The following is a 72089-nucleotide window of genomic DNA, read 5'->3' as shown; positions in this document are numbered from 1 at the left end:
TGGAAGTGTCCTATGCTCTGTAGCTCTGTTTTTTAGATGATTTAGGAACCACCATACACTTCTCCAGAGTGGCTCTTGGCAGTTCACACACTGCCCATCAGCGTATAAAGGCTCCCTGTTCTCCATGGCCTGTCCTGCATTTCTGGTTTTTACAATTTTTTAGGATGGCCCTTTTGACCGGTGGGAAATGAGACTTCTTTGTTGTGCACATTTGCATTGCTTGCTTGCTTCGTTGCCCATAAAGTGCGTATGCGTTTTTTCCTGGATATAATCAGGAAAAAACGCATACGCCCTTTTGGGCCAACTGCATCATTGTCGAAATTCTGCCGCTTTTCATGTGCTTTAAAGACGAGTCCAATCTATCTCTTGAAATCTGTTTCTTGCAATTCTGTCTTGCATTCAGATCCTCTTCTTTCCCTTACCTCAACATATTTTTGGACGTTAGTTTTCATTTATAACTCTGCAGGTTTGTGAATTGCAGTGACCCTGAGCTCCATTTTTTAAGTTGCTCTTTTGTGAGCTGGCCTCAAACCCGCAGGATTGCTTCAGGCCCTATTTTGGCTCCGGCGAGGCGGGCTGAGCCTTTTTTCAATTCTTATTCTTAATGGGAAATTAGAGTGATATGTGCCCGTCCAAACCCCTACAACTATTCTCTCATTGGTTCCCCCTCTTCCCATTCATCCTCCTCACAACTTGCAAAATGTGTGAAACAGAAGTTGAAATGTGCTGATTCTCCAAGTGGGGAGATTCTAAGTAACGTGGCTGGAATGGTGAACAGGTGCACCAGGAGAGGATAAATGAGCTGCATTTTAGACACATCTCCCGATCACATGGTGTACAGTCCTCTGGGTTTTCCATGCATGTTTTAGCTGTAGGAAGATCCCTTGAACCTGCAGATTTGGGACCCATTGAATGGGTACCAGGTAGTATTACTTTAAAGGGTGTGCATTTCCTCACCCAACCTCACATTTCTCTTAGTGCAAACAGTTTCCAGCCTTATGTCTCATCCTGCTGTGGGTCTAGATGTGTTCAATCCATGTTGCATCACCATCCCTGAGGAAAAGTTGTAAGAGGTTTTCTCTGTCTCTCTGTCGTTTATTTTTTTCAATTTATTACTATATTGGTTACAGCTGATTTTCAAAGCTCTGTTTCTTGCTGCTGTACATCCACTTGATTCACGTACAGAGAGACATCAGTAAATTCTTTTTCAGATTCTTACCAGTCGTATATATTCTTTTCCGGTGACTTGAGTGTGCTGAGTGCAGTTCTTGTAGCTACCGTGTAGGCCTTGTTGATTATCAGTTTGGTATTTGGAATGGTATCTTTGCTAATTTCAACCTCCTGGATGATGCCTCACCCCTCCCCACCTTTCCCGTTTAGCAGCCTTATGCGTGTTTTCTACATATTTGACTATGTTTTTGTTTTGTAATTTATTTCATGTGTAGCCATTTTGGATTCCACCTTTAAGTGATATCTTATGATATGTGTCTTTTTCTTTTTGAATTATGTCACTTAGAAAGATCATACGTAACTCCTCCGGAGTTGTTACAACTGGCCATATTTCATTGATTTCCAGGCTGAATAATATTCCACTCTACCTAAGTACCACATCTCTATCCATTTTTTCCCTCCAGAGACATTTAAGTTATATCCTAGTCGAGGATCTTTTAAACAGAGAGGGGGTAAACATTGGGGTGCCTGTGTCCTCTCAATTTTTGTTTTTCCCAAGATATACGCCCATGAGTGCAAGTGCCCTATGCTCTGTAGCTCATTTTTTAGATGCTTTAGTAAACACAATACACTTCTCCAGAATGGCCGTTGGCAATATACATTTCCACTATAAGTCTCACAGGGCTCCCTCTTCTCCTTGCCCTGTCCTGCATTTCTGTTGTTTACGCTTTATGAGGATGGCTCTTCTGACTGATGCGAAGTGATATCTTTTGTAGTATTGACTTCCAGTGCCCACCTGTTTGGTTGGCTAAAAAAGTGTATGCCCTTTTCTTGAATATATACAGAAAAAAACGCATACACCCTTTTTGGCCAACTGCAATGTTGGCAATGTTCAGCTCCTTTTCTCGTGCTTAATGGTGAGTCCTTTCTACCTCCTCAGATCCCTTTCCTGCCATTCTCCCTTGCTTACAAGTCCTTTTCTCTGACTTTCCTCAAGACATCTTTCAGTGATGGATATTTTCAACTCTGCAGTTTCGTGAATTTTACTGCCCCTGAGTTCCATTGTTCAACTTGTGTTTATGGGAACTGGCCACAAAGCAGTGGGATTTCCTCAAGCCCTATACTGTTTCCATGGGCAACCCTAGCCTTTGGTCAATTCGTCTTCCTGATTGGAAATTAGAGTGACATGTGCCTGTCTGAACACCTAGGACTTGTCTCTCATTGTTCCTCATCCTTCCGCTTCATCCTCTGGACAAATTCCAAACTGTACGCAACAGGATGTTGACAGTGCTGACATCTCCAAGTGGGGAGACTGTTAGTAAAGACGCTGGAGGGGTGAACCTGAGCACCAGGAGATGAGGAGATGAGATGCCTTTTCCAAACTCTTCCCGATCAGACGGTATACCATCCTCTGGGTGTGACAGACATGTTTTAGCAGTAGGAAGAGTCCCATTCATGTAAGGAGAACACCAGGGCTTTTTCAAAATCAGTGTCTGCCCAAAACCCAAACTGGGGAATTTTTAAAGCTACGGCTACACATATGTTCATTAAGGGCCTGGGGAAGTAGGCAGAGTCCAAACTTTAGATGATTGAAGTCTTCAGGGTCAGAAGCACTCACCACCAGCTTCCCTTAGGTTACACTTTAACTGTCATTGATAGATGACAATGACAATAAAAATATCTATTCTTTTCCAGATTATTTCCCCTTATAGCTTATTGCAAAATGTTGAGTGTAGTTCCCTGTGCTATACAGTAGTTCCTTGTTGATGATCTATTTTATACATAGCAGTGTGTATGTGTTAATCCCAAACTGTTAATTTATCCCTCCTCCCACCTTTCCCCTTTGGTAATAATAAATTATAAGATTTTATACTTCTCAGAAATGGGGGAGCTGAAAGAGAGGTATCATTTTCAATGGAAAAGCATTTAAAACAAGATTGAAGCTTTAACCAAGATTATTAGATGTACATCCTTGGAAAGAAATCACTTCGTTTCTCTAATATTGACCTGACAAATAAGACAAACCTTTTCACTGAACTTGCTTATAATAAAGTGATGGAAATATCAAATGGAAGTGTTAGAAACATCTTATTTTACCCGAGCCTTATACACTGTTCTATGTTAACTACAGTTTGGCTCACACATCTGTTCATTGAGGTTACAATAGTCTCAATTTCTGTTACTGATCCTCCAGAGTGGACCCCAACAAGTGTCCCCCTGCCCAGTGTCATTGGGGCCAACAGATCGAGACTGAGTTTGGTTCACAAGCAAAGGAAACTTTATATTTTGATCAGAGAATGGAGAGGTGAGAGCATGCACTACCCCGTGGGCTGTGGGCTGGGCTGTTGTGTAGAGATCCTGTCAGAGTCAGTGGGAGGGAGGGGGCGGAGCTCTCGAGGGCCGGGTTGGCTGCAGCTCAGGCTCTATATCACGGAGTCTGCACTGGGCCCCAGGAGCTGAGGTGTCGTCCCAGCCATTCTGCACTAGGAAATCTGGTCTGAAGTGCCGGGTGTGGAACCTCTGCATGTGGGACCCTAGGAGCACATGAAATTAGACAAAGCACAAAGGATAAAAACGGTTAGACTTGACTTTATTGCCCAGATTCTATTTTTATCTCCCAGGGATTTTTAATGGGCTTTGCTGGGGACAAACCCCTCCTCTGCCTTTTGTCCCGTTCCTCATTCTTGGAGTGCTGAGGGTGCAGACCCTTCTTTTGTAACTGCTGAGTGCTGAGTTGGGAGCCCTCATACCCGGGGGCGAGGGTCAGAGCTTCTCCCCAGCAGCCTCCAGATGACGTTGATTGTCCCCAGGCCCCCTGCCTCCCTGCTCGTCCACCTGAGCACCAGCATTGGAAGTGTTATAGATTCTAATGACCTTTAAGGGTCCAGGAAAGAGATGTGCAGAGACGCTGTGTGGACCGGTGTCACCCCGCCCCACATTTGTTCAGCCACCTTAGGCTGAGCGTTTCTGCCAGCCTAGATGCTCTGACCAGTAGTCTGCGTTTTCTTCAATTAGGCCCCTGAATTAACGTACAAACAGCACCAGGTGTCAGAGCCCTGCCCGCTCAACTCCCAGACAGTCCAGGGTCAGTGCTGATCAAGGACCATGATGGCCACTGAGTCAACAGCCTTTTTTTTTTGAACAGTAAATTAAAGGACCATTTTGGGGGTTTTTTTGTATTTATTTATTTGTTGGCTATGCTAGGTCATTTCTGTGTGAGGGCTTTCCCTATTTGCGGCAAGCGGGGGCCACTCCTCATCGCGGTGCACAGGCCTCTCACTATCGCGGCCTCTCTTGTTGTGGAGCACAGGCTCCAGACGCGCAGGCTCAGCAGTCGTGGCTCACGGGCCTAGTTGCTCCGCGGCATGGAGGATCCTCCCAGACCAAGGCTCGAACCCGTGTCCCCTGCATTGGCAGGCAGACTCTCAACCACTGCGCCACCAGGGAAGCCCACCTCAACAGCCTTTTGAAGTAAACAGGAGTCCAGCCAGTCTCATTGGCCACCATCATCACGGTGTCTGTAGGCTTTTCTATGGTGACAGTGTGATATACGGTTCCCCCGCCAAGATTATTAGCTCCCCTCTGGGTGCAGTAAGTCCTGCAAGCAGTAGTCTACTCTTTTGGGACACACTCTTGTTGTTTTATGAGAGAAACTCCAGGTCAAGTGATGTTCACATGAGTCGTCATGGTGCCCTGTTGCCCCCGGTTATCTCTCTGGATGTTGGAGTTGGAAGGCCTCCTCACTCGAGGTTGGTGTGCCCACAGAGCGAACCCTGCAACTTGAGAGCATGGTTGGTGGTTAGGATCACCATGTGGGGTCCTTTTCCCTTAGGAGGGAGGTGGCCTTTGGGGCTGCTGATTTCCAGGTTTTTAGATACCGCCAGTATCTTGGCCAGATGTGGCAGTGGGCCAAGCCCCTTGGTGACCGTAGTTTATCCTACCTGGATGGCATTCTTGCATTGTTCCATTTCAAGTGGTCCCAGTTTTTGCACTAATTCTCCAATGGCGATTCACCTTTCACCGGGAATGTAAAGGTCAAAGGGTTTAGCTAAATTAGGGAGTTCCAGGGCAAGGGTCTGAATTGACTGCTCTTTCCATTCTTGAAAGGCCACTTCTGGATTCTATTCAAAAGGATCATCAACTTTTCCTTTCAGTGTTTCATATAGAGGCCCAGCTAGTAGACTGTAGTTAGGGATCCAGAAGCAGCAAACCCTGGCCTCCCCAGGAACCCCTAAGCTGTCTTCTAGTTTTAGAAAGGGGTAAGGCTGAAAATGGTTTCTTTCCTTTCCTGGGATGGGCTTCTCCGACCTTCTGTGAGAATGAAGCCCAGGCAGGTCACCGCAGTCTGTGATATTTGAGCTTTTTCTTGGACAACTTCTATCCTTTATTGGCTTGGTAGTTCAGAGGCCTCCTTAGTAGGGCTGGCGATCAGAATGTCATCTGTGTACTGAAGGAGAGTTTCCTTTTCCAGAGGTAGAACTTTTAGGTCTTTAGCTAAGCTTTCCCCAAAGATGGTGTGGGAATTTTTGCACCCTTGGGGCAAGACGGCCCAGAAGTATTGTTTTAGTTGTATGTTGAGTCCTGCCACTCACAAGCCAAAATTTCTTGTGACTCTGGGACTAATAGAATACAAAAGAAGGCATCATTGAAGACTAATACAGAATACCATGTCCTGGTGGTTGGTAGAATGACCAGCAGGGTGTAGGAATTAGGAGCAGTTGGAGGTATATCCTCGGTGGCTTCACTGACTGTCCTGACATACTTTACCAGGTCCCCAGCGCCCATGGGGCTCTCGTGGTCAGACCAATCCCAGAATATGGAGCTCACCTGGGCAGGTACCCCACCCCCACCCCAGCCCACGGGGCTCTCGTGGTCAGGCCCCTCCCAGGATACAGAGCTACCCTTGCAGGTACCGTGGCAGGGCTGGGCACACAGGAACCGTGCACATAGCCCTCATTGCAGAGCACCCCCAGCTCACCTGTCGCTCAGAGCTGACACAGAGCACCTCAGAGCAGGACTGGAACTAACAAACAGCAGCTGCGACAGGTCTGTGACCCTGGGCATCACTCTGTGCGGCCTCCCTCCACCTGGTCTTCAAGAGACTTCCACTGCACCCGGGGCACCAGGCCTCTGTCTCCAACCACCACCCACCCCTCCTCTCCCTGACTCCTGGGTTCCTCTCATTAGGAGAGGGTTTTCTTGAAGTTGTCTCCCACTCATGGGCCAGATAAAATGATTAGAAAACAAGCCAAAGCTGCAGCCCCTTGTCTATCCTGACTCTCAGGAGCCCACACCTGTTCCTTGGACCTGGCCGGTTCAGCAAGTTCCATTTTCTGCAACTGTGAGCCCCTGAGGGGTGATGATTGGCTGACCTGGGCAGCCTTACCGTGCCGGCCAGCCCTCCCCAGGTGTGCCTGGGTTGAGATCAATATAAATACCACTCCAGGCAGCAAGAGCCCCTGCAGCCGTGCCTGACGCCATTTTCTCTGCCCTGTCAGCAGTCTCGGGGCTGGGCTGGTGGGAGGGAGTGAGAGGCCACGGCTTTGTGGGTGGCCCAGTGTGAGTGGGGCTCTGCTGGACTTTCTGCAGCAGTTGCCAGGCTGCCACCTGCTAAAGAAGAGGATGTGTCACCCATACCTGCTGCTGGAATTTCTCCCTGGGCAGAGGTGAGAAAGGAAAAAAGCAGTGGGGGCAGGGACAGGACGGGTATCTCAGGCAGGGAAATGGAAATCTTCCAGAAGAGCACCCAGGGCCAGGACCATCCTGGCTGGCCTGCAGGCACCAAGTCGGCCAGCATGCTGTCACTCGTGTGGCTCTATGGCCCTTCCTCTAGGCTTTCAAGTCCTTGTATATATTCAGGTGTTTTACCTGGGACGGGTGGGAATAGTTCAGCAGCAACTGGCCTGGGGCTCAGCTCACGTTTACTCACAGATGCCTCGGCACGGTGCCCCAGCTTTGCAATGAGGACGCTTGTTGCGTGGGGGCTGCTGGCTGAATGGGAGACGATTCCCCACCACTGACCAACTTCAGAATTGTTTACAACTGGAGCAAGTGCCCTGATACGGTTTTCCTCTGTGGAACTGGTGGGTTCTGTGATTTTTTTCTCTTTTTCGTTTTTGGTTCAAGGTAGATTTTATTCCTCTATTTTGTATTTACAGATATAAGCATGGAAATAATTTATTCATATAAATACATGTATGTGAAGGGAATAATTGTTTTTTCTGTTTTATTTTTTAAATTTTATTTCTTTTTAATTTTGAATTTTATTTTATATTTTTATACAGCAGGTTCTTATTGGTTATCTATTTTATACATATAAATGTATACATGCCAATCCCAGTCTCTCAACTCCTCCCACCACCACCCCCCCAACAGCTTTCCCCCCTTGTTGTCCATACGTTTGTTGTCTACATCTGTTGCTCTATTTATGCCTTGCAAAATGGTTAACCTGTACAGTATTTCTAGGTTCCACATATATGCATGAATATACAAGATTTGTTTTTCTCTTTCTGACTTACTTCACTCTGTATGACACTCTCTAGATCCATCGACGTCTCTACAAATGACCCAATTTCATTCCTTTTCATGGCTTACTAATATTCCATTTTATATATGTACCACAGCTTTATGCATTCGTCTGTCTGTGGGCATTTAGGTTGCTTCCATTACCTCGATATTGTAAAGAGTGAGGCAATGAACATTGCGGTGAATGTCTCTTTTTGATTTATGGTTTTGTCTGGGTATATGTCCAGAACTGGGATTGCTGTATCATATGGTAATTCTACTGTTAGTTTCTTAAGAAACTCCATATTGTTCTCCATAGTGACTGTATCAATTTATATTCCCAACAATAGTGGAAGAGGGTTCCTTTTCTCCACACCCTTTCCAGCATTTTTTGTTTGTAGATTTTCTGATGATGCCCATTCTACCAGGTGTGAGGTGATATCTCATTGTTGAGTCCATTTCCTTGAGCAAAGGGTCGGTCTTGTCTATTACATATTTAGCTTATGGAACGGTATCTGTGCTAATTTTAAACTCAGGTTTTATGCAGCACCCCAACTCACGTTCCCCCTTAAGCAAGCATAAGTTGGTTTTCTAAACATGAGACCCTGTTCTGTTTTGTAATTCAGTTCATGAGTAGCCAAGTTCTCATTCCATGTATTAGTGGTACCTTATGATGTTTTTTTTCTGTGTGACATTTTTCACTTAGAATCACCGTGCCTCAATCCACTCATTATGCTGGTACGGGCATGGTGACATAGTTTTCATTGCTGAGAGGTATTCTGTTGTACGTAAGTACCGCAACTTCTTTATCCATTATTTGCTATCTGACATATTTAACTTGTGCTGCAGAAGAGGTTCCTGTAAACAGAGCCATCCCAAATTTTGGGGTGGATGTGTCTTTTTTATTTTAATTTCCCTAAGCTATAGGACCATAAGTGGAAGTGCCCTAGGCTCTGTTGCTTTGTTTTTTAGATGTTTCAGGAAACACCATACACTTCACCCTAGTGGCTGTTGGCAATTTACATCCCGCCCATCAGCATAACAAGGCTCCCAGTTCTCCATGGCCTGTCCTGCCTTTCTGGATTTTACACTTTTTTCAGATGGCCCTTTTGACGGGGGGGGAAGTGAGACTTCATTGTAGTGCAGATTTCCTTTGCAAGTTGCTTGGTTGGCCAAAAAGGGCGTATGCGTTTTTTCCTGAATATATTCAGGAAAAAACGCATACGCCCTTTTTGGCCAAGTGCATCATTGTCGACCTTCTGCCTCTTTTCCTATGCTTTAAATGCAATTCCAGTCTACCTCCTGAAATCGGCTTCCTGAAATTCTGCCCCGCTTTCAAGTCCTCTTGGCAGCCTTACTTCAGTATATTTTTGGACGATAGCTGTCATTTATAACTCTGCAGGTTTGTGAATTACAGTGCCCCGAGCTCCTTTCTTCAACTCGCTTTCTTGTGAGCTGGCCACAACACCGCAGGATTGCTTCAGGCCCTAATCTGGTTCCGGCACAGCAGGCTGAGCCTTTCGTTAATTCCTCTTCCTGGTGGGAAATGAGAGTTAAATTTGCCCGTCCAGACACCTCCAGCTAGTCTCTCATTGGTTCTCCCTATTCCTGTTCATCTTCCGCGGAATTTGCAAACTGGGCCAAACAGGAGGTTAAAGGCACTGACTCTCCAAGTTGGGAGAGTGTTAGTAAAGCGTCTGGAATGTTGCACCCGAGTACCAGGGGATGAGAACTGAGACATATTTGAACATGACTCACGATCACATGGTTGATCATAGTCTGGGTTCCACATGCATGTTTAGCTGAAGGTAGAATCCCTTAAACCTGGAGAGTTGACACCCGTGGAATGGGTACCATGCAATATGATTTCAAAGGGTCTTCATTTGCTCACCAAACCTCTCCAATCCTATCACTGCTGCGTTTATGCCCCTGTACTCACGCCTGATTCTCTTTCAGAGACATAGCAATCTATAGGTTTTAAGATGCTTACTAGTCAGGTACATTCTTAGGCGTTTAATATGGGGTTTTGAGTCCATTTCGTTGAGCAAGGAGTAGCTCTTTTCTATTCCATATTTGGCTTAAGGAACTTTATCTGTGCTCATTTCAATCTCTGGTTTTATGCAGCACCCCAACTCACCTTTCCCCTTAAGCAAGCATAAGGTGGTTTTCTAAATTTGAGACCCTGTTCTGTTTTGTAATCCAGTTCCTGTGTAGCCAAGTTTACATTCCGTGTATTAGTGATATCTTATGTTTCTTTTTCTGTGTGACTTATTTCAGTTAGAATCATCATACCTGAATGCACTCATTATGCTGCTACGGGCCTGATGACATAGATTTCATTGCTGAGTGATATTGCATTGTACATAAGTACCACAACTTCTTTATCCATTTTTCGCTTTCTGCGATATTGAACTTGTACCATAAACGAGGTTCTTGTAAACAGAGCCGTCCCAAATTTTGGGGTGGCTGTGTCTTTTTGATTTTAATTTCCCTAAGCTATAGGACCATAATTGGAAGTGCCCTAGGGTCTGTTGCTTTGTTTTTTAGATGTTTCAGGAAACACCATACACATCTCCCGAGTGGCTGTTGGCAATTTACATCCCGCCGATCAGCATAACAACGCTCCCAGTTCTCCACGGCCTGTCGTGCCTTTCTGGATTTTACACTTTTTTCAGATGGCCCTTTTGACCGGGGGGAAGTGAGACTTCATTATAGTGTAGATTTCCTTTTCAAGCTTCCTTGGTTGGCCAAAAAGGGCGTATGTGTTTTTTCCTGAATATATTCAGGAAAAAACACATACGCCCTTTTTTGCCAGGTGTATCATTGTCGACGTTCTGCCTCTTTTCCTAGGCTTTAAATGCAATTCCAGTCTACCTCCTGAAATCGGTTTCCTGCAATTCTGCCCCGCTTTGAAATCCTCTTGGCAGCCATTCTTCAGTATATTTTTGGATGATTGCTGTCATTTATAACTCTGCAGGTTTGTGAATTACAGTGCCCCTGAGCTCCTTTCTTCAACTCACTTGCTTGTAAGCTGGCCGCAACACCACAGGATTGCTTCAGGCCCTAATCTTGTTCTGGCACGGCAAGCTGAGCCTTTGGTTAATTCCTCTTCCTGGTGGGAAATGAGAGTTAAATTTGCCCGTCCAGACACCTCCAGCTAGTCTCTCATTGGTTCTCCCTATTCCTGTTCATCTTCCGCTGAAATTGCAAACTGCGCAAAACAAGAGGTTAAAGGCACTGACTCTCCAAGTCGGGAGAGTGTTAGTAAAGCATCTGGAATGTTGCACCCGAGTACCAGGGGACGAGAACTGAGACATATTAGAACACGTCTCCCGATCACACGGTTGATCATACTCTGGGCTCCACATGCATGTTTTAGCTGAAGGAAGAATCCCTTAAACCTGGAGAGTTGAGACTTGTGGAATGGGTACAATGCAATATGACCTCCAAGGGTCTTCATTTGCTCAGCGAACCTCTCCAATCCTTTCACTGCTCCGTTTATGTCCCTGTACACACACTTGATTCTCTTTCAGAGACATAGCAATCCATAGGTTTTCAGATACTTACTAGTCAAGTACATTCTTAGGCGTTTAATATGGGGTGTTGAGTCCATTTCGTTGAGCAAGGAGTAGCTCTTGTCTATTCCATATTTGGCTTAAGGAACTTTATCTGTGCTCATTTCAATCTCTGGTTTTATGCAGCACCCCAACTCACGTTCCCCCTTAAGCAAGCATAAGTTGGTTTTCTAAACATGAGACCCTGTTCTGTTTTGTAATTCAGTTCATGAGTAGCCAAGTTCTCATTCCATGTATTAGTGATATCTTATGTTTCTTTTTCTGTGTGACTTATTTCAGTTAGAATCATCATACCTGAATCCACTCATTATGCTGCTACGGGCCTGATGACATAGATTTCATTGCTGAGTGATATTGCATTGTACGTAAGTACCACAACTTCTTTATCCATTTTTCGCTTTCTGCGATATTGAAGTGTACCGTAAATGAGGTTCTTGTAAACAGAGCCGTCCCAAACATTGGGGTGGCTGTGTCTTTTTGATTTTAATTTCCCTAAGCTATAGGACCATAAGTGGAAGTGCCCTTGGCTCTGTTGCTTTGTTTTTTACATGTTTCAGGAAACACCATAAACTTCTCCAGAGTGGCTGTTGGCAACTTACATCCCGCCCATCAGCATAACAAGGCTCCCAGTTCTCCATGGCCTGTCCTGCCTTTCTGGATGTTACAATTATTTCAGATGGGCCTTTTCCCCGGGGGGAAGTGAGACTTCATTGTAGTGCAGATTTCCTTTGCAAGCTTGCTTGGTTGGCCAAAGAGAGTGTATGCGTTTTTTCCTGAATATATTCAGGAAAAAACGCATACGCCCTTTTTGGCCAAGTGCATCATTGTCGACGTTCTGCCTCTTTTCCTATGCTTTAAATGCAATTCCAGTCTACGTCCTGAAATCGGTTTCCTGCAATTCTGCGCCACTTTCAAGTCCTCTTGGCAGCCTTACTTCAGTATATTTTTGGACGATAGCTGTCATTTATAACTCTGCAGGATTGTGAATTACAGTGCCCCTGAGCTCCTTTCTTCAACTCGCTTTCTTGTGAGCTGGCCGCAACACCGCAGGATTGCTTCAGGCCCTAATCTGTTTCCGGCACAGCACGCTGAGCCTTTGGTTAATTCCTCTTCCTGGTGGGAAATGAGAGTTAAATTTGCCCGTCCAGACACCTCCAGCTAGTCTCTCATTGGTTCTCCCTATTCCTGTTCATCTTCCGCAGAAATTGCAAACTGGGCCAAACAGGAGGTTAAAGTCGCTGACTCTCCAAGTTGGGAGAGTGTTAGTAAAGCATCTGGAATGTTGCACCTGAGTACCAGGGGACGAAAACTGAGATATATTTGAACACGTGTCCCGATCACACCGCTGATCATACTCTGGGTTCCACATGCATGTTTTAGCTGAAGGAAGAATCCCTTAAACCTGGAGAGTTGAGACCCGTGGAATGGGTACCATGCAATATGACTTCAAAGGGTCTTCATTTGCTCACCGAACCTCTCCAGTCCTATCACTGCTGCGTTTATGCCTCTGTACACACGCTTGATTCTCTTTCGGAGACATAGCAATCCATAGGTTTTAAGATACTTACTAGTCAGGTACATTCTTAGGCGTTTAATATGGGGTGTTGAGTCCATTTCGTTGAGCAAGGAGTAGCTCTTGTCTGTTACATATTTGGCTTAAGGAAATTTATCTGTGCTCATTTCAATCTCTGGTTTTATGCAGCACCCCAACTCCCCTTTACCCTTAAGCAAGCATAAGTTGGTTTTCTAAATTTGAGACCCTCTTCTGTTTTGTAATCAGGTTCCTGTGTAGCCAAGTTTACATTCCGTGTATTACTGTTATCTTATGATGTTTCTTTTTCTGTGTGACTTATTTCAGTTAGAATCATCATACCTGAATCCACTCATTATGCTGCTATGGGCCTGATGACATAGATTTCATTGCTGAGTGATATTGCTTTGTACGTAAGTACCACAACTTCTTTATCCATTTTTCGCTTTCTGCGATATTGAACTTGTACCATAAACGAGGTTCTTGTAAACAGAGCCGTCCCAAACTTTGGGGTGGCTGTGTCTTTTTGATTTTAATTTCCCTAAGCTATAGGACCATAATTGGAAGTGCCCTAGGCTCTGTTGCTTTGTTTTTTAGATGTTTCAGGAAACACCATACACTTCTCCCCAGTGGCTGTTGGCAATTTACTTCCCGCCCATCAGCATAAATAGGCTCCCAGTTCTTCATGTCCTGTCCTGCCTTTCAGGATTTTACACTTTTATCAGATGGCCCTTTTGACCAGGGTGAAGTGAGACTTCATTGTAGTGCAGATTTCCTTTGCAAGCTTGCTTGGTTGGCCAAAAAGGGCGTATCCATCTTTTCCTGAATATATTCAGGAGAAAATGCATACACCCATTTTGGCCAAGTGCATCATTGTCGACGTTCTGCCTCTTTTCCTATGCTTTAAATGCAATTCCAGTCTACCTCCTGAAATCGGATTCCTGCAATTATGCCCCGCTTTCAACTCCTCTTGGCAGCCTTACTTCAGTATATTTTTGGACGATAGCTGTCATTTATAACTCTGCAGGTTTGTGATTACAGTGCCCCTGAGCTCCTTTCTTCAACTCGCTTTCTTGTGAGCTGGCCGCAACACCGAAGGATTTCTTCAGGCCCTAATCTGGCTCCGGCACGGCACGCTGAGCCTTTGGTTAATTCCTCCTGCTGGGGGGAAATGAGAGTTAAATTTTCCCGTCCAGACACCTCCAGCTAGTCTCTCATTGATTCTCCCTATTACTGTTCATCTTTCGCAGAAATTGCAAACTGGGCCTAACAGGAGGTTAAAGGCACTGACTCTCCAAGTCGGGAGAGTATTAGTAAAGCATCTGGAATGTTGCACCCAAGTACCAGGGGACGAGAACTGAGACATATTTCAACACGTCTCCCGATCACACGGTTGATCATAGTCTGGGTTCCACATGCATGTTTTAGCTGAAGGAAGAATCCCTTAAACCTGGAGAGTTGAGACCCGTGGAATGGGTACCATGCAATATGACTTCAAAGGTTCTTCATTTGCTCACCGAACTTCGCCAGTCCTATCACTGCTGCGTTTATGCCTCTGTACACACGCTTGATTCTCTATCGGAGACATAGCAATCCATATGTTTTAAGATACTTACTAGTCAGGTACATTCTTAAGCGTTTATTATGGGATGTTGAGCCCATTTCTTTGAGCAAGGAGTAGCTCTTGTCTATTCAATATTTGGCTTAAGGAACTTTATCTGTGCTCATTTCAATCTCTGGTTTTATACAGCACCCCAACTCACCTTTCCCCTTAAGCAAGCATAAGTTGGTTTTCTAAATTTGAGACCCTGTTCTGTTTTGTAATTCAGTTCCTGTGTAGCCAAGTTTACATTCCATGTATTAGTGATATCTTATGATGTTTCTTTTTCTGTGTGACATATTTCAGTTAGAATCATCATACCTGAATCCACTCATTATGCTGCTACGGGCCTGATGACATAGATTTCATTGCTGAGTGATATTGCATTGTACTTAAGTAACACAACTTCTTTATCCATTTTTTGCTTTCTGCGATATTGAACTTGTACCATAAACGGGGTTCTTGTAAACAGAGCCGTCCCAAACTTTGGGGTGGCTGTGTCTTTTTGATTTTAATTTCCCTAAGCTATAGGACCATAAGTTGAAGTGCCCTAGGCTCTGTTGCTTTGTTTTTTAGATGTTTCAGGAAACACCATACACATCTCCCAAGTGGCTGTTGTCAATTTACATCCCACTCATCAGCATAACAAGGCTCCCAGTTCTCCATGGCCTGTCCTGCCTTTCTGGATTTTACACTTTTTTCAGATGGCCCTTTTGACCGGGGGGGAAGTGAGACTTCATTGTAGTGCAGATTTCCTTTGCAAGCTTGCTTGTTTGGCCAAAAAGGGCGTATGCGTTTTTTCCCTGAATATGTTCAAAAAAAACGCATATGCCCTTTTTGGCCAAGTGCATCATTGTCGACGTTCTGCCTCTTTCCCTATGCTTTAAATCCAATCCAGTCTCCCTCCTGAAATCGGATTCCTGCAATTATGCCCCGCTTTCAAGTCCTCTTGGCAGCCTTACTTCAGTATATTTTTGGATGATAGCTGTCATTTATAACTCTGCAGGTTTGTGAATTACAGTGCCCCTGAGCTCCTTTCTTCAACTCGCTTTCTTGTGAGCTGGCCGCAACACCGCAGGATTGCTTCAGGCCCTCATCTGGTTCCGGCACGGCATGCTGAGCCTTTGGTTAATTCCTCTTTCTGGTGGGAAATGAGAGTTAAATTTGCCCGTCCAGACACCTCCAGCTAGTCTCTCATTGGTTCTCCCTATTCCTGTTCATCTTCCGCAGAAATTGCAAACTGGGCCAAACAGGAGGTTAAAGGCACTGACTCTCCAAGTCCGGAGAGTGTTAGTAAAGCATCTGGAATATTGCCCCTGAGTACCAGGGGACGAGAATTGAGACATATTGGAACACGTCTCCCGATCACACAGTTGATCATCCTCTGGGTTCCACATGCATGATTTAGCTGAAGGAAGAATACTTTAAACCAGGAGAGTTGAGACCCGTGGAATGGGTACCATGCAATATGACTTCAAAGGGTCTTCATTTGCTCACCGAACCTCTCCAATCCTATCACTGCTGCGTTTATGCCCCTGTACACACGTTTGATTCTCTTTTGGAGACATAGCAATCCATAGGTTTTAAGATGCTTACTAGTCAGGTACATTCATAGGCATTTAATATGGGGTGTTGAGTCCATTTCGTTGAGCAAGTAGTAGCTCTTGTCTATTCCATATTTGGCTTAAGGAACTTTATCTGTGCTCATTTCAATCTCTGGTTTTATGCAGCACCCCAACTCACCTTTCCCCTTAAGCAAGCATAAGTTGGTTTTCTAAATTTGAGAACCTCTTCTGTTTTATAATCCAGTTCCTGTGTAGCCAAGTTTACATTCCGTGTATTAGTGATATCTTATGATGTTTCTTTTTCTGTGTGACTTATTTCAGATAGAATCATCATACCTGAATCCACTCATTATGCTGCTACGGGCCTGATGACATAGATTTCATTGTTGAGTGATATTGCATTGTACGTAAGTACCACAACTGCTTTATCCATTTTTCACTTTCTGCGATATTGAACTTGCACCGTAAACGAGTTTCTTGTAAACAGAGCCTTCCCAAACTTAGGGGTGGCTGTATCTTTTTGATTTTAATTTCCCTAAACTCTAGGACCATATGTGGAAGTGCCCTAGGCTCTGTTGCTTTGTTTTTTAGATGTTTCAGGAAACACCATACACTTCTCCCAAGTGGCTGTTGGCAATTTACATACCGCCCATCAGCATAACAAGGCTCCCAGTACTCCATGGCCTGTCTGCCTTTCTGGATTTTACACTTTTTTCAGATGGCCCTTTTGACCAGGGGGAAGTGAGACTTCATTGTAATGCAGATTTCCTTTGCAAGCTTGCTTGGTTGGCCAAAAAGGGCGTATGCGTTTTTTCCTGAATATATTCAGGAAAAAATGCATACGCCCTTTTTGGCCAAGTGCATCATTGTCGACGTTCTGCGTCTTTTCCTATGCTTTAAGTGCAATTCCTGTCTACCTCCTGAAATCGGTTTCCTGCAATTCTGCCCCCCTTTCAAGTCCTCTTGGCAGACTTACTTCAGTATATTTTTGGACGAAAGCTGTCATTTATGACTCTGCAGGTTTGTGAATTACAGTGCCCCTGAGCTCCTTTCTTCAACTCGCTTTCTTTTGAGCTGGTCGCAACACCGCAGGATTGCTTCAGGCCCTAATCTGGTCCGGCACGGCACGCTGAGCCTTTGGTTAATTCCTCTTCCTGGTGGGAAATGAGAGTTAAATTTTCCCGTCCAGACACCTCCAGCTAGTCTCTCATTGGTTCTCCCTATACCTGTTCATCTTCCGCAGAAATTGCAAACTGGGCCAAACAGGAGTTTAAAGGCACTGACTCTCCAAGTCGGGAGAGTGTTAGTAAAGCGTCTGGAATGTTGCACCCGAGTACCAGGGGACGAGAACTGAGACATATTGGAACACGTCTCCCGATCACACGGTTGATCATACTCTGGGTTCCACATGCATGCTTTAGCTGAAGGAAGAATCCCTTAAACCTGGAGCGTTGAGACCCGTGGAATGGGTACCATGCAATATGACTTCAAAGGGTCTTCATTTGCTCACTGAACCTCTCCAATCCTATCACTGCTGCGTTTATGCCCCTGTACACACGCTTGATTCTCTTTCAGAGACATAGCGATCCATAGGTTTAAAGATACTTACTAGTCAGGTACACTCTTAGGCGTTTAATATGTGGTGTTGAGTCCATTTCGTTGAGCAAGGAGTAGCACTTGTCTGTTACATATTTGGCTTAAGGAACTTTATCTGTGCTCATTTCATTCTCTGGTTTTATGCAGCACCCCAACTCACCTTTCCCCTTAAGCAAGCATAAGTTGGTTTTCTAAATTTGAGACCCTGTTCTCTTTTGTAATCCAGTACCTGTGTAGCCAAGTTTACATTCCGTGTATTAGTGATATCTTATGATGTTTCTTTTTCTGTGTGACTTATTTCAGTTAGAATCATCATACCTGAATCCACTCATTATGCTTCTACGGGCCTGATGACAGAGATTTCATTGCTGAGTGATATTGCATTGTACGTAAGTACCACAACTTCTTTATCCATTTTTCACTTTCTGCGATATTGAACTTGTACCGTAAACGAGGGTCTTGTAAACAGAGCCGTCCCAAACTTTGGGGTGGCTGTGTCTTTTTGATTTTAATTTCCCTAAGCTATAGGACCATAAGTGGAATTGCCCTAGGCTCTGATGCTTTGTTTTTTAGATTTTTCAGGAAACACCATACACTTCACCCGAGTGGCTGTTGGCAATTTACATCCCGCCCATCAGCATAACAAGGCTCCCAGTTCTCCATGGCCTGTCCTGCCTTTCTGGATTTTACACTTTTTTCAGTTGGCCCTTTTGACCGGGGGAAAGTGAGACTTCATTGTAGTGCAGATTTCCTTTGCAAGCTTGCTTGGTTGGCCAAAAAGGGCGTATGCGTTTTTTCCTGAATATATTGAAGAAAAAACGCATACGCACTTTTTGGCCAAGTGCATCATTGTCGACGTTCTGCCTCTTTTCCTATGCTTTAAATGCAATTCCAGTCTACCTCCTGAAATCGGTTTCCTGCAATTCTGCCCCGCTTTCAAGTCCTCTTGGCAGCCTTACTTCAGTATATTTTTGGACGATAGCTGTCATTTATAACTCTGCAGGTTTGTGAATTACAGTGCCCCTGAGCTCCTTTCTTCAACTCGCTTTCTTGTGAGCTGGCCGCAACACCGCAGGATTGCTTCAGGCCCTAATCTGGTTCCGGCACGGCACGCTGAGCCTTTGGTTAATTCCTCTTCCTGGTGGGAAATAAGAGTTAAATTTGCCCGTCTAGACACCTCCATCTAGTCTCTCATTGGTTCTCCTTATTCCTGTTCATCTTCCGCAGAAATTGCGAACTAGGCCAAACAGGAGGTTAAAGGCACTGACTCTCCAAGTCGTGAGAGTGTTAGTAAAGCGTCTGGAATGTTGCACCCGAGTACCAGGGGACGAGAACTGAGACGTATTGGAACACGTCTCCAGATCACATGGTTGATCATACTCTGGGTTCCACATGCCTGATTTTGCTGAAGGAAGAATCCCTTAAACCTGGAGAGTTGAGACCCGTGGAATGGGTACCATGCAATATGACTTCAAAGGGTCTTCATTTGCTCACCGAACCTCTCCAATCCTATCACTGCTGTGTTTATGCCCGTGTACACACGCTTGATTCTCTTTCGGAGACATAGAGATCCATAGGTTTTAAGATACTTACTAGTAAGGTACATTCTTAGGCATTTAATATGGGGTGTTGAGTCCATTTCATTGAGCAAGGAGTAGCTCTCGTGTATTACATATTTGGCTTAAGGAACTTTATCTGTGCTCATTTCAATCTCTGGTTTTATGCAGCACCCCAACTCACCTTTCCCCTTAAGCAAGCATAAGTTGGTTTTCTAAATTTGAGACCCTCTTCTGTTTTGAAATCCAGTTCCTGTGTAACCAAGTTTACATTCCGTTTATTAATGATATCTTATGATGTTTCTTTTTCTTGTGACTTATTTCAGTTAGAATCATCATACCTGAATGCACTCATTATGCTGCTACGGGCCTGATGACATAGATTTCATTGCTGAGTGATATTGCATTGTACGTAAGTACCAAAACTTCTTTATCCATTTTTCACTTTCTGCGATATTGAACTTGTCCCGTAAACGAGGTTCTTGTAAGCAGAGCCGTCCCAAACTTTGGGGTGGCTGTGTCTTTTTGATTTTAATTTCCCTAAGATATACGACCATAAGTGGAATTGCCCTAGGCTCTGTTGCTTTGTTGTTTAGATGTTTCAGGAAACACCATACACTTCTTCCTAGTGGCTGTTGGCAAATTACATCCAGCCCATCAGCATAACAAGGCTCCCAGTTCTCCATGGCCTGTCCTGCCTTTCTGGATTTTACACTATTTTCAGATGGCCCTTTTGACCGGGGAGATGTGAGACTTCATTGTAGTGCAGATTTCCTTTGCAAGCTTGCTTGGCTCGCCAAAAGGCATATGCGGTTTTTCCTGAATATATTCAGGAAAAAGCGCATACGCCCTTTTTGGCCAAGTGCATCATTGTCGACGTTCTGCCTCTTTTCCTATGCTTTAAATGCAATTCCAGTCTACCTCCTGAAATCTGTGTCCTGCAATTCTGCCCCATTTTCAAGTCCTCTTGCCAGCCTTACTTCAGTATATTTTTGGACGATAGCTGTCATTTATAACTCTGCAGGTTTGTGAATTACAGTGCCCCTGAGCTCCTTTCTTCAACTCGCTTTCTTTTGAGCTGGCTGCAACACCGCAGTATTGCTTCAGGCCCTAATCTGGTTCCGGCATGGCATGCTGAGCCTTTGGTTAATTCCTCTTCCTGGTGGGAAATGAGAGTTAAATTTGCCCGTCCAGACACCTCCAGCTTGTCTCTCATTGGTTCTCCCTATTCCTGTTCATCTTCCGCAGAATTTGCAAACTGCGTCAAACAGGAGGTTAAAGGCCCTGACTCTCCAAGTCGGGAGAGTGTTAGTAAAGTGTCTGGAATGTTGCACCTGAGTACCAGGGGACGAGAACTCAGATATATTGGCACACGTCTCCCGATCACACGGTTGATCATACTCTGGGTTCCACATGCATGTTTTAGCTGAAGGAAGAATCCCTTAAACCTGGAGAGTTGAGACCCGTGGAATGGGTACCATGCAATATGATTTCAAAGGGTCTTCGTTTGCTCACCGAACCTCTCCAATCCTATCACTGCTGCGTTTATGCCCCTGTACACATGCTTGATTCTCTTTCGGAGACATAGCAATGCATATTTTTTAAGATACTTACTAGTCAGGTACAATCTTAGGCGTTTAATATGGGGTGTTGAGTCCATTTCGTTGAGCAAGGAGTAGCTCTTGTCTATTACATATTTGGCTTAAGGAACTTTATCTGTGCTCATTTCAATCTCTGGTTTTATGCAGCACCCCAACTCACCTTTCCCCTTAAGAAAGCATAAGTTGGTTTTCTAAATTTGAGACCCTGTTCTCCTTTGTAAGCCAGTTCCTGTGTAGCCAAGTTTACATTCCGTGTATTAGTGATATCTTATGATGTTTCTTTTTCTGTGTGACTTATTTAAGTTAGAATCATCATACCTGAATCTACTCATTATGCTGCTACTGGCCTGATGACATAGATTTCATTGCTGAGTGATATTGCATTGTACGTAAGTACCACAACTTCTTTATCCATTTTTCACTTTCTGTGATATTGAACTTGTCCCGTAAACGAGTTTCTTGTAAACAGAGCCGTCCCAAACTTTGGGGTGGCTGTGTCTTTTTGATTTTAAATTCCCTAAGCTATAGGGCCATAAGTGGAAGTGCCCTAGGCTCTGTTGCTTTGTTTTTTAGATGTTTCAGGAAACACCATACACTTCTCCCGAGTGGCTGTTGGCAATATACATCCCGCCCATCAGCATAACAAGGCTCCCAGTTCTCCATGGCCTGTCCTGCCTTTCTGGATTTTACACTTTTTTCAGTTGGCCCTTTTGACAGGGGGGAAGTGAGACTTCATTGTAGTGCAGATTTCCTTTGCAAGCTTGCTTGGTTGGCCAAAAAGTGCGTATGCGTTTTCTCCTGAATATACTCAGGAAAGAACGCATACGCCCTTTTTGGCCAAGTGCATCATTGTCGACGTTCTGCCTCTTTTCCTATTCTTTAAATGCAATTCCAGTCTACCTCCTGAAATCGGTTTCCTGCAATTCTGCCCCGCTTTCAAGTCCTCTTGGCAGCCTTACTTCAGTATATTTTTGGACGATAGCTGTCATTTATAACTCTGCAGGTTTGTGAATTACAGTGCCCCTGAGCTCCTTTCTTCAACTCGCTTTCTTGTGAGCTGGCCGCAACACCGCAGGATTGCTTCAGGCCCTAATCTGGTTCCCCCCCGGCACGCTGAGACTTTGGTTAATTCCTCTTCCTGGTGGGAAATGAGAGTTAAATTTGCCCGTCCAGACACCTCCAGCTAGTCTCTCATTGGTTCTCCCTATTCCTGTTCATCTTCCACGGAATTTGCAAACTGGGCCAAACAGGAGGTTAAAGGCACTGACTCTCCAAGTTGGGAGAGTGTTAGTAAAGCGTCTGGAATGTTGCACCCGAGTACCAGGGGATGAGAACTGAGACATATTTGAACATGACTCACGATCACATGGTTGATCATAGTCTGGGTTCCACATGCATGTTTAGCTGAAGGTAGAATCCCTTAAACCTGGAGAGTTGACACCCGTGGAATGGGTACCATGCAATATGATTTCAAAGGGTCTTCATTTGCTCACCAAACCTCTCCAATCCTATCACTGCTGCGTTTATGCCCCTGTACTCACGCCTGATTCTCTTTCAGAGACATAGCAATCTATAGGTTTTAAGATGCTTACTAGTCAGGTACATTCTTAGGCGTTTAATATGGGGTTTTGAGTCCATTTCGTTGAGCAAGGAGTAGCTCTTTTCTATTCCATATTTGGCTTAAGGAACTTTATCTGTGCTCATTTCAATCTCTGGTTTTATGCAGCACCCCAACTCACCTTTCCCCTTAAGCAAGCATAAGTTGGTTTTCTAAATTTGAGACCCTGTTCTGTTTTGTAATCCAGTTCCTGTGTAGCCAAGTTTACATTCCGTGTATTAGTGATATCTTATGTTTCTTTTTCTGTGTGACTTATTTCAGTTAGAATCATCATACCTGAATGCACTCATTATGCTGCTACGGGCCTGATGACATAGATTTCATTGCTGAGTGATATTGCATTGTACATAAGTACCACAACTTCTTTATCCATTTTTCGCTTTCTGCGATATTGAACTTGTACCATAAACGAGGTTCTTGTAAACAGAGCCGTCCCAAATTTTGGGGTGGCTGTGTCTTTTTGATTTTAATTTCCCTAAGCTATAGGACCATAATTGGAAGTGCCCTAGGGTCTGTTGCTTTGTTTTTTAGATGTTTCAGGAAACACCATACACATCTCCCGAGTGGCTTTTGGCAATTTACATCCCGCCGATCAGCATAACAACGCTCCCAGTTCTCCACGGCCTGTCGTGCCTTTCTGGATTTTACACTTTTTTCAGATGGCCCTTTTGACCGGGGGGAAGTGAGACTTCATTATAGTGTAGATTTCCTTTTCAAGCTTCCTTGGTTGGCCAAAAAGGGCATATGTGTTTTTTCCTGAATATATTCAGGAAAAAACACATACGCCCTTTTTTGCCAGGTGTATCATTGTCGACGTTCTGCCTCTTTTCCTATGCTTTAAATGCAATTCCAGTCTACCTCCTGAAATCGGTTTCCTGCAGTTCTGCCCCGCTTAGAAATCCTCTTGGCAGCCATTCTTCAGTATATTTTTGGATGATTGCTGTCATTTATAACTCTGCAGGTTTGTGAATTACAGTGCCCCTGAGCTCCTTTCTTCAACTCACTTGCTTGTAAGCTGGCCGCAACACCACAGGATCGCTTCAGGCCCTAATCTTGTTCTGGCACGGCAAGCTGAGCCTTTGGTTAATTCCTCTTCCTGGTGGGAAATGAGAGTTAAATTTTCCCGTCCAGACACCTCCAGCTAGTCTCTCATTGGTTCTCCCTATTCCTGTTCATCTTCCGCTGAAATTGCAAACTGCGCAAAACAAGAGGTTAAAGGCACTGACTCTCCAAGTCGGGAGAGTGTTAGTAAAGCGTCTGGAATGTTGCACCCGAGTACCAGGGGACGAGAACTGAGACATATTAGAACACGTCTCCCGATCACACGGTTGATCATACTCTGGGCTCCACATGCATGTTTTAGCTGAAGGAAGAATCCCTTAAACCTGGAGAGTTGAGACTTGTGGAATGGGTACAATGCAATATGACCTCCAAGGGTCTTCATTTGCTCAGCGAACCTCTCCAATCCTTTCACTGCTCCGTTTATGTCCCTGTACACACACTTGATTCTCTTTCAGAGACATAGCAATCCATAGGTTTTCAGATACTTACTAGTCAAGTACATTCTTAGGCGTTTAATATGGGGTGTTGAGTCCATTTCGTTGAGCAAGGAGTAGCTCTTGTCTATTCCATATTTGGCTTAAGGAACTTTATCTGTGCTCATTTCAATCTCTGGTTTTATGCAGCACCCCAACTCACGTTCCCCCTTAAGCAAGCATAAGTTGGTTTTCTAAACATGAGACCCTATTCTGTTTTGTAATTCAGTTCATGAGTAGCCAAGTTCTCATTCCATGTATTAGTGATATCTTATGTTTCTTTTTCTGTGTGACTTATTTCAGTTAGAATCATCATACCTGAATCCACTCATTATGCTGCTACGGGCCTGATGACATAGATTTCATTGCTGAGTGATATTGCATTGTACGTAAGTACCACAACTTCTTTATCCATTTTTCGCTTTCTGCGATATTGAAGTTGTACCGTAAATGAGGTTCTTGTAAACAGAGCCGTCCCAAACATTGGGGTGGCTGTGTCTTTTTGATTTTAATTTCCCTAAGCTATAGGACCATAAGTGGAAGTGCCCTTGGCACTGTTGCTTTGTTTTTTACATGTTTCAGGAAACACCATAAACTTCTCCAGAGTGGCTGTTGGCAACTTACATCCCGCCCATCAGCATAACAAGGCTCCCAGTTCTCCATGGCCTGTCCTGCCTTTCTGGATGTTACAATTATTTCAGATGGGCCTTTTCCCCGGGGGGAAGTGAGACTTCATTGTAGTGCAGATTTCCTTTGCAAGCTTGCTTGGTTGGCCAAAGAGAGCGTATGCGTTTTTTCCTGAATATATTCAGGAAAAAACGCATACGCCCTTTTTGGCCAAGTGCATCATTGTCGACGTTCTGCCTCTTTTCCTATGCTTTAAATGCAATTCCAGTCTACGTCCTGAAATCGGTTTCCTGCAATTCTGCGCCACTTTCAAGTCCTCTTGGCAGCCTTACTTCAGTATATTTTTGGACGATAGCTGTCATTTATAACTCTGCAGGATTGTGAATTACAGTGCCCCTGAGCTCCTTTCTTCAACTCGCTTTCTTGTGAGCTGGCCGCAACACCGCAGGATTGCTTCAGGCCCTAATCTGTTTCCGGCACAGCACGCTGAGCCTTTGGTTAATTCCTCTTCCTGGTGGGAAATGAGAGTTAAATTTGCCCGTCCAGACACCTCCAGCTAGTCTCTCATTGGTTCTCCCTATTCCTGTTCATCTTCCGCAGAAATTGCAAACTGGGCCAAACAGGAGGTTAAAGGCGCTGACTCTCCAAGTTGGGAGAGTGTTAGTAAAGCATCTGGAATGTTGCACCCGAGTACCAGGGGAGGAAAACTGAGATATATTTGAACACGTGTCCCGATCACACTGCTGATCATACTCTGGGTTCCACATGCATGTTTTAGCTGAAGGAAGAATCCCTTAAACCTGGAGAGTTGAGACCCGTGGAATCGGTACCATGCAATATGACTTCAAAGGGTCTTCATTTGCTCACCGAACCTTTCCAGTCCTATCACTGCTGCGTTTATGCCCCTGTACACACGCTTGATTCTCTTTCAGAGACATAGCAATCCATAGGTTTTAAGATACTTACTAGTCAGGTACATTCTTAGGCGTTTAATATGGGGTGTTGAGTCCATTTCGTTGAGCAAGGAGTAGCTCTTGTCTGTTACATATTTGGCTTAAGGAAATTTATCTGTGCTCATTTCAATCTCTGGTTTTATGCAGCACCCCAACTCCCCTTTCCCCTTAAGCAAGCATAAGTTGGTTTTCTAAATTTGAGACCCTCTTCTGTTTTGTAATCAGGTTCCTGTGTAGCCAAGTTTACATTCCGTGTATTACTGATATCTTATGATGTTTCTTTTTCTGTGTGACTTATTTTAGTTAGAATCATCATACCTGAATCCACTCATTATGCTGCTACGGGCCTGATGACATAGATTTCATTGCTGAGTGATATTGCTTTGTACGTAAGTACCACAACTTCTTTATCCATTTTTCGCTTTCTGCGATATTGAACTTGTACCATAAACGAGGTTCTTGTAAACAGAGCCGTCCCAAACTTTGGGGTGGCTGTGTCTTTTTGATTTTAATTTCCCTAAGCTATAGGACCATAATTGGAAGTGCCCTAGGCTCTGTTGCTTTGTTTTTTAGATGTTTCAGGAAACACCATACACTTCTCCCCAGTGGCTGTTGGCAATTTACATCCCGCCCATCAGCATAAATAGGCTCCCAGTTCTTCATGTCCTGTCCTGCCTTTCAGGATTTTACACTTTTATCAGATGGCCCTTTTGACCAGGGTGAAGTGAGACTTCATTGTAGTGCAGATTTCCTTTGCAAGCTTGCTTGGTTGGCCAAAAAGGGCGTATGCATCTTTTCCTGAATATATTCAGGAGAAAATGCATACACCCGTTTTGGCCAAGTGCATCATTGTCGACGTTCTGCCTCTTTTCCTATGCTTTAAATGCAATTCCAGTCTACCTCCTGAAATCGGATTCCTGCAATTATGCCCCGCTTTCAACTCCTCTTGGCAGCCTTACTTCAGTATATTTTTGGACGATAGCTGTCATTTATAACTCTGCAGGTTTGTGATTACAGTGCCCCTGAGCTCCTTTCTTCAACTCGCTTTCTTGTGAGCTGGCCGCAACACCGCAGGATTTCTTCAGGCCCTAATCTGGCTCCGGCACGGCACGCTGAGCCTTTGGTTAATTCCTCCTGCTGGGGGGAAATGAGAGTTAAATTTGCCCATCCAGACACCTCCAGCTAGTCTCTCATTGATTCTCCCTATTACTGTTCATCTTTCGCAGAAATTGCAAACTGGGCCTAACAGGAGGTTAAAGGCACTGACTCTCCAAGTCGGGAGAGTATTAGTAAAGCATCTGGAATGTTGCACCCAAGTACCAGGGGACGAGAACTGAGACATATTGGAACACATCTCCCGATCACATGGTTGATCATACTCTGGGTTCCACATGCATGTTTTAGCTGAAGGAAGAATCCCTTAAACCTGGAGAGTTGAGACCCGTGGAATGGGTACCATGCAATATGACTTCAAAGGTTCTTCATTTGCTCACCGAACTTCGCCAGTCCTATCACTGCTGCGTTTATGCCTCTGTACACACGCTTGATTCTCTATCGGAGACATAGCAATCCATATGTTTTAAGATACTTACTAGTCAGGTACATTCTTAAGCGTTTATTATGGGATGTTGAGCCCATTTCGTTGAGCAAGGAGTAGCTCTTGTCTATTACATATTTGGCTTAAGGAACTTTATCTGTGCTCATTTCAATCTCTGGTTTTATACAGCACCCCAACTCACCTTTCCCCTTAAGCAAGCATAAGTTGGTTTTCTAAATTTGAGACCCTGTTCTGTTTTGTAATTCAGTTCCTGTGTAGCCAAGTTTACATTCCATGTATTAGTGATATCTTATGATGTTTGTTTTTCTGTGTGACATATTTCAGTTAGAATCATCATACCTGAATCCACTCATTATGATGCTACGGGCCTGATGACATAGATTTCATTGCTGAGTGATATTGCATTGTACTTAAGTAACACAACTTCTTTATCCATTTTTTGCTTTCTGCGATATTGAACTTGTACCATAAACGGGGTTCTTGTAAACAGAGCCGTCCCAAACTTTGGGGTGGCTGTGTCTTTTTGATTTTAATTTCCCTAAGCTATAGGACCATAAGTTGAAGTGCCCTAGGCTCTGTTGCTTTGTTTTTTAGATGTTTCAGGAAACACCATACACATCTCCCAAGTGGCTGTTGTCAATTTACATCCCACTCATCAGCATAACAAGGCTCCCAGTTCTCCATGGCCTGTCCTGCCTTTCTGGATTTTACACTTTTTTCAGATGGCCCTTTTCACCGGGGGGGAAGTGAGACTTCATTGTAGTGCAGATTTCCTTTGCAAGCTTGCTTGTTTGGCCAAAAAGGGCGTATGCGTTTTTTCCCTGAATATGTTCAAAAAAAACGCATATGCCCTTTTTGGCCAAGTGCATCATTGTCGACGTTCTGCCTCTTTCCCTATGCTTTAAATCCAATCCAGTCTCCCTCCTGAAATCGGATTCCTGCAATTATGCCCCGCTTTCAAGTCCTCTTGGCAGCCTTACTTCAGTATATTTTTGGATGATAGCTGTCATTTATAACTCTGCAGGTTTGTGAATTACAGTGCCCCTGAGCTCCTTTCTTCAACTCGCTTTCTTGTGAGCTGGCCGCAACACCGCAGGATTGCTTCAGGCCCTCATCTGGTTCCGGCACGGCATGCTGAGCCTTTGGTTAATTCCTCTTCCTAGTGGGAAATGAGAGTTAAATTTGCCCGTCCAGACACCTCCAGCTAGTCTCTCATTGGTTCTCCCTATTCCTGTTCATCTTCCGCAGAAATTGCAAACTGGGCCAAACAGGAGGTTAAAGGCACTGACTCTCCAAGTCCGGAGAGTGTTAGTAAAGCATCTGGAATATTGCCCCTGAGTACCAGGGGACGAGAATTGAGACATATTGGAACACGTCTCCCGATCACACAGTTGATCATCCTCTGGGTTCCACATGCATGATTTAGCTGAAGGAAGAATACTTTAAACCAGGAGAGTTGAGACCCGTGGAATGGGTACCATGCAATATGACTTCAAAGGGTCTTCATTTGCTCACCGAACCTCTCCAATCCTATCACTGCTGCGTTTATGCCCCTGTACACACGTTTGATTCTCTTTTGGAGACATAGCAATCCATAGGTTTTAAGATGCTTACTAGTCAGGTACATTCATAGGCATTTAATATGGGGTGTTGAGTCCATTTCGTTGAGCAAGTAGTAGCTCTTGTCTATTCCATATTTGGCTTAAGGAACTTTATCTGTGCTCATTTCAATCTCTGGTTTTATGCAGCACCCCAACTCACCTTTCCCCTTAAGCAAGCATAAGTTGGTTTTCTAAATTTGAGAACCTCTTCTGTTTTATAATCCAGTTCCTGTGTAGCCAAGTTTACATTCCGTGTATTAGTGATATCTTATGATGTTTCTTTTTCTGTGTGACTTATTTCAGATAGAATCATCATACCTGAATCCACTCATTATGCTGCTACGGGCCTGATGACATAGATTTCATTGTTGAGTGATATTGCATTGTACGTAAGTACCACAACTGCTTTATCCATTTTTCACTTTCTGCGATATTGAACTTGCACCGTAAACGAGTTTCTTGTAAACAGAGCCTTCCCAAACTTAGGGGTGGCTGTATCTTTTTGATTTTAATTTCCCTAAGCTCTAGGACCATATGTGGAAGTGCCCTAGGCTCTGTTGCTTTGTTTTTTAGATGTTTCAGGAAACACCATACACTTCTCCCAAGTGGCTGTTGGCAATTTACATACCGCCCATCAGCATAACAAGGCTCCCAGTACTCCATGGCCTGTCCTGCCTTTCTGGATTTTACACTTTTTTCAGATGGCCCTTTTGACCAGGGGGAAGTGAGACTTCATTGTAATGCAGATTTCCTTTGCAAGCTTGCTTGGTTGGCCAAAAAGGGCGTATGCGTTTTTTCCTGAATATATTCAGGAAAAAATGCATACGCCCTTTTTGGCCAAGTGCATCATTGTCGACGTTCTGCGTCTTTTCCTATGCTTTAAGTGCAATTCCTGTCTACCTCCTGAAATCGGTTTCCTGCAATTCTGCCCCCCTTTCAAGTCCTCTTGGCAGACTTACTTCAGTATATTTTTGGACGAAAGCTGTCATTTATGACTCTGCAGGTTTGTGAATTACAGTGCCCCTGAGCTCCTTTCTTCAACTCGCTTTCTTTTGAGCTGGTCGCAACACCGCAGGATTGCTTCAGGCCCTAATCTGGTCCGGCACGGCACGCTGAGCCTTTGGTTAATTCCTCTTCCTGGTGGGAAATGAGAGTTAAATTTTCCCGTCCAGACACCTCCAGCTAGTCTCTCATTGGTTCTCCCTATACCTGTTCATCTTCCGTAGAAATTGCAAACTGGGCCAAACAGGAGTTTAAAGGCACTGACTCTCCAAGTCGGGAGAGTGTTAGTAAAGCGTCTGGAATGTTGCACCCGAGTACCAGGGGATGAGAACTGAGACATATTGGAACACGTCTCCCGATCACACGGTTGATCATACTCTGGGTTCCACATGCATGCTTTAGCTGAAGGAAGAATCCCTTAAACCTGGAGCGTTGAGACCCGTGGAATGGGTACCATGCAATATGACTTCAAAGGGTCTTCATTTGCTCACTGAACCTCTCCAATCCTATCACTGCTGCGTTTATGCCCCTGTACACACGCTTGATTTTCTTTCAGAGACATAGCGATCCATAGGTTTAAAGATACTTACTAGTCAGGTACACTCTTAGGCGTTTAATATGTGGTGTTGAGTCCATTTCGTTGAGCAAGGAGTAGCACTTGTCTGTTACATATTTGGCTTAAGGAACTTTATCTGTGCTCATTTCATTCTCTGGTTTTATGCAGCACCCCAACTCACCTTTCCCCTTAAGCAAGCATAAGTTGGTTTTCTAAATTTGAGACCCTGTTCTCTTTTGTAATCCAGTACCTGTGTAGCCAAGTTTACATTCCGTGTATTAGTGATATCTTATGATGTTTCTTTTTCTGTGTGACTTATTTCAGTTAGAATCATCATACCTGAATCCACTCATTATGCTTCTACGGGCCTGATGACAGAGATTTCATTGCTGAGTGATATTGCATTGTACGTAAGTACCACAACTTCTTTATCCATTTTTCACTTTCTGCGATATTGAACTTGTACCGTAAACGAGGGTCTTGTAAACAGAGCCGTCCCAAACTTTGGGGTGGCTGTGTCTTTTTGATTTTAATTTCCCTAAGCTATAGGACCATAAGTGGAATTGCCCTAGGCTCTGATGCTTTGTTTTTTAGATTTTTCAGGAAACACCATACACTTCACCCGAGTGGCTGTTGGCAATTTACATCCCGCCCATCAGCATAACAAGGCTCCCAGTTCTCCATGGCCTGTCCTGCCTTTCTGGATTTTACACTTTTTTCAGTTGGCCCTTTTGACCGGGGGAAAGTGAGACTTCATTGTAGTGCAGATTTCCTTTGCAAGCTTGCTTGGTTGGCCAAAAAGGGCGTATGCGTTTTTTCCTGAATATATTGAAGAAAAAACGCATACGCACTTTTTGGCCAAGTGCATCATTGTCGACGTTCTGCCTCTTTTCCTATGCTTTAAATGCAATTCCAGTCTACCTCCTGAAATCGGTTTCCTGCAATTCTGCCCCGCTTTCAAGTCCTCTTGGCAGCCTTACTTCAGTATATTTTTGGACGATAGCTGTCATTTATAACTCTGCAGGTTTGTGAATTACAGTGCCCCTGAGCTCCTTTCTTCAACTCGCTTTCTTGTGAGCTGGCCGCAACACCGCAGGATTGCTTCAGGCCCTAATCTGGTTCCGGCACGGCACGCTGAGCCTTTGGTTAATTCCTCTTCCTGGTGGGAAATAAGAGTTAAATTTGCCCGTCTAGACACCTCCATCTAGTCTCTCATTGGTTCTCCTTATTCCTGTTCATCTTCCGCAGAAATTGCGAACTAGGCCAAACAGGAGGTTAAAGGCACTGACTCTCCAAGTCGTGAGAGTGTTAGTAAAGCGTCTGGAATGTTGCACCCGAGTACCAGGGGACGAGAACTGAGACGTATTGGAACACGTCTCCAGATCACATGGTTGATCATACTCTGGGTTCCACATGCCTGATTTTGCTGAAGGAAGAATCCCTTAAACCTGGAGAGTTGAGACCCGTGGAATGGGTACCATGCAATATGACTTCAAAGGGTCTTCATTTGCTCACCGAACCTCTCCAATCCTATCACTGCTGTGTTTATGCCCGTGTACACACGCTTGATTCTCTTTCGGAGACATAGAGATCCATAGGTTTTAAGATACTTACTAGTAAGGTACATTCTTAGGCATTTAATATGGGGTGTTGAGTCCATTTCATTGAGCAAGGAGTAGCTCTCGTGTATTACATATTTGGCTTAAGGAACTTTATCTGTGCTCATTTCAATCTCTGGTTTTATGCAGCACCCCAACTCACCTTTCCCCTTAAGCAAGCATAAGTTGGTTTTCTAAATTTGAGACCCTCTTCTGTTTTGAAATCCAGTTCCTGTGTAGCCAAGTTTACATTCCGTGTATTAATGATATCTTATGATGTTTCTTTTTCTTGTGACTTATTTCAGTTAGAATCATCATACCTGAATGCACTCATTATGCTGCTACGGGCCTGATGACATAGATTTCATTGCTGAGTGATATTGCATTGTACGTAAGTACCAAAACTTCTTTATCCATTTTTCACTTTCTGCGATATTGAACTTGTCCCGTAAACGAGGTTCTTGTAAGCAGAGCCGTCCCAAACTTTGGGGTGGCTGTGTCTTTTTGATTTTAATTTCCCTAAGATATACGACCATAAGTGGAATTGCCCTAGGCTCTGTTGCTTTGTTGTTTAGATGTTTCAGGAAACACCATACACTTCTTCCTAGTGGCTGTTGGCAAATTACATCCAGCCCATCAGCATAACAAGGCTCCCAGTTCTCCATGGCCTGTCCTGCCTTTCTGGATTTTACACTATTTTCAGATGGCCCTTTTGACCGGGGAGATGTGAGACTTCATTGTAGTGCAGATTTCCTTTGCAAGCTTGCTTGGCTCGCCAAAAGGCATATGCGGTTTTTCCTGAATATATTCAGGAAAAAGCGCATACGCCCTTTTTGGCCAAGTGCATCATTGTCGACGTTCTGCCTCTTTTCCTATGCTTTAAATGCAATTCCAGTCTACCTCCTGAAATCTGTGTCCTGCAATTCTGCCCCATTTTCAAGTCCTCTTGCCAGCCTTACTTCAGTATATTTTTGGACGATAGCTGTCATTTATAACTCTGCAGGTTTGTGAATTACAGTGCCCCTGAGCTCCTTTCTTCAACTCGCTTTCTTTTGAGCTGGCTGCAACACCGCAGTATTGCTTCAGGCCCTAATCTGGTTCCGGCATGGCATGCTGAGCCTTTGGTTAATTCCTCTTCCTGGTGGGAAATGAGAGTTAAATTTGCCCGTCCAGACACCTCCAGCTTGTCTCTCATTGGTTCTCCCTATTCCTGTTCATCTTCCGCAGAATTTGCAGACTGGGTCAAACAGGAGGTTAAAGGCCCTGACTCTCCAAGTCGGGAGAGTGTTAGTAAAGTGTCTGGAATGTTGCACCTGAGTACCAGGGGACGAGAACTCAGATATATTGGCACACGTCTCCCGATCACACGGTTGATCATACTCTGGGTTCCACATGCATGTTTTAGCTGAAGGAAGAATCCCTTAAACCTGGAGAGTTGAGACCCGTGGAATGGGTACCATGCAATATGATTTCAAAGGGTCTTCGTTTGCTCACCGAACCTCTCCAATCCTATCACTGCTGCGTTTATGCCCCTGTACACATGCTTGATTCTCTTTCGGAGACATAGCAATGCATATTTTTTAAGATACTTACTAGTCAGGTACAATCTTAGGCGTTTAATATGGGGTGTTGAGTCCATTTCGTTGAGCAAGGAGTAGCTCTTGTCTATTACATATTTGGCTTAAGGAACTTTATCTGTGCTCATTTCAATCTCTGGTTTTATGCAGCACCCCAACTCACCTTTCCCCTTAAGCAAGCATAAGTTGGTTTTCTAAATTTGAGACCCTGTTCTCCTTTGTAAGCCAGTTCCTGTGTAGCCAAGTTTACATTCCGTGTATTAGTGATATCTTATGATGTTTCTTTTTCTGTGTGACTTATTTAAGTTAGAATCATCATACCTGAATCTACTCATTATGCTGCTACTGGCCTGATGACATAGATTTCATTGCTGAGTGATATTGCATTGTACGTAAGTACCACAACTTCTTTATCCATTTTTCACTTTCTGTGATATTGAACTTGTCCCGTAAACGAGTTTCTTGTAAACAGAGCCGTCCCAAACTTTGGGGTGGCTGTGTCTTTTTGATTTTAATTTCCCTAAGCTATAGGGCCATAAGTGGAAGTGCCCTAGGCTCTGTTGCTTTGTTTTTTAGATGTTTCAGGAAACACCATACACTTCTCCCGAGTGGCTGTTGGCAATATACATCCCGCCCATCAGCATAACAAGGCTCCCAGTTCTCCATGGCCTGTCCTGCCTTTCTGGATTTTACACTTTTTTCAGTTGGCCCTTTTGACAGGGGGGAAGTGAGACTTCATTGTAGTGCAGATTTCCTTTGCAAGCTTGCTTGGTTGGCCAAAAAGTGCGTATGCGTTTTCTCCTGAATATACTCAGGAAAGAACGCATACGCCCTTTTTGGCCAAGTGCATCATTGTCGACGTTCTGCCTCTTTTCCTATTCTTTAAATGCAATTCCAGTCTACCTCCTGAAATCGGTTTCCTGCAATTCTGCCCCGCTTTCAAGTCCTCTTGGCAGCCTTACTTCAGTATATTTTTGGACGATAGCTGTCATTTATAACTCTGCAGGTTTGTGAATTACAGTGCCCCTGAGCTCCTTTCTTCAACTCGCTTTCTTGTGAGCTGGCCGCAACACCGCAGGATTGCTTCAGGCCCTAATCTGGTTCCCCCCCGGCACGCTGAGACTTTGGTTAATTCCTCTTCCTGGTGGGAAATGAGAGTTAAATTTGCCCGTCCAGACACCTCCAGCTAGTCTCTCATTGGTTCTCCCTATTCCTGTTCATCTTCCACGGAATTTGCAAACTGGGCCAAACAGGAGGTTAAAGGCACTGACTCTCCAAGTTGGGAGAGTGTTAGTAAAGCGTCTGGAATGTTGCACCCGAGTACCAGGGGATGAGAACTGAGACATATTTGAACATGACTCACGATCACATGGTTGATCATAGTCTGGGTTCCACATGCATGTTTAGCTGAAGGTAGAATCCCTTAAACCTGGAGAGTTGAGACCCGTGGAATGGGTACCATGCAATATGATTTCAAAGGGTCTTCATTTGCTCACCAAACCTCTCCAATCCTATCACTGCTGCGTTTATGCCCCTGTACTCACGCCTGATTCTCTTTCAGAGACATAGCAATCTATAGGTTTTAAGATGCTTACTAGTCAGGTACATTCTTAGGCGTTTAATATGGGGTTTTGAGTCCATTTCGTTGAGCAAGGAGTAGCTCTTTTCTATTCCATATTTGGCTTAAGGAACTTTATCTGTGCTCATTTCAATCTCTGGTTTTATGCAGCACCCCAACTCACCTTTCCCCTTAAGCAAGCATAAGTTGGTTTTCTAAATTTGAGACCCTGTTCTGTTTTGTAATCCAGTTCCTGTGTAGCCAAGTTTACATTCCGTGTATTAGTGATATCTTATGTTTCTTTTTCTGTGTGACTTATTTCAGTTAGAATCATCATACCTGAATGCACTCATTATGCTGCTACGGGCCTGATGACATAGATTTCATTGCTGAGTGATATTGCATTGTACATAAGTACCACAACTTCTTTATCCATTTTTCGCTTTCTGCGATATTGAACTTGTACCATAAACGAGGTTCTTGTAAACAGAGCCGTCCCAAATTTTGGGGTGGCTGTGTCTTTTTGATTTTAATTTCCCTAAGCTATAGGACCATAATTGGAAGTGCCCTAGGGTCTGTTGCTTTGTTTTTTAGATGTTTCAGGAAACACCATACACATCTCCCGAGTGGCTTTTGGCAATTTACATCCCGCCGATCAGCATAACAACGCTCCCAGTTCTCCACGGCCTGTCGTGCCTTTCTGGATTTTACACTTTTTTCAGATGGCCCTTTTGACCGGGGGGAAGTGAGACTTCATTATAGTGTAGATTTCCTTTTCAAGCTTCCTTGGTTGGCCAAAAAGGGCGTATGTGTTTTTTCCTGAATATATTCAGGAAAAAACACATACGCCCTTTTTTGCCAGGTGTATCATTGTCGACGTTCTGCCTCTTTTCCTATGCTTTAAATGCAATTCCAGTCTACCTCCTGAAATCGGTTTCCTGCAGTTCTGCCCCGCTTTGAAATCCTCTTGGCAGCCATTCTTCAGTATATTTTTGGATGATTGCTGTCATTTATAACTCTGCAGGTTTGTGAATTACAGTGCCCCTGAGCTCCTTTCTTCAACTCACTTGCTTGTAAGCTGGCCGCAACACCACAGGATTGCTTCAGGCCCTAATCTTGTTCTGGCACGGCAAGCTGAGCCTTTGGTTAATTCCTCTTCCTGGTGGGAAATGAGAGTTAAATTTTCCCGTCCAGACACCTCCAGCTAGTCTCTCATTGGTTCTCCCTATTCCTGTTCATCTTCCGCTGAAATTGCAAACTGCGCAAAACAAGAGGTTAAAGGCACTGACTCTCCAAGTCGGGAGAGTGTTAGTAAAGCGTCTGGAATGTTGCACCCGAGTACCAGGGGACGAGAACTGAGACATATTAGAACACGTCTCCCGATCACACGGTTGATCATACTCTGGGCTCCACATGCATGTTTTAGCTGAAGGAAGAATCCCTTAAACCTGGAGAGTTGAGACTTGTGGAATGGGTACAATGCAATATGACCTCCAAGGGTCTTCATTTGCTCAGCGAACCTCTCCAATCCTTTCACTGCTCCGTTTATGTCCCTGTACACACACTTGATTCTCTTTCAGAGACATAGCAATCCATAGGTTTTCAGATACTTACTAGTCAAGTACATTCTTAGGCGTTTAATATGGGGTGTTGATTCCATTTCGTTGAGCAAGGAGTAGCTCTTGTCTATTCCATATTTGGCTTAAGGAACTTTATCTGTGCTCATTTCAATCTCTGGTTTTATGCAGCACCCCAACTCACGTTCCCCCTTAAGCAAGCATAAGTTGGTTTTCTAAACATGAGACCCTGTTCTGTTTTGTAATTCAGTTCATGAGTAGCCAAGTTCTCATTCCATGTATTAGTGATATCTTATGTTTCTTTTTCTGTGTGACTTATTTCAGTTAGAATCATCATACCTGAATCCACTCATTATGCTGCTACGGGCCTGATGACATAGATTTCATTGCTGAGTGATATTGCATTGTACGTAAGTACCACAACTTCTTTATCCATTTTTCGCTTTCTGCGATATTGAAGTTGTACCGTAAATGAGGTTCTTGTAAACAGAGCCGTCCCAAACATTGGGGTGGCTGTGTCTTTTTGATTTTAATTTCCCTAAGCTATAGGACCATAAGTGGAAGTGCCCTTGGCTCTGTTGCTTTGTTTTTTACATGTTTCAGGAAACACCATATACTTCTCCAGAGTGGCTGTTGGCAACTTACATCCCGCCCATCAGCATAACAAGGCTCCCAGTTCTCCATGGCCTGTCCTGCCTTTCTGGATGTTACAATTATTTCAGATGGGCCTTTTCCCCGGGGGGAAGTGAGACTTCATTGTAGTGCAGATTTCCTTTGCAAGCTTGCTTGGTTGGCCAAAGAGAGCGTATGCGTTTTTTCCTGAATATATTCAGGAAAAAACGCATACGCCCTTTTTGGCCAAGTGCATCATTGTCGACGTTCTGCCTCTTTTCCTATGCTTTAAATGCAATTCCAGTCTACGTCCTGAAATCGGTTTCCTGCAATTCTGCGCCACTTTCAAGTCCTCTTGGCAGCCTTACTTCAGTATATTTTTGGACGATAGCTGTCATTTATAACTCTGCAGGATTGTGAATTACAGTGCCCCTGAGCTCCTTTCTTCAACTCGCTTTCTTGTGAGCTGGCCGCAACACCGCAGGATTGCTTCAGGCCCTAATCTGTTTCCGGCACAGCACGCTGAGCCTTTGGTTAATTCCTCTTCCTGGTGGGAAATGAGAGTTAAATTTGCCCGTCCAGACACCTCCAGCTAGTCTCTCATTGGTTCTCCCTATTCCTGTTCATCTTCCGCAGAAATTGCAAACTGGGCCAAACAGGAGGTTAAAGGCGCTGACTCTCCAAGTTGGGAGAGTGTTAGTAAAGCATCTGGAATGTTGCACCCGAGTACCAGGGGAGGAAAACTGAGATATATTTGAACACGTGTCCCGATCACACCGCTGATCATACTCTGGGTTCCACATGCATGTTTTAGCTGAAGGAAGAATCCCTTAAACCTGGAGAGTTGAGACCCGTGGAATCGGTACCATGCAATATGACTTCAAAGGGTCTTCATTTGCTCACCGAACCTCTCCAGTCCTATCACTGCTGCGTTTATGCCCCTGTACACACGCTTGATTCACTTTCAGAGACATAGCAATCCATAGGTTTTAAGATACTTACTAGTCAGGTACATTCTTAGGCGTTTAATATGGGGTGTTGAGTCCATTTCGTTGAGCAAGGAGTAGCTCTTGTCTGTTACATATTTGGCTTAAGGAAATTTATCTGTGCTCATTTCAATCTCTGGTTTTATGCAGCACCCCAACTCCCCTTTCCCCTTAAGCAAGCATAAGTTGGTTTTCTAAATTTGAGACCCTCTTCTGTTTTGTAATCAGGTTCCTGTGTAGCCAAGTTTACATTCCGTGTATTACTGATATCTTATGATGTTTCTTTTTCTGTGTGACTTATTTTAGTTAGAATCATCATACCTGAATCCACTCATTATGCTGCTACGGGCCTGATGACATAGATTTCATTGCTGAGTGATATTGCTTTGTACGTAAGTACCACAACTTCTTTATCCATTTTTCGCTTTCTGCGATATTGAACTTGTACCATAAACGAGGTTCTTGTAAACAGAGCCGTCCCAAACTTTGGGGTGGCTGTGTCTTTTTGATTTTAATTTCCCTAAGCTATAGGACCATAATTGGAAGTGCCCTAGGCTCTGTTGCTTTGTTTTTTAGATGTTTCAGGAAACACCATACACTTCTCCCCAGTGGCTGTTGGCAATTTACATCCCGCCCATCAGCATAAATAGGCTCCCAGTTCTTCATGTCCTGTCCTGCCTTTCAGGATTTTACACTTTTATCAGATGGCCCTTTTGACCAGGGTGAAGTGAGACTTCATTGTAGTGCAGATTTCCTTTGCAAGCTTGCTTGGTTGGCCAAAAAGGGCGTATGCATCTTTTCCTGAATATATTCAGGAGAAAATGCATACACCCGTTTTGGCCAAGTGCATCATTGTCGACGTTCTGCCTCTTTTCCTATGCTTTAAATGCAATTCCAGTCTACCTCCTGAAATCGGATTCCTGCAATTATGCCCCGCTTTCAACTCCTCTTGGCAGCCTTACTTCAGTATATTTTTGGACGATAGCTGTCATTTATAACTCTGCAGGTTTGTGATTACAGTGCCCCTGAGCTCCTTTCTTCAACTCGCTTTCTTGTGAGCTGGCCGCAACACCGCAGGATTTCTTCAGGCCCTAATCTGGCTCCGGCACGGCACGCTGAGCCTTTGGTTAATTCCTCCTGCTGGGGGGAAATGAGAGTTAAATTTGCCCATCCAGACACCTCCAACTAGTCTCTCATTGATTCTCCCTATTACTGTTCATCTTTCGCAGAAATTGCAAACTGGGCCTAACAGGAGGTTAAAGGCACTGACTCTCCAAGTCGGGAGAGTATTAGTAAAGCATCTGGAATGTTGCACCCAAGTACCAGGGGACGAGAACTGAGACATATTTCAACACGTCTCCCGATCACACGGTTGATCATACTCTGGGTTCCACATGCATGTTTTAGCTGAAGGAAGAATCCCTTAAACCTGGAGAGTTGAGACCCGTGGAATGGGTACCATGCAATATGACTTCAAAGGTTCTTCATTTGCTCACCGAACTTCGCCAGTCCTATCACTGCTGCGTTTATGCCTCTGTACACACGCTTGATTCTCTATCGGAGACATAGCAATCCATATGTTTTAAGATACTTACTAGTCAGGTACATTCTTAAGCGTTTATTATGGGATGTTGAGCCCATTTCGTTGAGCAAGGAGTAGCTCTTGTCTATTACATATTTGGCTTAAGGAACTTTATCTGTGCTCATTTCAATCTCTGGTTTTATACAGCACCCCAACTCACCTTTCCCCTTAAGCAAGCATAAGTTGGTTTTCTAAATTTGAGACCCTGTTCTGTTTTGTAATTCAGTTCCTGTGTAGCCAAGTTTACATTCCATGTATTAGTGATATCTTATGATGTTTCTTTTTCTGTGTGACATATTTCAGTTAGAATCATCATACCTGAATCCACTCATTATGATGCTACGGGCCTGATGACATAGATTTCATTGCTGAGTGATATTGCATTGTACTTAAGTAACACAACTTCTTTATCCATTTTTTGCTTTCTGCGATATTGAACTTGTACCATAAACGGGGTTCTTGTAAACAGAGCCGTCCCAAATTTTGGGGTGGCTGTGTCTTTTTGATTTTAATTTCCCTAAGCTATAGGACCATAAGTTGAAGTGCCCTAGGCTCTGTTGCTTTGTTTTTTAGATGTTTCAGGAAACACCATACACATCTCCCAAGTGGCTGTTGTCAATTTACATCCCACTCATCAGCATAACAAGGCTCCCAGTTCTCCATGGCCTTTCCTGCCTTTCTGGATTTTACACTTTTTTCAGATGGCCCTTTTGACCGGGGGGGAAGTGAGACTTCATTGTAGTGCAGATTTCCTTTGCAAGCTTGCTTGGTTGGCCAAAAAGGGCGTATGCGTTTTTTCCTGAATATATTCAGGAAAAAACGCATATGCCCTTTTTGGCCAAGTGCATCATTGTCGACGTTCTGCCTCTTTCCCTATGCTTTAAATCCAATCCAGTCTCCCTCCTGAAATCGGATTCCTGCAATTATGCCCCGCTTTCAAGTCCTCTTGGCAGCCTTACTTCAGTATATTTTTGGATGATAGCTGTCATTTATAACTCTGCAGGTTTGTGAATTACAGTGCCCCTGAGCTCCTTTCTTCAACTCGCTTTCTTGTGAGCTGGCCGCAACACCGCAGGATTGCTTCAGGCCCTCATCTGGTTCCGGCACGGCATGCTGAGCCTTTGGTTAATTCCTCTTCCTGGTGGGAAATGAGAGTTAAATTTGCCCGTCCAGACACCTCCAGCTAGTCTCTCATTGGTTCTCCCTATTCCTGTTCATCTTCCGCAGAAATTGCAAACTGGGCCAAACAGGAGGTTAAAGGCACTGACTCTCCAAGTCCGGAGAGTGTTAGTAAAGCATCTGGAATATTGCCCCTGAGTACCAGGGGACGAGAATTGAGACATATTGGAACACGTCTCCCGATCACACAGTTGATCATCCTCTGGGTTCCACATGCATGATTTAGCTGAAGGAAGAATACTTTAAACCAGGAGAGTTGAGACCCGTGGAATGGGTACCATGCAATATGACTTCAAAGGGTCTTCATTTGCTCACCGAACCTCTCCAATCCTATCACTGCTGCGTTTATGCCCCTGTACACACGTTTGATTCTCTTTTGGAGACATAGCAATCCATAGGTTTTAAGATGCTTACTAGTCAGGTACATTCATAGGCATTTAATATGGGGTGTTGAGTCCATTTCGTTGAGCAAGTAGTAGCTCTTGTCTATTCCATATTTGGCTTAAGGAACTTTATCTGTGCTCATTTCAATCTCTGGTTTTATGCAGCACCCCAACTCACCTTTCCCCTTAAGCAAGCATAAGTTGGTTTTCTAAATTTGAGACCCTGTTCTGTTTTATAATCCAGTTCCTGTGTAGCCAAGTTTACATTCCGTGTATTAGTGATATCTTATGATGTTTCTTTTTCTGTGTGACTTATTTCAGATAGAATCATCATACCTGAATCCACTCATTATGCTGCTACGGGCCTGATGACATAGATTTCATTGTTGAGTGATATTGCATTGTACGTAAGTACCACAACTGCTTTATCCATTTTTCACTTTCTGCGATATTGAACTTGCACCGTAAACGAGTTTCTTGTAAACAGAGCCTTCCCAAACTTAGGGGTGGCTGTATCTTTTTGATTTTCATTTCCCTAAGCTCTAGGACCATATAGGGAAGTGCCCTAGGCTCTGTTGCTTTGTTTTTTAGATATTTCAGGAAACACCATACACTTCTCCCAAGTGGCTGTTGGCAATTTACATACCGCCCATCAGCATAACAAGGCTCCCAGTACTCCATGGCCTGTCCTGCCTTTCTGGATTTTACACTTTTTTCAGATGGCCCTTTTGACCAGGGGGAAGTGAGACTTCATTGTAATGCAGATTTCCTTTGCAAGCTTGCTTGGTTGGCCAAAAAGGGCATATGCGTTTTTTCCTGAATATATTCAGGAAAAAATGCATACGCCCTTTTTGGCCAAGTGCATCATTGTCGACGTTCTGCGTCTTTTCCTATGCTTTAAGTGCAATTCCTGTCTACCTCCTGAAATCGGTTTCCTGCAATTCTGCCCCCTTTCAAGTCCTCTTGGCAGACTTACTTCAGTATATTTTTGGACGAAAGCTGTCATTTATGACTCTGCAGGTTTGTGAATTACAGTGCCCCTGAGCTCCTTTCTTCAACTCGCTTTCTTTTGAGCTGGTCGCAACACCGCAGGATTGCTTCAGGCCCTAATCTGGTCCGGCACGGCACGCTGAGCCTTTGGTTAATTCCTCTTCCTGGTGGGAAATGAGAGTTAAATTTTCCCGTCCAGACACCTCCAGCTAGTCTCTCATTGGTTCTCCCTATACCTGTTCATCTTCCGCAGAAATTGCAAACTGGGCCAAACAGGAGTTTAAAGGCAGTGACTCTCCAAGTCAGGAGAGTGTTAGTAAAGCGTCTGGAATGTTGCACCCGAGTACCAGGGGACGAGAACTGAGACATATTGGAACACGTCTCCCGATCACACGGTTGATCATACTCTGGGTTCCACATGCATGCTTTAGCTGAAGGAAGAATCCCTTAAACCTGGAGCGTTGAGACCCGTGGAATGGGTACCATGCAATATGACTTCAAAGGGTCTTCATTTGCTCACTGAACCTCTCCAATCCTATCACTGCTGCGTTTATGCCCCTGTACACACGCTTGATTCTCTTTCAGAGACATAGCGATCCATAGGTTTAAAGATACTTACTAGTCAGGTACACTCTTAGGCGTTTAATATGTGGTGTTGAGCCCATTTCGTTGAGCAAGGAGTAGCACTTGTCTGTTACATATTTGGCTTAAGGAACTTTATCTGTGCTCATTTCATTCTCTGGTTTTATGCAGCACCCCAACTCACCTTTCCCCTTAAGGAAGCATAAGTTGGTTTTCTAAATTTGAGACCCTGTTCTCTTTTGTAATCCAGTACCTGTGTAGCCAAGTTTACATTCCGTGTATTAGTGATATCTTATGATGTTTCTTTTTCTGTGTGACTTATTTCAGTTAGAATCATCATACCTGAATCCACTCATTATGCTTCTACGGGCCTGATGACAGAGATTTCATTGCTGAGTGATATTGCATTGTACGTAAGTACCACAACTTCTTTATCCATTTTTCACTTTCTGCGATATTGAACTTGTACCGTAAACGAGGGTCTTGTAAACAGAGCCGTCCCAAACTTTGGGGTGGCTGTGTCTTTTTGATTTTAATTTCCCTAAGCTATAGGACCATAAGTGGAATTGCCCTAGGCTCTGATGCTTTGTTTTTTAGATTTTTCAGGAAACACCATACACTTCACCCGAGTGGCTGTTGGCAATTTACATCCCGCCCTTCAGCATAACAAGGCTCCCAGTTCTCCATGGCCTGTCCTGCCTTTCTGGATTTTACACTTTTTTCAGTTGGCCCTTTTGACCGGGGGGAAGTGAGACTTCATTGTAGTGCAGATTTCCTTTGCAAGCTTGCTTGGTTGGCCAAAAAGGGCGTATGCGTTTTTTCCTGAATATATTGAAGAAAAAACGCATACGCACTTTTTGGCCAAGTGCATCATTGTCGACGTTCTGCCTCTTTTCCTATGCTTTAAATGCAATTCCAGTCTACCTCCTGAAATCGGTTTCCTGCAATTCTGCCCCGCTTTCAAGTCCTCTTGGCAGCCTTACTTCAGTATATTTTTGGACGATAGCTGTCATTTATAACTCTGCAGGTTTGTGAATTACAGTGCCCCTGAGCTCCTTTCTTCAACTCGCTTTCTTGTGAGCTGGCCGCAACACCGCAGGATTGCTTCAGGCCCTAATCTGGTTCCGGCACGGCACGCTGAGCCTTTGGTTAATTCCTCTTCCTGGTGGGAAATAAGAGTTAAATTTGCCCGTCTAGACACCTCCATCTAGTCTCTCATTGGTTCTCCTTATTCCTGTTCATCTTCCGCAGAAATTGCGAACTAGGCCAAACAGGAGTTTAAAGGCACTGACTCTCCAAGTCGTGAGAGTGTTAGTAAAGCGTCTGGAATGTTGCACCCGAGTACCAGGGGACGAGAACTGAGACGTATTGGAACACATCTCCAGATCACATGGTTGATCATACTCTGGGTTCCACATGCCTGATTTTGCTGAAGGAAGAATCCCTTAAACCTGGAGAGTTGAGACCCGTGGAATGGGTACCATGCAATATGACTTCAAAGGGTCTTCATTTGCTCACCGAACCTCTCCAATCCTATCACTGCTGTGTTTATGCCCGTGTACACACGCTTGATTCTCTTTCGGAGACATAGAGATCCATAGGTTTTAAGATACTTACTAGTAAGGTACATTCTTAGGCATTTAATATGGGGTGTTGAGTCCATTTCATTGAGCAAGGAGTAGCTCTCGTGTATTACATATTTGGCTTAAGGAACTTTATCTGTGCTCATTTCAATCTCTGGTTTTATGCAGCACCCCAACTCACCTTTCCCCTTAAGCAAGCATAAGTTGGTTTTCTAAATTTGAGACCCTCTTCTGTTTTGAAATCCAGTTCCTGTGTAGCCAAGTTTACATTCCGTGTATTAATGATATCTTATGATGTTTCTTTTTCTTGTGACTTATTTCAGTTAGAATCATCATACCTGAATGCACTCATTATGCTGCTACGGGCCTGATGACATAGATTTCATTGCTGAGTGATATTGCATTGTACGTAAGTACCAAAACTTCTTTATCCATTTTTCACTTTCTGCGATATTGAACTTGTCCCGTAAACGAGGTTCTTGTAAGCAGAGCCGTCCCAAATTTTGGGGTGGCTGTGTCTTTTTGATTTTAATTTCCCTAAGCTATAGGACCATAAGTGGAAGTGCCCTAGGCTCTGTTGCTTTATTTCTTAGATGTTTCAGGAAACACCATACACTTCTCCCGAGTGGCTGTTGGCAAATTACATCCCGCCCATCAGCATAACAAGGCTCCCAGTTCTCCATGGCCTGTCCTGCCTTTCTGGATTTTACACTTTTTTCAGATGGCCCTTTTGACCGGGGGGAAGTGAGACTTCATTGTAGTGCAGATTTCCTTTGCAAGCTTGCTTGGTTGGCCAAAAAGGGCGTATGCGTTTTCTCCTGAATATACTCAGGAAAGAACGCATACGCCCTTTTTGGCCAAGTGCATCATTGTCGACGTTCTGCCTCTTTTCCTATGCTTTAAATGCAATTCCAGTCTACCTCCTGAAATCGGTTTCCTGCAATTCTGCCCCGCTTTCAAGTCCTCTTGGCAGCCTTACTTCAGTATATTTTTGGACGATAGCTGTCATTTATAACTCTGCAGGTTTGTGAATTACAGTGCCCCTGAGCTCCTTTCTTCAACTCGCTTTCTTGTGAGCTGGCCGCAACACCGCAGGATTGCTTCAGGCCCTAATCTGGTTCCGGCACGGCATGCTGAGCCTTTGGTTAATTCCTCTTCCTGGTGGGAAATGAGAGTTAAATTTGCCCGTCCAGACACCTCCAGCTAGTCTCTCATTGGTTCTCCCTATTCCTGTTCATCTTCCGCGGAAATTGCAAACTGGGCCAAACAGGAGGTTAAAGGCACTGACTCTCCAAGTTAGGAGAGAGTTAGTAAAGCGTCTGGAATGTTGCACCCGAGTACCAGGGGACGAGAACTGAGACATATTGGAACACGTCTCCCGATCACACGGTTGATCATACTCTGGGTTCCACATGCATGTTTTAGCTGAAGGAAGAATCCCTTAAACCTGGAGAGTTGAGACCCGTGGAATGGGTAGCCTGCAATATGACTTCAAAGGGTCTTCATTTGCTCACCGAACCTCTCCAATCCTATCACTGCTGCGTTTATGCCCCTGTACACACGCTTGATTCTCTTTCGGAGACATAGCAATCCATAGGTTTTAAGATACTTACTAGTCAGGTACATTCTTAGGCGTTTAATATGGGGTGTTGAGTCCATTTCGTTGAGCAAGGAGTAGCCCTTGTGTATTCCATATTTGGCTTAAGGAACTTTATCTGTGCTCATTTCAATCTCTGGTTTTATGCAGCACCCCAACTCACCTTTCCCCTTAATCAAGCATAAGTTGGTTTTCTAAATTTGAGACCCTGTTGTGATTTGTAATCCAGTTCCTGTGTAGCCAAGTTTACATTCCGTGTATTAGTGATATCTTATGATGTTTCTTTTTCTGTGTGACTTATTTCAGTTAGAATCATCATACCTGAATCCACTCATTATGCTGCTACGGGCCTGATGACATAGATTTCATTGCTGAGTGATATTGCATTGTACGTAAATACCACAACTTCTATATCCATTTTTCACTTTCTGCAATATTGAACTTGTACCATAAACGAGGTTCTTGTAAACATAGCCATCCCAAACTTTGGGGTGGCTGTGTCTTTTTGATTTTAATTTCCCTAAGATATACGACCATAAGTGGAATTGCCCTAGGCTCTGTTGCTTTGTTGTTTAGATGTTTCAGGAAACACCATACACTTCTTCCTAGTGGCTGTTGGCAAATTACATCCAGCCCATCAGCATAACAAGGCTCCCAGTTCTCCATGGCCTGTCCTGCCTTACTGGATTTTACACTATTTTCAGATGGCCCTTTTGACCGGAGAGATGTGAGACTTCATTGTAGTGCAGATTTCCTTTGCAAGCTTGCTTGGCTCGCCAAAAGGCGTATGCGTTTTTTCCTGAATATATTCAGGAAAAAGCGCATACGCCCTTTTTGGCCAAGTGCATCATTGTCGACGTTCTGCCTCTTTTCCTATGCTTTAAATGCAATTCCAGTCTACCTCCTGAAATCTGTGTCCTGCAATTCTGCCCCATTTTCAAGTCCTCTTGGCAGCCTTACTTCAGTATATTTTTGGACGATAGCTGTCATTTATAACTCTGCAGGTTTGTGAATTACAGTGCCCCTGAGCTCCTTTCTTCAACTCGCTTTCTTTTGAGCTGGCTGAAACACCGCAGTATTGCTTCAGGCCCTAATCTGGTTCCAGCATGGCATGCTGAGCCTTTGGTTAATTCCTCTTCCTGGTGGGAAATGAGAGTTAAATTTGCCCGTCCAGACACCTCCAGCTTGTCTCTCATTGGTTCTCCCTATTCCTGTTCATCTTCCGCAGAATTTGCAAACTGGGTCAAACAGGAGGTTAAAGGCCCTGACTCTCCAAGTCGGGAGAGTGTTAGTAAAGTGTCTGGAATGTTGCACCTGAGTACCAGGGGACGAGAACTCAGATATATTGGCATACGTCTCCTGATCACACGGTTGATCATACTCTGGGTTCCACATGCATGTTTTAGCTGAAGGAAGAATCCCTTAAACCTGGAGAGTTGAGACCCGTGGAATGGGTACCATGCAATATGATTTCAAAGGGTCTTCGTTTGCTCACCGAACCTCTCCAATCCTATCACTGCTGCGTTTATGCCCCTGTACACATGCTTGATTCTCTTTCGGAGACATAGCAATGCATATTTTTTAAGATACTTACTAGTCAGGTACAATCTTAGGCGTTTAATATGGGGTGTTGAGTCCATTTCGTTGAGCAAGGAGTAGCTCTTGTCTATTACATATTTGGCTTAAGGAACTTTATCTGTGCTCATTTCAATCTCTGGTTTTATGCAGCACCCCAACTCACCTTTCCCCTTAAGCAAGCATAAGTTGGTTTTCTAAATTTGAGACCCTGTTCTGTTTTGTAATGCAGTTCCTGTGTAGCCAAGTTTACATTCCGTGTATTAGTGATATCTTATGATGTTTCTTTTTCTGTGTGACTTATTTAAGTTAGAATCATCATACCTGAATCCACTCATTATGCTGCTACTGGCCTGATGACATAGATTTCATTGCTGAGTGATATTGCATTGTACGTAAGTACCACAACTTCTTTATCCATTTTTCACTTTCTGTGATATTGAACTTGTCCCGTAAACGAGTTTCTTGTAAACAGAGCCGTCCCAAACTTTGGGGTGGCTGTGTCTTTTTGATTTTAATTTCCCTAAGCTATAGGGCCATAAGTGGCAGTGCCCTAGGCTCTGTTGCTTTGTTTTTTAGATGTTTCAGGAAACACCATACACTTCTCCCGAGTGGCTGTTGGCAATATACATCCCGCCCATCAGCATAACAAGGCTCCCAGTTCTCCATGGCCTGTCCTGCCTTTCTGGATTTTACACTTTTTTCAGTTGGCCCTTTTGACAGGGGGGAAGTGAGACTTCATTGTAGTGCAGATTTCCTTTGCAAGCTTGCTTGGTTGGCCAAAAAGTGCGTATGCATTTTCTCCTGAATATACTCAGGAAAGAACGCATACGCCCTTTTTGGCCAAGTGCATCATTGTCGACGTTCTGCCTCTTTTCCTATTCTTTAAATGCAATTCCAGTCTACCTCCTGAAATCGGTTTCCTGCAATTCTGCCCCGCTTTCAAGTCCTCTTGGCAGCCTTACTTCAGTATATTTTTGGACGATAGCTGTCATTTATAACTCTGCAGGTTTGTGAATTACAGTGCCCCTGAGCTCCTTTCTTCAACTCGCTTTCTTGTGAGCTGGCCGCAACACCGCAGGATTGCTTCAGGCCCTAATCTGGTTCCCCCCCGGCACGCTGAGCCTTTGGTTAATTCCTCTTTCTGGTGGGAAATGAGAGTTAAATTTGCCCGTCCAGACACCTCCAGCTAGTCTCTCATTGGTTCTCCTTATTCCTGTTCATCTTCCGCAGAAATTGCAAACTGGGCCAAACAGCAGGTTAAAGGCACTGACTCTCCAAGTCGGGAGAGTGTTAGTAAAGCGTCTGGAATGTTGCACCCGAGTACCAGGGGACGAGAACTGAGACGTATTGGAACACATCTCCAGATCACATGGTTGATCATACTCTGGGTTCCACATGCCTGATTTTGCTGAAGGAAGAATCCCTTAAACCTGGAGAGTTGAGACCCGTGGAATGGGTACCATGCAATATGACTTCAAAGGGTCTTCATTTGCTCACCGAACCTCTCCAATCCTATCACTGCTGTGTTTATGCCCGTGTACACACGCTTGATTCTCTTTCGGAGACATAGAGATCCATAGGTTTTAAGATACTTACTAGTAAGGTACATTCTTAGGCATTTAATATGGGGTGTTGAGTCCATTTCATTGAGCAAGGAGTAGCTCTCGTGTATTACATATTTGGCTTAAGGAACTTTATCTGTGCTCATTTCAATCTCTGGTTTTATGCAGCACCCCAACTCACCTTTCCCCTTAAGCAAGCATAAGTTGGTTTTCTAAATTTGAGACCCTCTTCTGTTTTGAAATCCAGTTCCTGTGTAGCCAAGTTTACATTCCGTGTATTAATGATATCTTATGATGTTTCTTTTTCTTGTGACTTATTTCAGTTAGAATCATCATACCTGAATGCACTCATTATGCTGCTACGGGCCTGATGACATAGATTTCATTGCTGAGTGATATTGCATTGTACGTAAGTACCAAAACTTCTTTATCCATTTTTCACTTTCTGCGATATTGAACTTGTCCCGTAAACGAGGTTCTTGTAAGCAGAGCCGTCCCAAATTTTGGGGTGGCTGTGTCTTTTTGATTTTAATTTCCCTAAGCTATAGGACCATAAGTGGAAGTGCCCTAGGCTCTGTTGCTTTATTTCTTAGATGTTTCAGGAAACACCATACACTTCTCCCGAGTGGCTGTTGGCAAATTACATCCCGCCCATCAGCATAACAAGGCTCCCAGTTCTCCATGGCCTGTCCTGCCTTTCTGGATTTTACACTTTTTTCAGATGGCCCTTTTGACCGGGGGGAAGTGAGACTTCATTGTAGTGCAGATTTCCTTTGCAAGCTTGCTTGGTTGGCCAAAAAGGGCGTATGCGTTTTCTCCTGAATATACTCAGGAAAGAACGCATACGCCCTTTTTGGCCAAGTGCATCATTGTCGACGTTCTGCCTCTTTTCCTATGCTTTAAATGCAATTCCAGTCTACCTCCTGAAATCGGTTTCCTGCAATTCTGCCCCGCTTTCAAGTCCTCTTGGCAGCCTTACTTCAGTATATTTTTGGACGATAGCTGTCATTTATAACTCTGCAGGTTTGTGAATTACAGTGCCCCTGAGCTCCTTTCTTCAACTCGCTTTCTTGTGAGCTGGCCGCAACACCGCAGGATTGCTTCAGGCCCTAATCTGGTTCCGGCACGGCATGCTGAGCCTTTGGTTAATTCCTCTTCCTGGTGGGAAATGAGAGTTAAATTTGCCCGTCCAGACACCTCCAGCTAGTCTCTCATTGGTTCTCCCTATTCCTGTTCATCTTCCGCGGAAATTGCAAACTGGGCCAAACAGGAGGTTAAAGGCACTGACTCTCCAAGTTAGGAGAGAGTTAGTAAAGCGTCTGGAATGTTGCACCCGAGTACCAGGGGACGAGAACTGAGACATATTGGAACACGTCTCCCGATCACACGGTTGATCATACTCTGGGTTCCACATGCATGTTTTAGCTGAAGGAAGAATCCCTTAAACCTGGAGAGTTGAGACCCGTGGAATGGGTAGCCTGCAATATGACTTCAAAGGGTCTTCATTTGCTAACCGAACCTCTCCAATCCTATCACTGCTGCGTTTATGCCCCTGTACACACGCTTGATTCTCTTTCGGAGACATAGCAATCCATAGGTTTTAAGATACTTACTAGTCAGGTACATTCTTAGGCGTTTAATATGGGGTGTTGAGTCCATTTCGTTGAGCAAGGAGTAGCCCTTGTGTATTCCATATTTGGCTTAAGGAACTTTATCTGTGCTCATTTCAATCTCTGGTTTTATGCAGCACCCCAACTCACCTTTCCCCTTAAGCAAGCATAAGTTGGTTTTCTAAATTTGAGACCCTGTTGTGATTTGTAATCCAGTTCCTGTGTAGCCAAGTTTACATTCCGTGTATTAGTGATATCTTATGATGTTTCTTTTTCTGTGTGACTTATTTCAGTTAGAATCATCATACCTGAATCCACTCATTATGCTGCTACGGGCCTGATGACATAGATTTCATTGCTGAGTGATATTGCATTGTACGTAAATACCACAACTTCTATATCCATTTTTCACTTTCTGCAATATTGAACTTGTACCATAAACGAGGTTCTTGTAAACATAGCCATCCCAAACTTTGGGGTGGCTGTGTCTTTTTGATTTTAATTTCCCTAAGATATACGACCATAAGTGGAATTGCCCTAGGCTCTGTTGCTTTGTTGTTTAGATGTTTCAGGAAACACCATACACTTCTTCCTAGTGGCTGTTGGCAAATTACATCCAGCCCATCAGCATAACAAGGCTCCCAGTTCTCCATGGCCTGTCCTGCCTTTCTGGATTTTACACTATTTTCAGATGGCCCTTTTGACCGGGGAGATGTGAGACTTCATTGTAGTGCAGATTTCCTTTGCAAGCTTGCTTGGCTCGCCAAAAGGCGTATGCGTTTTTTCCTGAATATATTCAGGAAAAAGCGCATACGCCCTTTTTGGCCAAGTGCATCATTGTCGACGTTCTGCCTCTTTTCCTATGCTTTAAATGCAATTCCAGTCTACCTCCTGAAATCTGTGTCCTGCAATTCTGCCCCATTTTCAAGTCCTCTTGGCAGCCTTACTTCAGTATATTTTTGGACGATAGCTGTCATTTATAACTCTGCAGGTTTGTGAATTACAGTGCCCCTGAGCTCCTTTCTTCAACTCGCTTTCTTTTGAGCTGGCTGAAACACCGCAGTATTGCTTCAGGCCCTAATCTGGTTCCAGCATGGCATGCTGAGCCTTTGGTTAATTCCTCTTCCTGGTGGGAAATGAGAGTTAAATTTGCCCGTCCAGACACCTCCAGCTTGTCTCTCATTGGTTCTCCCTATTCCTGTTCATCTTCCGCAGAATTTGCAAACTGGGTCAAACAGGAGGTTAAAGGCCCTGACTCTCCAAGTCGGGAGAGTGTTAGTAAAGTGTCTGGAATGTTGCACCTGAGTACCAGGGGACGAGAACTCAGATATATTGGCATACGTCTCCCGATCACACGGTTGATCATACTCTGGGTTCCACATGCATGTTTTAGCTGAAGGAAGAATCCCTTAAACCTGGAGAGTTGAGACCCGTGGAATGGGTACCATGCAATATGATTTCAAAGGGTCTTCGTTTGCTCACCGAACCTCTCCAATCCTATCACTGCTGCGTTTATGCCCCTGTACACATGCTTGATTCTCTTTCGGAGACATAGCAATGCATATTTTTTAAGATACTTACTAGTCAGGTACAATCTTAGGCGTTTAATATGGGGTGTTGAGTCCATTTCGTTGAGCAAGGAGTAGCTCTTGTCTATTACATATTTGGCTTAAGGAACTTTATCTGTGCTCATTTCAATCTCTGGTTTTATGCAGCACCCCAACTCACCTTTCCCCTTAAGCAAGCATAAGTTGGTTTTCTAAATTTGAGACCCTGTTCTGTTTTGTAATGCAGTTCCTGTGTAGCCAAGTTTACATTCCGTGTATTAGTGATATCTTATGATGTTTCTTTTTCTGTGTGACTTATTTAAGTTAGAATCATCATACCTGAATCCACTCATTATGCTGCTACTGGCCTGATGACATAGATTTCATTGCTGAGTGATATTGCATTGTACGTAAGTACCACAACTTCTTTATCCATTTTTCACTTTCTGTGATATTGAACTTGTCCCGTAAACGAGTTTCTTGTAAACAGAGCCGTCCCAAACTTTGGGGTGGCTGTGTCTTTTTGATTTTAATTTCCCTAAGCTATAGGGCCATAAGTGGCAGTGCCCTAGGCTCTGTTGCTTTGTTTTTTAGATGTTTCAGGAAACACCATACACTTCTCCCGAGTGGCTGTTGGCAATATACATCCCGCCCATCAGCATAACAAGGCTCCCAGTTCTCCATGGCCTGTCCTGCCTTTCTGGATTTTACACTTTTTTCAGTTGGCCCTTTTGACAGGGGGGAAGTGAGACTTCATTGTAGTGCAGATTTCCTTTGCAAGCTTGCTTGGTTGGCCAAAAAGTGCGTATGCATTTTCTCCTGAATATACTCAGGAAAGAACGCATACGCACTTTTTGGCCAAGTGCATCATTGTCGACGTTCTGCCTCTTTTCCTATTCTTTAAATGCAATTCCAGTCTACCTCCTGAAATCGGTTTCCTGCAATTCTGCCCCGCTTTCAAGTCCTCTTGGCAGCCTTACTTCAGTATATTTTTGGACGATAGCTGTCATTTATAACTCTGCAGGTTTGTGAATTACAGTGCCCCTGAGCTCCTTTCTTCAACTCGCTTTCTTGTGAGCTGGCCGCAACACCGCAGGATTGCTTCAGGCCCTAATCTGGTTCCCCCCCGGCACGCTGAGCCTTTGGTTAATTCCTCTTTCTGGTGGGAAATGAGAGTTAAATTTGCCCGTCCAGACACCTCCAGCTAGTCTCTCATTGGTTCTCCTTATTCCTGTTCATCTTCCGCAGAAATTGCAAACTGGGCCAAACAGCAGGTTAAAGGCACTGACTCTCCAAGTCGGGAGAGTGTTAGTAAAGCGTCTGGAATGTTGCACCCGAGTACCAGGGGACGAGAACTGAGACATATTGGAACACGTCTCCCGATCACACGGTTGATCATACTCCGGGTTCCACATGCCTGATTTAGCTGAAGGAAGAATCCCTTAAACCTGGAGAGTTGAGACCCGTGGAATGGGTAGCCTGCAATATGACTTCAAAGGGTCTTCATTTGCTCACCGAACCTCTCCAATCCTATCACTGCTGCGTTTATGCCCCTGTACACACGCTTGATTCTCTTTCGGAGACATAGTGATCCATAGGTTTTAAGATACTTACTAGTCAGGTACATTCTTAGGCGTTTAATATGGGGTGTTGAGTCCATTTCGTTGAGCAAGGAGTAGCTCTTGTCTATTACATATTTGGCTTAAGGAACTTTATCTGTGCTCATTTCAATCTCTGGTTTTATGCAGCACCCCAACTCACCTTTCCCCTTAAGCAATCATAAGTTGGTTTTCTAAATTTGAGACCCTGTTCTGTTTTGTAATCCAGTTCCTGTGTAGCCAAGTTTACATTCCGTGTATTAGTGATATCTCATGATGTTTCTTTTTCTGTGTGACTTATTTCAGTTAGAATCATCATACTTGAATCCACTCATTATGCTGCTATGGGCCTGATGACATAGATTTCATTGCTGAGTGATATTGCATTGTACGTAAGTACCACAACATCTTTATCCATTTTTCACTTTCTGCGATATTGTACTTGTACCGTAAACAAGGTTCTTGTAAACAGAGCCGTCCCAAACTTTGGGGTGGCTGTGTCTTTTTGATTTTAATTTCCCTAAGCTATAGGACCATAAGTGGAAGTGTCCTAGGCTCTGTTGCTTTGTTTTTTAGATGTTTCAGGAAACACCATACACTTCTCCTGAGTGGCTGTTGGCAATTTACATCCCGCCCATCAGCATAACAAGGCTCCCAGTTCTCCATGGCCTGTCCTGCCTTTCTGGATTTTACACTTTTTTCAGTTGGCCCTTTTGACCGGAGGGAAGTGAGACTTCATTGTAGTGCAGATATCCTTTGCAAGCTTGCTTGGTTGGCCAAAAAGGGCGTATGCGTTTTTTCCTGAATATATTCAGGAAAAAACGCATACGCCCTTTTTGGCCAAGTGCATCATTGTGGACGTTCTGCCTCTTTTCCTATGCTTTAAATGCAATTCCAGTCTACCTCCTGAAATCGGTTTCCTGCAATTCTGCCCCGCTTTCAAGTCCTCTTGGCAGCCTTACTTCAGTATATTTTTGGACAATAGCTGTCATTTATAACTCTGCAGGTTTGTGAATTACAGTGCCCCTGAGCTCCTTTCTTCAACTCGCTTTCTTGTGAGCTGGCCGCAACACCGCAGGATTGCTTCAGGCCCTAATCTGGTTCCGGCACGGCACGCTGAGCCTTTGGTTAATTCCTCTTCCTGGTGGGAAATGAGAGTTAAATTTGCCCGTCCAGACACCTCCAGCTAGTCTCTCATTGGTTCTCCCTATTCCTGTTCATCTTCCGCAGAAATTGCAAACTGGGCCAAACAGGAGGTTAAAGGCACTGACTCTCCAAGTCGGGAGAGTGTTAGTAAAGCGTCTGGAATGTTGCACCCGAGTACCAGGGGACGAGAACTGAGACATATTGGAACACGTCTCCCGATCACATGGTTGATCATACTCTGGGTTCCACATGCATGATTTAGCTGAAGGAAGAATCCCTTAAACCTGGAGAGTTGAGACCCGTGGAATGGGTTCCATGCAATATGACTTCAAAGGGTCTTCATTTGCTCACTGAACCTCTCCAATCCTATCACTGCTGCGTTTATGCCCCTGTACACATGCTTGATTCTCTTTCGGAGACATAGCGATCCATAGGTTTTAAGATACTTACTAGTCAGGTACATTCTTAGGCGTTTAATATGGGGTGTTGAGTCCATTTCGTTGAGCAAGGAGTAGCTCTTGTCTATTCCATATTTGGCTTAAGGAACTTTATCTGTGCTCATTTCAATCTCTGGTTTTATGCAGCACCCCAACTCACCTTTCCCCTTAAGCAAGCATAAGTTGGTTTTCTAAATTTGAGACCCTGTTCTGTTTTGTAATCCAGTTCCTGTGTAGCCAAGTTTATATTCCGTGTATTAGTGATATCTTATGATGTTTCTTTTTCTGTGTGACTTATTTCAGTTAGAATCATCATACCTGAATCCACTCATTATGCTGCTACGGGCCTGATGACATAGATTTCATTGCTGAGTGATATTACATTGTACGTAAGTACCACAACTTCTTTATCCATTTTTCACTTTCTGTGATATTGAACTTGTCCCGTAAACGAGTTTCTTGTAAACAGAGCCGTCCCAAACTTTGGGGTGGCTGTGTCTTTTTGATTTTAATTTCCCTAAGCTATAGGACCATAAGTGGAAGTGCCCTAGGCTCTGTTGCTTTGTTTTTTAGATGTTTCAGGAAACACCATTCACTTCTCCCAAGTGGCTGTTGGCAATTTACATCCCGTCCGTCAGCATAACAAGGCTCCCAGTTCTCCATGGCCTTTCCTGCCTTTCTGGATTTTACACTTTTTTCAGATGGCCCTTTTGACTGTGGGAAGTGAGACTTCATTGTAGTGCAGAATTCCTTTGCAAGCTTGCTTGGTTGGCCAAAAAGGGCGTATGCGTTTTTTCCTGAATATATTCAGGAAAAAACGCATACGCCCTTTTCGGCCAAGTGCATCATTGTCGACCTTCTGCCTCTTTTCCTATGCTTTAAATGCAATTCCAGTCTACCTCCTGAAATCGGTTTCCTGCAATTCTGCCCCGCTTTCAAGTCCTCTTGGCAGCCTTACTTCAGTATATTTTTGGAAGATAGCTGTCATTTATAACTCTGCAGGTTTGTGAATTACAGTGCCCCTGAGCTCCTTTCTTCAACTCGCTTTCTTGTGAGCTGGCTGCAACACCGCAGGATTGCTTCAGGCCCTAATCTGGTTCTGGCACGGCCCGTTGAGCCTTTGGTTAATTCCTCTAACTGGTGCGAAATGAGAGTTAAATTTGCCCGTCCACACACCTCCAGCTAGTCTCTCCTTGGTTCTCCCTATTCCTGTTCATCTTCCGCAGAAATTGCAAACTGGGCCAAACAGGAGGTTAAAGGCACTGACTCTCCAAGTCGGGAGAGTGTTAGTAAAGCATCTGGAATATTGCACCCGAGTACCAGGGGACGAGAACTGAGACATATTGGAACACGTCTCCCGATCAAACGGTTGATCATACTCTGGGTTCCACATGCATGTTTTAGCTGAAGGAAGAATCCCTTAAACCTGGAGAGTTGAGACCCGTGGAATGGTTATCATGCAATATGACTTCAAAGGGTCTTCATTTGCTCACCGAACCCATCAAATCCTATCACTGCTGCGTTTATGCCCCTGTACACACGCTTGATTCTCTTTTGGAGACATAGCGATCCATAGCTTTTAAGATACTTACTAGTCAGGTACATTCTTAGGCGTTTAATATGGGGTGTTGAGTCCATTTCGTTGAGCAAGGAGTAGCTCTTGTCTATTACATATTTGGCTTAAGGAACTTTATCTGTGCTCATTTCAATCTCTGGTTTTATGCAGCACCCCAACTCACCTTTCCCCTTAAGCAAGCATAAGTTGGTTTTCTAAATTTGAGACCCTGTTCTGTTTTGTAATCCAGTTCCTGTGTAGCCAAGTTTACATTCCGTGTATTAGTGATATCTTATGATGTTTCTTTTTCTGTGTGACTTATTTCAGTTAGAATCATCATACCTGAATCCACTCATTATGCTGCTACGGGCCTGATGACATAGATTTCATTGCTGAGTGATATTGCATTGTACGTAAGTACCACAGCTTCTTTATCCATTTTTCACTTTCTGCGATATTGAAGTTGTCCCGTAAACGAGTTTCTTGTAAACAGAGCTGTCCCAAACTTTGGGGTGGCTGTGTCTTTTTGATTTTAATTTCCCTAAGCTATAGGACCATAAGTGGAAGTGCCCTAGGCTCTGTTGCTTTTTTTCTTAGATGTTTCAGGAAACACCATACAATTCTCCCAACTGGCTGTTGGCAATTTACATCCCGCCCATCAGCATAACAAGGCTCCTAGTTCTCCATGTCCTGTCCTGCCTTTCTGGATTTTACACTTTTTTCAGATGGCCCTTTTGACCGGGGGGAAGTGAGACTTCATTGTAGTGCAGATTTCCTTTGCAAGCTTGCTTGGTTGGCCAAAATGGGCGTATGCGTTTTTTCCTGAATATATTCAGGAAAAAACACATGCGCACATTTTGGCCAAGTGCATCATTGTCGACGTTCTGCCTCTTTTCCTATGCTTTCAATGCAATTCCAGTCTACCTCCTGAAATCGGTTTCCTGCAATTCTGCCCCGCTTTCAAGTCCTCTTGGCAGCCTTACTTCAGTATATTTTTGGACGATAACTGTCATTTATAACTCTGCAGGTTTGTGAATTACAGTGCCCCTGAGCTCCTTTCTTCAACTCGCTTTCTTGTGAGCTGGCCGCAACACCGCAGGATTGCTTCAGGCCCGAATCTGGTTCCGGCACGGCATGCTGAGCCTTTGGTTAATTCCTCTTTCTGGTGGGAAATGAGAGTTAAATTTGCCCGTCCAGACACCTCCAGCTAGTCTCTCGTTGGTTCTCCCTATTCCTGTTCATCTTCCGCAGAAATTGCAAACTGGGCCAAACAGGAGGTTAAAGGCACTGACTCTCCAAGTCGGGAGAGTGTTAATAAAGTGTCTGGAATGTTGCACCCGAGTACCAGGGGAGGAAAACTGAGATATATTTGAACACGTGTCCCGATCACACGGCGGAACATACTCTGGGTTCCACATGCATGTTTTAGCTGAAGGAAGAATCCCTTAAACCTGGAGAGTTGAGACCCGTGGAATGGGTACCATGCAATATGACTTCAAAGGGTCTTCATTTGCTCACCGAACCTCTCCAATCCTATCACTGCTGCATTTATGCCCCTGTACTCACGCTTGATTCTCTTTCAGAGACATAGCAATCTTTAGGTTTTAAGATACTTACTAGTCAGGTACATTATAAGGTGTTTAACATGGGGTTTTGAGTCCATTTCGTTGAGCAAGGAGTAGCTCTTGTCTATTACATATTTGGCTTAAGGAACTTTATCTGTGCTCATTTCAATCTCTGGTTTTATGCAGCACCCCACCTCACCTTTCCCCTTAAGCAAGCATAAGTTGGTTTTCTAAATTTGAGCCCCTGTTCTGTTTTGTAATCCAGTTCCTGTGTAGCCAAGTTTACATTCCGTGTATTAGTGATATCTAATGATGTTTCTTTTTCTGTGTGACTTATTTCAGTTAGAATCATCATACCTGAATCGACTCATTATGCTGCTATGGGCCTGATGACATAGATTTCATTGCTGAGTGATATTGCATTGTATGTAAGTACCACAACTTCTTTATCCATTTTTCACTTTCTGCGATATTGAACTTGCACCGTAAACGAGGTTCTTGTAAACAGAGCCGTCCCAAATTTTGGCGTGGCTGTGTCTTTTTGATTTTAATTTCCCTAAGCTATAGGACCATAAGTGGAATTGACCTAGGCTCTGTTGCTTTGTTTTTTAGATGTTTCAGGAAACACCATACACTTCTCCCCAGTGGCTGTTGGCCATTTACATCCCGCCCATCAGCATAACAAGGCTCCCAGTTCTCCATGGCCTGTCCTGCTTTCTGGATTTTACACTTTTTTCAGATGGCCCTTTTGACAGGGGGGAAGTGAGACTTCATTGTAGTGCAGATTTCCTTTGCAAGCTTGCTTGGTTGGCAAAAAAGGGCGTATGCGTTTTTTCCTGAATATATTCAGGAAAAAACACATACGCACTTTTTGGCCCAGTGCATCATTGTCGACGTTCTGCCTCTTTTCTAATGCTTTAAATGCAATTCCAGTCTACCTCCTGAAATCGGTTTCCTGAAATTCTGCCCGGCTTTCAAGTCCTCTTGGCAGCCTTACTTCAGTATATTTTTGGATGATAGCTGTCATTTATAACTCTGCAGGTTTGTGAATTACAGTGCCCCTGAGCTCCTTTCTTCAACTCGCTTTCTTGTGAGCTGGCCGCAACACCGCAGGATTGCTTCAGGCCCTAATCTGGTTCCGGCATGGCACGCTGAGCCTTTGGTTAATTCCTCTTCCTGGTGGGAAATGAGAGTTAAATTTTCCCGTCCAGACACCTCCAGCTAGTCTCTCATTGGTTCTCCCTATACCTGTTCATCTTCCGCAGAAATTGCAAACTGGGCCAAACAGGAGTTTAAAGGCACTGACTCTCCAAGTCGGGAGAGTGTTAGTAAAGCGTCTGGAATGTTGCACCCGAGTACCAGGGGACGAGAACTGAGACATATTGGAACACGTCTCCCGATCACACGGTTGATCATACTCTGGGTTCCACATGCATGCTTTAGCTGAAGGAAGAATCCCTTAAACCTGGAGCGTTGAGACCCGTGGAATGGGTACCATGCAATATGACTTCAAAGGGTCTTCATTTGCTCACTGAACCTCTCCAATCCTATCACTGCTGCGTTTATGCCCCTGTACACACGCTTGATTCTCTTTCAGAGACATAGCGATCCATAGGTTTAAAGATACTTACTAGTCAGGTACACTCTTAGGCGTTTAATATGTGGTGTTGAGCCCATTTCGTTGAGCAAGGAGTAGCACTTGTCTGTTACATATTTGGCTTAAGGAACTTTATCTGTGCTCATTTCATTCTCTGGTTTTATGCAGCACCCCAACTCACCTTTCCCCTTAAGCAAGCATAAGTTGGTTTTCTAAATTTGAGACCCTGTTCTCTTTTGTAATCCAGTACCTGTGTAGCCAAGTTTACATTCCGTGTATTAGTGATATCTTATGATGTTTCTTTTTCTGTGTGACTTATTTCAGTTAGAATCATCATACCTGAATCCACTCATTATGCTTCTACGGGCCTGATGACAGAGATTTCATTGCTGAGTGATATTGCATTGTACGTAAGTACCACAACTTCTTTATCCATTTTTCACTTTCTGCGATATTGAACTTGTACCGTAAACGAGGGTCTTGTAAACAGAGCCGTCCCAAACTTTGGGGTGGCTGTGTCTTTTTGATTTTAATTTCCCTAAGCTATAGGACCATAAGTGGAATTGCCCTAGGCTCTGATGCTTTGTTTTTTAGATGTTTCAGGAAACACCATACACTTCACCCGAGTGGCTGTTGGCAATTTACATCCCGCCCTTCAGCATAACAAGGCTCCCAGTTCTCCATGGCCTGTCCTGCCTTTCTGGATTTTACACTTTTTTCAGTTGGCCCTTTTGACCGGGGGGAAGTGAGACTTCATTGTAGTGCAGATTTCCTTTGCAAGCTTGCTTGGTTGGCCAAAAAGGGCGTATGCGTTTTTTCCTGAATATATTGAAGAAAAAACGCATACGCACTTTTTGGCCAAGTGCATCATTGTCGACGTTCTGCCTCTTTTCCTATGCTTTAAATGCAATTCCAGTCTACCTCCTGAAATCGGTTTCCTGCAATTCTGCCCCGCTTTCAAGTCCTCTTGGCAGCCTTACTTCAGTATATTTTTGGACGATAGCTGTCATTTATAACTCTGCAGGTTTGTGAATTACAGTGCCCCTGAGCTCCTTTCTTCAACTCGCTTTCTTGTGAGCTGGCCGCAACACCGCAGGATTGCTTCAGGCCCTAATCTGGTTCCGGCACGGCACGCTGAGCCTTTGGTTAATTCCTCTTCCTGGTGGGAAATAAGAGTTAAATTTGCCCGTCTAGACACCTCCATCTAGTCTCTCATTGGTTCTCCTTATTCCTGTTCATCTTCCGCAGAAATTGCGAACTAGGCCAAACAGGAGGTTAAAGGCACTGACTCTCCAAGTCGTGAGAGTGTTAGTAAAGCGTCTGGAATGTTGCACCCGAGTACCAGGGGACGAGAACTGAGACGTATTGGAACACATCTCCAGATCACATGGTTGATCATACTCTGGGTTCCACATGCCTGATTTTGCTGAAGGAAGAATCCCTTAAACCTGGAGAGTTGAGACCCGTGGAATGGGTACCATGCAATATGACTTCAAAGGGTCTTCATTTGCTCACCGAACCTCTCCAATCCTATCACTGCTGTGTTTATGCCCGTGTACACACGCTTGATTCTCTTTCGGAGACATAGAGATCCATAGGTTTTAAGATACTTACTAGTAAGGTACATTCTTAGGCATTTAATATGGGGTGTTGAGTCCATTTCATTGAGCAAGGAGTAGCTCTCGTGTATTACATATTTGGCTTAAGGAACTTTATCTGTGCTCATTTCAATCTCTGGTTTTATGCAGCACCCCAACTCACCTTTCCCCTTAAGCAAGCATAAGTTGGTTTTCTAAATTTGAGACCCTCTTCTGATTTGAAATCCAGTTCCTGTGTAGCCAAGTTTACATTCCGTGTATTAATGATATCTTATGATGTTTCTTTTTCTTGTGACTTATTTCAGTTAGAATCATCATACCTGAATGCACTCATTATGCTGCTACGGGCCTGATGACATAGATTTCATTGCTGAGTGATATTGCATTGTACGTAAGTACCAAAACTTCTTTATCCATTTTTCACTTTCTGCGATATTGAACTTGTCCCGTAAACGAGGTTCTTGTAAGCAGAGCCGTCCCAAATTTTGGGGTGGCTGTGTCTTTTTGATTTTAATTTCCCTAAGCTATAGGACCATAAGTGGAAGTGCCCTAGGCTCTGTTGCTTTATTTCTTAGATGTTTCAGGAAACACCATACACTTCTCCCGAGTGGCTGTTGGCAAATTACATCCCGCCCATCAGCATAACAAGGCTCCCAGTTCTCCATGGCCTGTCCTGCCTTTCTGGATTTTACACTTTTTTCAGATGGCCCTTTTGACCGGGGGGAAGTGAGACTTCATTGTAGTGCAGATTTCCTTTGCAAGCTTGCTTGGTTGGCCAAAAAGGGCGTATGCGTTTTCTCCTGAATATACTCAGGAAAGAACGCATACGCCCTTTTTGGCCAAGTGCATCATTGTCGACGTTCTGCCTCTTTTCCTATGCTTTAAATGCAATTCCAGTCTACCTCCTGAAATCGGTTTCCTGCAATTCTGCCCCGCTTTCAAGTCCTCTTGGCAGCCTTACTTCAGTATATTTTTGGACGATAGCTGTCATTTATAACTCTGCAGGTTTGTGAATTACAGTGCCCCTGAGCTCCTTTCTTCAACTCGCTTTCTTGTGAGCTGGCCGCAACACCGCAGGATTGCTTCAGGCCCTAATCTGGTTCCGGCACGGCATGCTGAGCCTTTGGTTAATTCCTCTTCCTGGTGGGAAATGAGAGTTAAATTTGCCCGTCCAGACACCTCCAGCTAGTCTCTCATTGGTTCTCCCTATTCCTGTTCATCTTCCGCGGAAATTGCAAACTGGGCCAAACAGGAGGTTAAAGGCACTGACTCTCCAAGTTAGGAGAGAGTTAGTAAAGCGTCTGGAATGTTGCACCCGAGTACCAGGGGACGAGAACTGAGACATATTGGAACACGTCTCCCGATCACACGGTTGATCATACTCTGGGTTCCACATGCATGTTTTAGCTGAAGGAAGAATCCCTTAAACCTGGAGAGTTGAGACCCGTGGAATGGGTAGCCTGCAATATGACTTCAAAGGGTCTTCATTTGCTAACCGAACCTCTCCAATCCTATCACTGCTGCGTTTATGCCCCTGTACACACGCTTGATTCTCTTTCGGAGACATAGCAATCCATAGGTTTTAAGATACTTACTAGTCAGGTACATTCTTAGGCGTTTAATATGGGGTGTTGAGTCCATTTCGTTGAGCAAGGAGTAGCCCTTGTGTATTCCATATTTGGCTTAAGGAACTTTATCTGTGCTCATTTCAATCTCTGGTTTTATGCAGCACCCCAACTCACCTTTCCCCTTAAGCAAGCATAAGTTGGTTTTCTAAATTTGAGACCCTGTTGTGATTTGTAATCCAGTTCCTGTGTAGCCAAGTTTACATTCCGTGTATTAGTGATATCTTATGATGTTTCTTTTTCTGTGTGACTTATTTCAGTTAGAATCATCATACCTGAATCCACTCATTATGCTGCTACGGGCCTGATGACATAGATTTCATTGCTGAGTGATATTGCATTGTACGTAAATACCACAACTTCTATATCCATTTTTCACTTTCTGCAATATTGAACTTGTACCATAAACGAGGTTCTTGTAAACATAGCCATCCCAAACTTTGGGGTGGCTGTGTCTTTTTGATTTTAATTTCCCTAAGATATACGACCATAAGTGGAATTGCCCTAGGCTCTGTTGCTTTGTTGTTTAGATGTTTCAGGAAACACCATACACTTCTTCCTAGTGGCTGTTGGCAAATTACATCCAGCCCATCAGCATAACAAGGCTCCCAGTTCTCCATGGCCTGTCCTGCCTTTCTGGATTTTACACTATTTTCAGATGGCCCTTTTGACCGGGGAGATGTGAGACTTCATTGTAGTGCAGATTTCCTTTGCAAGCTTGCTTGGCTCGCCAAAAGGCGTATGCGTTTTTTCCTGAATATATTCAGGAAAAAGCGCATACGCCCTTTTTGGCCAAGTGCATCATTGTCGACGTTCTGCCTCTTTTCCTATGCTTTAAATGCAATTCCAGTCTACCTCCTGAAATCTGTGTCCTGCAATTCTGCCCCATTTTCAAGTCCTCTTGGCAGCCTTACTTCAGTATATTTTTGGACGATAGCTGTCATTTATAACTCTGCAGGTTTGTGAATTACAGTGCCCCTGAGCTCCTTTCTTCAACTCGCTTTCTTTTGAGCTGGCTGAAACACCGCAGTATTGCTTCAGGCCCTAATCTGGTTCCAGCATGGCATGCTGAGCCTTTGGTTAATTCCTCTTCCTGGTGGGAAATGAGAGTTAAATTTGCCCGTCCAGACACCTCCAGCTTGTCTCTCATTGGTTCTCCCTATTCCTGTTCATCTTCCGCAGAATTTGCAGACTGGGTCAAACAGGAGGTTAAAGGCCCTGACTCTCCAAGTCGGGAGAGTGTTAGTAAAGTGTCTGGAATGTTGCACCTGAGTACCAGGGGACGAGAACTCAGATATATTGGCATACGTCTCCCGATCACACGGTTGATCATACTCTGGGTTCCACATGCATGTTTTAGCTGAAGGAAGAATCCCTTAAACCTGGAGAGTTGAGACCCGTGGAATGGGTACCATGCAATATGATTTCAAAGGGTCTTCGTTTGCTCACCGAACCTCTCCAATCCTATCACTGCTGCGTTTATGCCCCTGTACACATGCTTGATTCTCTTTCGGAGACATAGCAATGCATATTTTTTAAGATACTTACTAGTCAGGTACAATCTTAGGCGTTTAATATGGGGTGTTGAGTCCATTTCGTTGAGCAAGGAGTAGCTCTTGTCTATTACATATTTGGCTTAAGGAACTTTATCTGTGCTCATTTCAATCTCTGGTTTTATGCAGCACCCCAACTCACCTTTCCCCTTAAGCAAGCATAAGTTGGTTTTCTAAATTTGAGACCCTGTTCTGTTTTGTAATGCAGTTCCTGTGTAGCCAAGTTTACATTCCGTGTATTAGTGATATCTTATGATGTTTCTTTTTCTGTGTGACTTATTTAAGTTAGAATCATCATACCTGAATCCACTCATTATGCTGCTACTGGCCTGATGACATAGATTTCATTGCTGAGTGATATTGCATTGTACGTAAGTACCACAACTTCTTTATCCATTTTTCACTTTCTGTGATATTGAACTTGTCCCGTAAACGAGTTTCTTGTAAACAGAGCCGTCCCAAACTTTGGGGTGGCTGTGTCTTTTTGATTTTAATTTCCCTAAGCTATAGGGCCATAAGTGGCAGTGCCCTAGGCTCTGTTGCTTTGTTTTTTAGATGTTTCAGGAAACACCATACACTTCTCCCGAGTGGCTGTTGGCAATATACATCCCGCCCATCAGCATAACAAGGCTCCCAGTTCTCCATGGCCTGTCCTGCCTTTCTGGATTTTACACTTTTTTCAGTTGGCCCTTTTGACAGGGGGGAAGTGAGACTTCATTGTAGTGCAGATTTCCTTTGCAAGCTTGCTTGGTTGGCCAAAAAGTGCGTATGCATTTTCTCCTGAATATACTCAGGAAAGAACGCATACGCCCTTTTTGGCCAAGTGCATCATTGTCGACGTTCTGCCTCTTTTCCTATTCTTTAAATGCAATTCCAGTCTACCTCCTGAAATCGGTTTCCTGCAATTCTGCCCCGCTTTCAAGTCCTCTTGGCAGCCTTACTTCAGTATATTTTTGGACGATAGCTGTCATTTATAACTCTGCAGGTTTGTGAATTACAGTGCCCCTGAGCTCCTTTCTTCAACTCGCTTTCTTGTGAGCTGGCCGCAACACCGCAGGATTGCTTCAGGCCCTAATCTGGTTCCCCCCCGGCACGCTGAGCCTTTGGTTAATTCCTCTTTCTGGTGGGAAATGAGAGTTAAATTTGCCCGTCCAGACACCTCCAGCTAGTCTCTCATTGGTTCTCCTTATTCCTGTTCATCTTCCGCAGAAATTGCAAACTGGGCCAAACAGCAGGTTAAAGGCACTGACTCTCCAAGTCGGGAGAGTGTTAGTAAAGCGTCTGGAATGTTGCACCCGAGTACCAGGGGACGAGAACTGAGACATATTGGAACACGTCTCCCGATCACACGGTTGATCATACTCCGGGTTCCACATGCCTGATTTAGCTGAAGGAAGAATCCCTTAAACCTGGAGAGTTGAGACCCGTGGAATGGGTAGCCTGCAATATGACTTCAAAGGGTCTTCATTTGCTCACCGAACCTCTCCAATCCTATCACTGCTGCGTTTTATGCCCCTGTACACACGCTTGATTCTCTTTCGGAGACATAGTGATCCATAGGTTTTAAGATACTTACTAGTCAGGTACATTCTTAGGCGTTTAATATGGGGTGTTGAGTCCATTTCGTTGAGCAAGGAGTAGCTCTTGTCTATTACATATTTGGCTTAAGGAACTTTATCTGTGCTCATTTCAATCTCTGGTTTTATGCAGCACCCCAACTCACCTTTCCCCTTAAGCAATCATAAGTTGGTTTTCTAAATTTGAGACCCTGTTCTGTTTTGTAATCCAGTTCCTGTGTAGCCAAGTTTACATTCCGTGTATTAGTGATATCTCATGATGTTTCTTTTTCTGTGTGACTTATTTCAGTTAGAATCATCATACTTGAATCCACTCATTATGCTGCTATGGGCCTGATGACATAGATTTCATTGCTGAGTGATATTGCATTGTACGTAAGTACCACAACATCTTTATCCATTTTTCACTTTCTGCGATATTGTACTTGTACCGTAAACAAGGTTCTTGTAAACAGAGCCGTCCCAAACTTTGGGGTGGCTGTGTCTTTTTGATTTTAATTTCCCTAAGCTATAGGACCATAAGTGGAAGTGTCCTAGGCTCTGTTGCTTTGTTTTTTAGATGTTTCAGGAAACACCATACACTTCTCCTGAGTGGCTGTTGGCAATTTACATCCCGCCCATCAGCATAACAAGGCTCCCAGTTCTCCATGGCCTGTCCTGCCTTTCTGGATTTTACACTTTTTTCAGTTGGCCCTTTTGACCGGAGGGAAGTGAGACTTCATTGTAGTGCAGATATCCTTTGCAAGCTTGCTTGGTTGGCCAAAAAGGGCGTATGCGTTTTTTCCTGAATATATTCAGGAAAAAACGCATACGCCCTTTTTGGCCAAGTGCATCATTGTGGACGTTCTGCCTCTTTTCCTATGCTTTAAATGCAATTCCAGTCTACCTCCTGAAATCGGTTTCCTGCAATTCTGCCCCGCTTTCAAGTCCTCTTGGCAGCCTTACTTCAGTATATTTTTGGACAATAGCTGTCATTTATAACTCTGCAGGTTTGTGAATTACAGTGCCCCTGAGCTCCTTTCTTCAACTCGCTTTCTTGTGAGCTGGCCGCAACACCGCAGGATTGCTTCAGGCCCTAATCTGGTTCCGGCACGGCACGCTGAGCCTTTGGTTAATTCCTCTTCCTGGTGGGAAATGAGAGTTAAATTTGCCCGTCCAGACACCTCCAGCTAGTCTCTCATTGGTTCTCCCTATTCCTGTTCATCTTCCGCAGAAATTGCAAACTGGGCCAAACAGGAGGTTAAAGGCACTGACTCTCCAAGTCGGGAGAGTGTTAGTAAAGCGTCTGGAATGTTGCACCCGAGTACCAGGGGACGAGAACTGAGACATATTGGAACACGTCTCCCGATCACATGGTTGATCATACTCTGGGTTCCACATGCATGATTTAGCTGAAGGAAGAATCCCTTAAACCTGGAGAGTTGAGACCCGTGGAATGGGTTCCATGCAATATGACTTCAAAGGGTCTTCATTTGCTCACTGAACCTCTCCAATCCTATCACTGCTGCGTTTATGCCCCTGTACACATGCTTGATTCTCTTTCGGAGACATAGCGATCCATAGGTTTTAAGATACTTACTAGTCAGGTACATTCTTAGGCGTTTAATATGGGGTGTTGAGTCCATTTCGTTGAGCAAGGAGTAGCTCTTGTCTATTCCATATTTGGCTTAAGGAACTTTATCTGTGCTCATTTCAATCTCTGGTTTTATGCAGCACCCCAACTCACCTTTCCCCTTAAGCAAGCATAAGTTGGTTTTCTAAATTTGAGACCCTGTTCTGTTTTGTAATCCAGTTCCTGTGTAGCCAAGTTTATATTCCGTGTATTAGTGATATCTTATGATGTTTCTTTTTCTGTGTGACTTATTTCAGTTAGAATCATCATACCTGAATCCACTCATTATGCTGCTACGGGCCTGATGACATAGATTTCATTGCTGAGTGATATTACATTGTACGTAAGTACCACAACTTCTTTATCCATTTTTCACTTTCTGTGATATTGAACTTGTCCCGTAAACGAGTTTCTTGTAAACAGAGCCGTCCCAAACTTTGGGGTGGCTGTGTCTTTTTGATTTTAATTTCCCTAAGCTATAGGACCATAAGTGGAAGTGCCCTAGGCTCTGTTGCTTTGTTTTTTAGATGTTTCAGGAAACACCATTCACTTCTCCCAAGTGGCTGTTGGCAATTTACATCCCGTCCATCAGCATAACAAGGCTCCCAGTTCTCCATGGCCTTTCCTGCCTTTCTGGATTTTACACTTTTTTCAGATGGCCCTTTTGACTGTGGGAAGTGAGACTTCATTGTAGTGCAGAATTCCTTTGCAAGCTTGCTTGGTTGGCCAAAAAGGGCGTATGCGTTTTTTCCTGAATATATTCAGGAAAAAACGCATACGCCCTTTTCGGCCAAGTGCATCATTGTCGACCTTCTGCCTCTTTTCCTATGCTTTAAATGCAATTCCAGTCTACCTCCTGAAATCGGTTTCCTGCAATTCTGCCCCGCTTTCAAGTCCTCTTGGCAGCCTTACTTCAGTATATTTTTGGAAGATAGCTGTCATTTATAACTCTGCAGGTTTGTGAATTACAGTGCCCCTGAGCTCCTTTCTTCAACTCGCTTTCTTGTGAGCTGGCTGCAACACCGCAGGATTGCTTCAGGCCCTAATCTGGTTCTGGCACGGCCCGTTGAGCCTTTGGTTAATTCCTCTAACTGGTGCGAAATGAGAGTTAAATTTGCCCGTCCACACACCTCCAGCTAGTCTCTCCTTGGTTCTCCCTATTCCTGTTCATCTTCCGCAGAAATTGCAAACTGGGCCAAACAGGAGGTTAAAGGCACTGACTCTCCAAGTCGGGAGAGTGTTAGTAAAGCATCTGGAATATTGCACCCGAGTACCAGGGGACGAGAACTGAGACATATTGGAACACGTCTCCCGATCAAACGGTTGATCATACTCTGGGTTCCACATGCATGTTTTAGCTGAAGGAAGAATCCCTTAAACCTGGAGAGTTGAGACCCGTGGAATGGTTATCATGCAATATGACTTCAAAGGGTCTTCATTTGCTCACCGAACCCATCAAATCCTATCACTGCTGCGTTTATGCCCCTGTACACACGCTTGATTCTCTTTCGGAGACATAGCGATCCATAGCTTTTAAGATACTTACTAGTCAGGTACATTCTTAGGCGTTTAATATGGGGTGTTGAGTCCATTTCGTTGAGCAAGGAGTAGCTCTTGTCTATTACATATTTGGCTTAAGGAACTTTATCTGTGCTCATTTCAATCTCTGGTTTTATGCAGCACCCCAACTCACCTTTCCCCTTAAGCAAGCATAAGTTGGTTTTCTAAATTTGAGACCCTGTTCTGTTTCGTAATCCAGTTCCTGTGTAGCCAAGTTTACATTCCGTGTATTAGTGATATCTTATGATGTTTCTTTTTCTGTGTGACTTATTTCAGTTAGAATCATCATACCTGAATCCACTCATTATGCTGCTACGGGCCTGATGACATAGATTTCATTGCTGAGTGATATTGCATTGTACGTAAGTACCACAGCTTCTTTATCCATTTTTCACTTTCTGCGATATTGAAGTTGTCCCGTAAACGAGTTTCTTGTAAACAGAGCTGTCCCAAACTTTGGGGTGGCTGTGTCTTTTTGATTTTAATTTCCCTAAGCTATAGGACCATAAGTGGAAGTGCCCTAGGCTCTGTTGCTTTTTTTCTTAGATGTTTCAGGAAACACCATACACTTCTCCCAACTGGCTGTTGGCAATTTACATCCCGCCCATCAGCATAACAAGGCTCCTAGTTCTCCATGTCCTGTCCTGCCTTTCTGGATTTTACACTTTTTTCAGATGGCCCTTTTGACCGGGGGGAAGTGAGACTTCATTGTAGTGCAGATTTCCTTTGCAAGCTTGCTTGGTTGGCCAAAATGGGCGTATGCGTTTTTTCCTGAATATATTCAGGAAAAAACACATGCGCACATTTTGGCCAAGTGCATCATTGTCGACGTTCTGCCTCTTTTCCTATGCTTTCAATGCAATTCCAGTCTACCTCCTGAAATCGGTTTCCTGCAATTCTGCCCCGCTTTCAAGTCCTCTTGGCAGCCTTACTTCAGTATGTTTTTGGACGATAACTGTCATTTATAACTCTGCAGGTTTGTGAATTACAGTGCCCCTGAGCTCCTTTCTTCAACTCGCTTTCTTGTGAGCTGGCCGCAACACCGCAGGATTGCTTCAGGCCCGAATCTGGTTCCGGCACGGCATGCTGAGCCTTTGGTTAATTCCTCTTTCTGGTGGGAAATGAGAGTTAAATTTGCCCGTCCAGACACCTCCAGCTAGTCTCTCGTTGGTTCTCCCTATTCCTGTTCATCTTCCGCAGAAATTGCAAACTGGGCCAAACAGGAGGTTAAAGGCACTGACTCTCCAAGTCGGGAGAGTGTTAATAAAGTGTCTGGAATGTTGCACCCGAGTACCAGGGGAGGAAAACTGAGATATATTTGAACACGTGTCCCGATCACACGGCGGAACATACTCTGGGTTCCACATGCATGTTTTAGCTGAAGGAAGAATCCCTTAAACCTGGAGAGTTGAGACCCGTGGAATGGGTACCATGCAATATGACTTCAAAGGGTCTTCATTTGCTCACGGAACCTCTCCAATCCTATCACTGCTGCATTTATGCCCCTGTACTCACGCTTGATTCTCTTTCAGAGACATAGCAATCTTTAGGTTTTAAGATACTTACTAGTCAGGTACATTATAAGGTGTTTAACATGGGGTTTTGAGTCCATTTCGTTGAGCAAGGAGTAGCTCTTGTCTATTACATATTTGGCTTAAGGAACTTTATCTGTGCTCATTTCAATCTCTGGTTTTATGCAGCACCCCACCTCACCTTTCCCCTTAAGCAAGCATAAGTTGGTTTTCTAAATTTGAGCCCCTGTTCTGTTTTGTAATCCAGTTCCTGTGTAGCCAAGTTTACATTCCGTGTATTAGTGATATCTAATGATGTTTCTTTTTCTGTGTGACTTATTTCAGTTAGAATCATCATACCTGAATCGACTCATTATGCTGCTATGGGCCTGATGACATAGATTTCATTGCTGAGTGATATTGCATTGTACGTAAGTACCACAACTTCTTTATCCATTTTTCACTTTCTGCGATATTGAACTTGCACCGTAAACGAGGTTCTTGTAAACAGAGCCGTCCCAAATTTTGGCGTGGCTGTGTCTTTTTGATTTTAATTTCCCTAAGCTATAGGACCATAAGTGGAATTGACCTAGGCTCTGTTGCTTTGTTTTTTAGATGTTTCAGGAAACACCATACACTTCTCCCCAGTGGCTGTTGGCAATTTACATCCCGCCCATCAGCATAACAAGGCTCCCTGTTCTCCATGGCCTGTCCTGCCTTTCTGGATTTTACACTTTTTTCAGATGGCCCTTTTGACAGGGGGGAAGTGAGACTTCATTGTAGTGCAGATTTCCTTTGCAAGCTTGCTTGGTTGGCCAAAAAGGGCGTATGCGTTTTTTCCTGAATATATTCAGGAAAAAACGCATACGCCCTTTTTGGCCAAGTGCATCATTGTCGACCTTCTGC

The sequence above is a fragment of the Orcinus orca genome, chromosome 5 (assembly GCF_937001465.1).
Source record: "Orcinus orca chromosome 5, mOrcOrc1.1, whole genome shotgun sequence".
In the NCBI taxonomy this organism is placed as follows: Eukaryota; Metazoa; Chordata; class Mammalia; order Artiodactyla; family Delphinidae; genus Orcinus; species Orcinus orca.
The sequence above is the reverse complement of the archived record's forward strand: the minus strand, read 5'-3'. Positions refer to the sequence as shown.